At 35.8% G+C, this 72,089-nt stretch overlaps 1 long non-coding RNA gene across 1 annotated transcript; it reads right to left on the minus strand.

Annotated features, from left to right (window-relative positions):
• Positions 1 to 18,913: 18,913 nt before the first annotated feature.
• LOC117094778 lies at positions 18,914 to 51,288 on the minus strand. Its single transcript, XR_004441676.1, has 4 exons — positions 51,210 to 51,288; positions 48,194 to 48,244; positions 29,471 to 29,547; positions 18,914 to 19,673 (listed from the first exon to the last, which is right to left on the minus strand). It is a non-coding gene; the product is annotated as an uncharacterized LOC117094778 (long non-coding RNA).
• Positions 51,289 to 72,089: the final 20,801 nt, after the last annotated feature.

Here is a 72,089-nt window from a genome sequence, read left to right on the forward strand (position 1 = left end):
AGAATAATTATGAAAAATTATAGAAAAATTGAGAGGCTGAACATTGGCTCCATGGAATACAATGACATATAATAAGAATCAACTTTTAGTGGCATTTTATAAAACTAGAGCTTATCCAGAAGAGCACAAAAATTTTATTAGTATGTTTATCATAGTTCATTTTTATAGCACCGAGAATATTAGGGGACAAAAAGATCTATTTTTGTGACTTGTAAAGGCATATTGTTTAAACCAGTACTATTGGTTACCTTTAATTTATCATAGTCATAATATAAACAGATTTACAACTTTTATTTGCTCTATTCAAAGTGCTTTAAATGCTTCTTCTTGGCCAAAATTGGAGGACAAACAGGAATATGGATAAGGCTCTTTGTTCCAACAATGATTAAACAAATTCAACCAAGCAAAGACTAAATTTTTTAAAAATATTCCTTTAGTTTAAAAATCCAATCTTCCAACATATTTGGCATCATTCAACAAAATAAATGTCCCTGCCTAGTTAAGAAATGCAAAACTTAGCATCAACATGTTATTAAAAGAAATATCTTTTGAAAAATTAAGTTTCTTGCACAACCCAAATAGGCTCAGATAGTTAGAGCAGTTGTTCTCTTCAATGGCTTCATATTAGAATGCAAAGTTTAAAAAATTTAGAAAGAAAGAAAAATAGTGATGCTGGGGCCTCAGATCAGAACATTAATTTAGAATCTCTGGTAGTGGGGCCCATGTATTGTTTGAATGTTTCTCAGGTGACTCTAATGTACATGAAGGACTAAGAACCTCCATGCTAGAGAAATAATGCTGGAGGAGAAGCAAGTTAAGTACGATGAAACATGAAAGCATTCAATTATTGTTGTCTAATAGAAATACAATTTGAGTAATCTTAAATTTTCTAGGAGCCAAACATTAAATAAGTAAAAAGAAAAAGGTTATTTTATTTATTTATTTTTTTAGACAAAGTTCTGCTCTTGTTGCCCAGGCTGGAGTGCAATGGCATGATCTCCACTCACTATAACCTCTGCCTCTCAGGTTCAAGCGATTCTCCAGTCTCAGCCTCCTGAGTAGCTGGGATTACAGGTGCCCGCCACCACTCCTGGCTAATTTTTGTATTTTTAGTAGAGATGGGGTCTCACCATGTTGGCCAGGCTGGTCTCGAACTCCTGATCTCAGGTGATCCACCTGCCTCGGCCTCCCAAAGTGCTGGGATTACAGGCATGAGCCCCTATTCCTGGCCAATGTATTTTAACAATATATTTCTTTAATCCAATAAAATCAAAATATTATGTCAACATGAATCATTATAAAAGTGTTAGTAAAATATTTTACATTCTGTTTTCAACACTAAAGTCTTCAAAAACCTGGGAAGAATTTTACCATTATAGCATATCTCAATTTGGAAGAGTCATATATTAAATGTTGAAGAGCAGCCTGTGCCTAGGGGCTACAATATTGAAGAGCACAGAATTTTACAAATGCTTTGCCATGCATGACTTATAGAAACCCTAACTTCTAATAAAAAAAATACTTATTTATTGAATATATTAGAAAAATGTTGTGCATTAGCAAATAATAAAGTAGGAAGGCATATTTTTAAAAGAATTGTACTCTTTAGATACATTAAGAATGCAGATTCTGTCCTTTCCCTTCTTTCCTTCCAAATGTATTTCTCTTACAAATGGACACACACTCTGTATACCTGATAGTTGTTTATATAGTATAACACAGTATAAAACTGCCTGGGTTTTTATAAGGGCCTACCTGCACTCTATCTTGATCACTACAGGAAACATCTCCATTTCTCTGTCTTCTTAACTATAAAACAGGATTTATAATATATATACATCATAGGGATATTATGAGGGTTAAATGAATTTATATATTTATTTAATAAATTCTTACTGCTCAATAAATATTAGGTATTATAATTTTAATAGCTGTATCATTTTATTTCTATTGTTTTATTTATTTTTTTAATATGTCTATGTCATTCCACACTATGGACATAGAAAAACTTACTTTACAAGTTTTCTATTAATGACATTTGGATTGTTTCTAATTTTTGGTATTATAAAAATGCACAAGTAAATATCATATATGCATCACTGTGCACATAAACCTGTATATGTAGAGGTTAAATAAATATCTAGAAGTGGAATTTCATGGTTAAATTTTATGTGCTTTTTCCCTTTGATCTATGTTGGCGAATTGCTCTTCACAGACATTCCAACAATTTATCTCCCAACAACAATATATGAGAATGCTTTTCTTTTTCCCCAGTAAGTTAACAAATGAAAGGCTATTTTTTACAATGACATCTGAAATGCAATTGGGTTTGAGAAACATTCTGTGCTTGATGAAGAAAACATATTGAACTGACTTTGAATGAAAGAAAATCATCGAATATTCTCCATTTTAAAAATGTAGATCTTGGAATTCCTGGAGAATTAAGAAAAAAGAAATAGGAGAAAAATAAGAAAAAAAATCATCACTTAATTTGTCCAATATTTTTTTCTATCTGAAGAAAAAAGAAATAGGAGAAAAATAAGAAAAAAAATCATCACTTAATTTGTCCAATATTTTTTTCTATCTGAATGGAGAGTACTAATATTTCAATGTCTCACAATAATTAGCAAGTTAATTTCACTAATTTATCACCTTACAAAGTTTAATTATTTCTATAGATCATTTTAGATCACTTTACATCCAATTAGAAAATAAAAGTAGTGGACCTCTGGTATTATAATTTAATTTATACCACATTATGGTTTTATAAATAGATCATATTATTAAAAATAAGTTGTCTCAGAATTGGACTTATGATTACTGATCCGTGGATTCCTACAGACTATGATTATAAAGGACTAATGATGAAGCCCCTGGGAGGTCTCTTTGTCTTTATTCTAGTTAGGCCCATTACCCCTGGGTCAGAGCTTGAGCTGTGCCATAGGAGTTTGCTGTCTAGGGCTTCCCTCTCATTAGGAAGAATGAGAAAAAATAGGATGTCCCAGAAATTTTCTGGCAAGTCTGCAGGTAGTATGCACTCCCAGTTAAGCAAACTGAATAAACCTACAGTATAATATCTAGGAAGGCATATTTTTAAAAAGATTATGCTCTAGATAGATTGGAGATGAAGATTTTTTTTCTTTTTTTCCAGTTGTGGCCACTGAAGCTTTGAGCACCTGCTTCCCCTTCTGGCTTTGTTACTCTCAATAAAGAAAGAGATTCCTGTTGAGAAGGAGGGACAGGTTAAGTGTCCAGAAATACTGCACTAAAGCATGAAATTATAAAGGGAGAAAATCAACTAAAAAATAGCTTCACTTAAAGAGCTATTGTTGAGTGGAGGTTTCATTTTGGAATTTGTCCAAGTAGTGTCTTAAAGGAAAAAATAGAGGCAAAAATTCATCACTGTGAATGAATGTCTTCTCTGAGAATCTTCCTTTCTCTATGATTAATATTAACCTTATCATCCTATAAGTTCTTTCTGAATATAATGAATGAATGAATAAATAAGTAACATATGGAACAGATATGAGATGAGTGAGTAAAAAAGGGAGTGAGATCCTAAAAATAAAAAAGTAAGAGGAACACTGGGGAAATAATAGCTAAAGAAAAGGGTAGTGAGACCAGATGACTCACTGAAAAAGAAAGCACATTGTAAATAATATTTACAGGTCCAGAGTCTCTAATAATGGATAATGATAAAACTACCCATGTCATATGCCTTCTGGGAGTGATCTGTGTGTTCATCTCCAGAGTGACACAACGGGGTAATATCCCCAAATTTGGTAAAATATCAGTTGTATATTCTTTTCTTTGTCATGTCATATACATAATATTTAGGTTACATTACCTCATAACAAAAATTATGGTTCTTTAGTTTGTCTTCTCTTATATTTTATTATATCTGAATACCAGACCTAAAATTATTTCTCATTACATAAAGTTGTAGCTGAGCTAAAAAAAATAAAATTCTATATGAGAAGATTAACTTGACACAAGAAAATGTTTGTAGATGTTTAGCTATGTAAAATTAAGTACCCAAATCAGGAAACAGGAGAGAAAATAAAATGGATTTTATACTTGCTGTAAAGTAACTCAAAAGCATAGTAAAATCTGAACAAAACAAATTTCCAAATTGTATGACTTTAGGGAATTTTCTTTTTAGCAAATATTTGATCTACACATTGATATTGCACTTCTGCACTGTACTACAAAACACAAAATTTCATAACTGACATAACTATTCTTTGTCTCTAATGTGTAATTTCACAAGTCCTTTGTCACAATCAGACATCTCTATGCTGTGTGTTTTGATCACTAAAAGAAAAGACAATGAAGCTAAAGAGGTCACCCAGAGAAAGAAAGAGGGAAGGGAATAGAAGGGGAGGGGAGGGGAGGGGAAGGAAGGGGAAGGGAGGGGAAGGAGGAGGAGAAGGAGGAAGGAAGGAAGGAGGAAGGAAGGAAGGAAGGAAGGAAGGAAGGAAGGAAGGAAGGAAGGAAGGAAACTCTGAAAGTTGTTTGTGTTCATTGAAATTTAAGATAAGCCAAAGTGCCACATTAGAAGAGAGAAAACTGTAGAAGACTGAACAAAGAGTTTGTCTTCCTACTACATAATGTTGAGACTTTTTTTTAAAATGTAAAGTGATTGCAATCACTTGCTCGAATAAAGAAATCTCACCACTCTGGCAATACATTTAACAAACTAAAGAAAAACAAATATTGGAAATTACAGTGTGAGAAAGCTGAACTTGAAATACGCACTTGAGTGTTAGCATCTCTGAACTTTCAGCAGAGTCCTGATTTTGAAGGTGGTGACCCAGAGCATGGAGCAGGTGTGAGCCTGGTAACTTTTCCCATGTTCTTTTTTAAGAGTCTGCTGTTGGTATCACTTTTGTCTTTGCTTCTTTACTCAATTTCCTCATTTGATTGGGTGATTTCTAGAATCTTCTCCAGCTCTCACATTCTTTAACCCTGTATGACAACCTCTTTGGGGTAGCTATAGTGTGGCACCAAACACTAGTAGAGGGAAATTCACCTCTGCTGACCATTGACCCACAGTTCCATCCCCGCAAACCACACTTACCCAGTACAACTCTTCTCTTTTTGCAGATAAACGAGCTAATGCTCAGAGAAGTTGAATAGCTTTCCTTACTCGGTTGAGGGATTGGAAAAGCTGAAAGTCCAATCAGTCATCTATGCCCCCATAGAGCATTTGCTGTCTCTATACCAGCATTAACATTTTATTTGACTTTGCCCAAAATTGTCTCCGAAGATCTGATTTAAATAATCTTTAGATGACCAGAAATTCTTATAAAATTCTATTTTCCTCCTTTTGTTGCTGTTGAGCCCTCCATCTGATGTTCTGCTTTCCTGAGACCAGTGTTTACTTAAACCATTGAGAGTGTATGTTTCCTCAAAGACATATTTCTCCAGAGAAAGGCTGAAAATACTATTTTAAGAAAGCTCTCATTTTCTTGAGGCAGGTGAATACATATCTTTATGTCTGCTTTTGTTTTTTACTCCCTATTATCTAAAAACAATACTCCAAGGTTTATGTAAATTAGAGTGAACTTTTGCAGAGGGAAAAGCCTTTGCAAGAAATACCTATTACAAGCTGCAGTTCTCCTCCCTGATCATGCCCCATCCCACCCCTCCGTTAGCAGCTGCTTCCGCTTCTTCTAAGCATCTACATCCAGCACTGGGGCATTTAATCTTCTGGTTTGGAGCTGAACATCAGGGTGCAACCAGCCCTCCTGCTATACATCTGTAATAGAATTAATATGGATTGGAAATAAAAAGACCAGTCATCCCGCAGGCAATATGCTAGACACTGATGTGAACTAAACAGACTTGGACCTCTCCTGGAGGAGCTTAGAGTATAGGGTAGGATCATCCAGTAGCGTCCCCACACACCTTGTATGACTATTTAAACATAAACTAATTCAAATTAAATAGGATTTTAAACTAAGTTTCCCAGTTACACTAGCTATAATTCAAAGACTCAATAGTCACATATGGACAGTGACTTCCCTAATGGACAGCCCTGATTTTAGAACATTTCCATCAATACAGAAAGTTGTAATGTACAATGCTGGTAAAATTGATCACTAGAAGCATGGAATAGAATCAAGGTTCACCTGCCAGGACAGTAATACCAAGTCAGTGCAGGAGAGAAATTCCCAAAAATGGGTTTTCAGGTTTGGCAGAGAACTTGGAAATATGCGCAAATGTACAGATATGCACATACATACCCAAGTTCAATATGTATCTGCATCTATTTCTAGAATTTCCACTCAGTTCTGCTCATCAGTCTTTTTATCATGAGCTGGTAGCACATTGTTTCAATTATAAAAGATTTATACTAGGTTTTAACATTTGTTATAACTACTTCCCATTTATAGCTTTTCTTTTTAGTGTTTTTTTGTTTGTTTGTTTGTTTGTTTGTTTGTTTGTTTTGAAACAGGGCCTCACTCTGTCACCCAAGCTGCTGGAGTGCTCACTGGCTGCCTCACTGCAACCTTGACCTCCCAGGCTCAAGTGATTCTCCTGCCTCAGCCTCCTGAGGAACTGGGACCACACTTGGCTATTTTTTTTTTTAATGTTTTGTAGAGACACGGTCTCACTAATGTTGCCTAGGCTGGTCATAAACTCCTGGGCTCAAGCAATCCTACCACCATGGCCTCGCAAAGTGCTGGGATTATAGGCATAATCCACTGTGCCAGGCCCTATTCTTGTGTATTTATTTTTCTGCATAAACTTTAAAATAAACTTGTCTAGCTTCATTAAAAATGCATGTTGATATTGTTATTGTACTTTTCATTTTTTCACATTTTTGTTTGAAATATTTTTACACATTTTCACCTGATTTTTTTTTCAGAGTATCTTTGGTTATAACATAGATTGTTATTTTTCTTTATAAAATGCAACTTTTTAAATAAATAATAAATTAATAAATACATCCATATTATGAAATAGTTATTTTCTTTTTTCATTTTACAAAATTTTAATTGAACTAAAACAACAAATATACCACTTTATACCTTTTTAAGTGTACAGCTTGGTAGTTCACTATACTAATTCTATAGCAGAATTATGAGTTTTATATACCATCATTAGGATAATAGTCTTATATTTGTGTATATATTTACCTTTTATAGAGAGCTTTATATTTTCATATGGTTTCATATGAAATCATATTATTTCATTGTTTCATTTTTCAACATGAAGAAATCCCTTTAGCATTTTTTTCTTTTATCATTATTTATTTATCTATTTTTAGTTCTGGGATATATGTGCAGGGGTGCAGGTTTGTTACATAAGTAAACATGTGCCATAGGAAATAGTTGTTTTCAACATCAAAATTATGTAAATAATATTTATTGAGCCTATTTTATATTAAGAACATTATATGTATTCTTACTTAAATCCTCACAAATATAAAATACAAATTATTATCTATTTTATAGATGGGAAATCTGAGGCATGTAGAGATTAAGCCACTTGTCTAGAATATTTAAGCTGGGTCTATCTAAAATTAGAGCCCTGCACATACTGAAAATGTGAACTATTGCTTATTTTATAAAGTAACATTTATCAGAGTCCAAGTCATACAAAATTCCATAAAGAGAATGCATTTGGTTTCAGTTGTGTTATAACAAGCAGAAGAAAGATATAGTAATTATTTTTACTGAATGTGATTTTAAATGGTCAGTGACCACTAAAATGCATATGATAGTCTACAATGAAATAATATCAGACTCAAGAAAGTTGTGTTCCAGCCTGGTCATTATTACTGCTTAGCCAGCCATGTTTTGGGGGGATAGTTAATCCCTCTCTGTAACTTCTCTATTTTGAAATGACATTGCATGTCTGTTTATCTCTCAAAGTTCTGTGGCAATAAAATGAGTGACAGTACATAACAACGTACGGAGATAAAATAAATATAGTCAGGCCAATGATACCTAGAGACCATTTCAAAAGTTGGCCTGGTAAATTAATGAGCTTCAGGTTTTTAAAAAAAACCCAATTTAATTACAGGTCAACACTTCTTCCTAGATCATTCTGCTTCACTTAGTACTTTTCGTTTTATTTGTACTAAGCCAAAAAGGGTGCCTAATGGTCATTTAATGTGTTTCTAAGCCACTACGCTTAATTTAAAAATAGCTGCACTAATATATGCTGCCATGTAGATAGTATTCATCTAAAAGTCTAACAATTTCAATTATTTTGCTGTAGAAAAAGTATACCAAGAGAATTTGGAAGGACAAATTCTTACAAAACGTATGTGGCTTTCATTTTCAGTACTTCCTATTTTCATTTGACTTTTTCTCACGGGACTTACACACTTCTGCTTCTTAATAGGAACATTTAAAAACACTAAGTAAACTTTCAACAGAGTCATTTCTTATTTTGCCCAAATTGGCTCATGCATCTCAAATTTGATTTTTGAGTTAGTGGAGTCGGTTTTGAGGGAAAATGCATTAGTAGTCTTTGGGAGGTAGGTGAGATTTGTTTTATAAAATAGCAGCTTATTAATCCACAGTGTATTTTATTTATAAATTTTTGAATTATTTATTTTTCTAGGACTATATGTGAAGCATGTGACTTGCTTTTGTTCCCTTTTAGGCACTTTCATCTTCTTGCCTCTGTGGGAACATCACCATTTTCCCATTCATCTTTAACTCATCTCTTTCTTTCACCATGTTCTTTTGTCCCCACACCTTATGAGAGAGCTACTTGGAGTAGAATTATTTTACATTTTATAGATAAGAGGTCTAAGGCCTATAGAGATTATGCAACCTTTCCCGGGAGATTTAAGTTGGGCATATCTAAAAATCAAAGCCCACGTATATGAGAGAGCTGCATGTCTATTACTTCCATCCCCATCTAGGCCACTCCAGTCAGGGACTTTGTTACAACAACCTTAATCTAGACTAGCTTCAATACAGCTCCCATTTGAACCACTATATATCCTTTCAAGGCCCTATACACAAATCATCCCCCATTACCATCCCTCTTCCCCTAAATCTTCCTGGAATTTCTTCTCTGTCTTCACTGACCATTTTATACCAGAGATTCTCACCTTGACTGAATATTAGAATCACCTCTGTAGCTTTTATACCACATAAAAGCCTGGGCTTCACCTCAGACCAATTAAATAAGATTTTCTTGTGGTAGGATCTGGGCACTCACTATTTTAATGTGCAACCAGAGTAGAGAATGACAGGCTTAAATTTATATATTCTTTAAATATCAGCCTGAGCCCTACATTGTGAACTACATCAGCCCATTGGCTCTTATCCCCAGAACGCCTACCTTACGGTGCCTTAAATTGCTATTATCATTTATCATTATTTCAGATATTTTCACTCAATCATTTCAAGTACTTCAGCATTTATTAAGAACCTGTTATGTACAAAATATAATCCCTATGTCTGTTATATATGTGGTCTTCTCTCTTCAACTAATTGAAACCACTCTGAGAGCATAGGTTACATCTTATATTTCTTCTTCAATCAAAATAGACCTAATGCATTTATAAGCTCATATTAGATCTCAATAATATTTTTCAGTGAATATCCCTAGGTTTATATTTTATTATTTTAGTTACCCAGTTTTTTTCAGCAAATATTTATTGAACTGCTATTACGTGGAAGATACTCTGATAGATTTAATACATAATTTAGGCCGGGCATGGTGGCTCATGTCTGTAATCCCAGCATTTTGAGAGACAGAAGCAGGTGGATCACTTGAGGTCAGGAGTTTGAGATCAGTCTGGCCAACATGCTGAAACCCTGTCTCCACTAAAAATACAAAAATTAGCTGGGCGTGGTAGCACACACCTGTAGTCTCAGCTACTCAGGAGGCTGAGGCAGGAGAATCACTTGAGAATCACAGAAGGCAGAGGTTGACGTGAGCTGAGATCATACCACTGCACTCCAGCCTGGGTATCAAAATGAGACTGTCTCAAAAAAGGAATATATATATATATATGTGTGTGTGTGTGTATGTGTATATATGTGTGTGTGTATGTATATATACATATATATTCATTTTAGAAATAATCTTCACCTTTGGTTACAAACATATTTATTTGTTTTTTAAACGGCTTTCTGTTTTTGTGTTTTGAAATGATGTTTACTTGTTTCTATATTGGATAATGTGTCAGAATAACATATTTATAAAATACTTCTTTTATGTCATCTTTCTGAGTTCTTTGCATCTGTAAATTTATTCTATAGTTCAACCACATGAGATAGCATCTTCAAAGAGAGTACCTTCTCAGAGGAGAAATGACTTTGCCCAAGGTTACCTGGACAGTAAGGGGCAGAACTGGGACTCCAGCCCAGACAGTTTACCCCTCTGCTACAGTGCTGCCAGAGACAGTTTTCAAGCAGACAGACAATTCTCCAATTCAGGGAACATATTCATGGTTTCCTTAGATGTATTCTATTTAGAAATAATTCTAAAATAAAAATGCCATTAATGGTACTAGAAGTGGCTTTCATTCAAATGTCATTAATATCACAAAATATTTTACAGAGTATGTTCTAAGAAATCTTAATAGCCAGTAAGAATAACCTAATTGTTTTAGTTTTTTCAGTTTAGATTATTAAAGAATATTTTGAATCTCTACTCTGCCCCCAGATGAGGCTTACATTTTTAAGTAGCTAAGAACAAACTTCTCCCTTCTAACTTTATGTTTCATGATTTGTTCAAAGAGGAAAAAAGCAAAGGTTTCAGTTACTAAGTAAACAGTCTATAAATGTACATCCTGTCTAAAAAAGCAGAGAATATGAAACCAAAGGATCCTCAACATTGAAGAAAGGGCAGAAGATTTACAACCATTTTACAAATACTTTTCTTCTTCTAGACATTTCTCTTTTACCTTTCTTATATAATTTTGCCCTTTTTCATAATTCACTATCGTTTCTATTTTTTCTTCTCTGACTCATTTATGATTCTCTTTTGTAGCTGTGAACAAAAATCTCCTTAAAATGTGTCTCTATTAAAGACATTACAAAAATTTTTAAAGCAATAAAGTTTATTTTGTTTTCCTTATTTATCTTCTTTACCCACCCTACTCTGACCATCTCCTTTGTTTCACAATACATCCTTTATTTCACAATAAAATCTCTGTCTCTCAGTCTCTACATACGTGAAATCACAAAGCATCTCCCTATTATAAATGCCAACTCCTAATTAGGAGCACTTAACTTATTAAAAGTTATTAGCCAGGCACTTTTCCCTTGCAGAGATGTTAACACTGTCTTCATGTATATTTAGTTCACAAATATTTATTAGACATTTAATATGTGATTTTCTAGATACTGTTAAGTTCTAAAAATCAAGTTGTTTTGAATTTCCCAAGTTGTCCTTTTAGTACTATGCACTAACTATAATAAGATTAATAAGATTTTTGCGACATTAACTCAATAATATTTTTGCATGGTAAAATTGTATTTGTATTTTATTTCACCAGGGAAGTAACAAACTTTCTACCATTTAGTGGTACTTTGGAACAGCCTTGCTCACAGTTGTGAAGAGATTGAGAAAAAGAATAATAAATCCATAATTTATCATCTTTTAACTGGCAGGTTCACATCACATGCAGGCGTTAACGTTGTTCACTATTAATACTCACATTGCCAACTGAACACAAATTACAAAATGAGGAAATGTCAAAACTTGTACTTTCCTTATAGGGTCCATTTTATCAAATAATCTAACTGTTTTAACTATGCTCTTGAAGATAAGAAAGCACACCACATTACAGATATACATGAGTACCTACACTCGTGAATTGCTACAACAGCCTCTAACTGTCTCTATAGATTCCCAAACCACAAACAGTGCCTCCACTATGCACAGAGAGCAACTTAAGTATTTTAAGCAATTCTCTCATACAATGGTTTCTATTCTGTTGACAGCTACACTGAACTTCGGCTGAGGGTCAAGGGCACTGTGAGCTGTAACCTTTGATGCCTCTCACCTGCTGATTCCTGTGTAATTGCTCCCAGCCATTCATAAGAGGGCTCCAAGGTGCAGGTAACTGTACTTTGTGCATTGGGTCCACAAGGAGGGGACGACCTTTGTGGGCTCAGGGTGTAAAGGTTCACATTTCACATTTGGGCTTTAATCTGCATTATAATTGTTTAACAAGAAAGTATTTAAGCCACTAGTACTTAGTTTTAACCACTTCACTTGCCTAAGTAAGTTATGCACAATATTCTGCATACTTTCTATGCCTCCAACCAAAAGAGTAAATAGCTCTCTCTAAAAAAAGCTCCTCTTTTAAAGTACATCATTGATGCTGATGCTTAATTGAAATGTGAAAATGATCAAGATTTTAAAAAGTTTATGGTATTATGATAGGCAAAGCACATTATTTTTAGGTCAGAATAACCCCAGTTTGGACTCCTCTTAGAGCCTGTGTAGCCTTGGGTAATTTGTCTAATGCCTCTAAGATTCTATTTCTTCACCAATAAAATAAAGAGAAGTAATATGCACCACCTATACTGAGCATGGGCTTAAGTGAGGTAAAATGCCTGGCATATGCTGGACCCTCAGTAAATATTAGCTCCTACCCATAGTGTGGTGGGAAAAAACTAAGTGAACATGTTTTGTTGATTTTAGAATAACTTTTCTATTAATCTTGAGGGAAGTTACCAAATTTCAATTATAACATAAGGAAATAAAATTTCTGAAGCAATTTTTAAGGCTCTTCATTTTCTGAAATAACACATATGGTGATCTTAGAGAGTTCGAATAGTCATTCAAGAGGCAAAAATAATTTAAATCCAAACAACTGCTTATGTTCTATTATTCAAAGTTCAGTGATAAAATTAAAAGAGTTAGATAGTATAGTTACTGTCTTTTAAAACTCTGTTTTCTCCTGTAGCATAATTAACCTTCGTTTTTGACCAGAAAAGTCTAATGTGTTTTCCTTGAGCTTGTGAAGAAGTATCTACAGTTCATCATCACTACCCAAAGAGAAACTAGATTTTTTTTTTACTTAAGCTCTAGAAGATGAGAAAAACATCCTGTAGTAGTAAAGAGCAGTTCCAGTCCCTTGCTGAAGAAGCAAGCTCAAACTCCAATCTGTGAAGATCTGTATTTAGTTACACTCCCAAATTTACATTGTTCCTAGGGCAACTGAGAGGCCTTGCAGAGGTTTCAAAGAATTACAAAAGTCATACTTATCATCAAAACCCAGTGTGTAACAAAGGCTAACCTAGTACTAAGTTAGCTGTGGTCAGTCAAAAATAATGAAAGGGTCATTTCTATGTTACATAAAGAGAAGGGCTGCTGTTTGATGCTAACTTCCCTTTATTGCCTACTGTCATAGTATTCAGCACATAGGGCCCCAGGAGGAGGCAGGTAAGGCATGACCCCAGCTCCAAAATATCACACAGAGGGACAGCTGAAAGGGAGACTCCAGAGCCCTAGATGACCTGCCACTAAGCTACTGAGACTTGGCTAATCTTTTCCATGCCTTTGACCTCTAATTAATAAATAAAACCTGCTCAGATATGGCTGAATATTCTTTTCAAACAATAACATAGACTCTGGAGTCATTTTGAATCCTATTCTGTCACTTTGTGGTCTGACCTTGGATATAAGCTACTTAACTTCTTCATTTGCAAATTGGGCATCACACTAGTAGATCCTGAACAGAGTTGTCAGTATGATTATCTGAGTTAATATTTGTAAAGTATTTAGAATTCTGCCTGGTCAGCAGGAGGTATTTTGATAGAGTTTTAAAAATAAAAGTAGTACATCCCCCCACATATGTCGCCAAGATATTCAGAAAATTATCTCTGATTTTTGCTGAAATCTTAATTCAATTAGGCAATAAGTCACATAACCCAGTTTTTAAACATAAACTTAAATAAATATATCAATATAATATTGACATATTACTTTTATTATTTTAAGAAAATCATTAAATATCTAAATGTGTATTAGTACATATTTAAAATACATAAATACACAAATATATACATCACATTTACTATACAATGCTTATCTATTTTATTTAAAATGCTAATTTATAGGGTTCTACTTTTTTTTATTATTAGCAAGCGGATCTTTTTTTTATAAGAAAGAAGTTTGTTTTTATTATTATTATACTTTAAGTTCTAGGGTACATGTGCACAATGTGCAAGTTTGTTACACATGTATACATGTGCCATGTTGGTGTGCTGTACCCATTAACTCGTCATTTACATTAGGTATATCTCCTAATGCTATCCCTCCCCCTCCCCCCTCCCCACAATAGGCCCCAATGTGTGATGTTGCCCTTCCTGTGTCCAAGTGATCTCATTGTTCAATTCCCACCTATGAGTGAGAACATGCGGTGTTTGGTTTTCTGTTCTTGTCATAGTTGGCTGAGAATGATGGTTTCCAGCTGCATCCATGTCCCTACAAAGGACACAAACTCATCCTTTTTTTATGGCTGCATAGTATTCCATGGTATATACATGTCACATTTTCTTAATCCACTCTGTCACTGATGGACATTTGGGTTGATTCCAAGTCTTTGCTATTGTGAATAGTGCCACAATAAACATACATGTGCATGTGTCTTTATAGCAGCAAGATTTATAATCCTTTGGGTATATCCCCACTAATGGGATATACTCAAAGGGATATTCCCTTGGCTAGGAAAAGGAATTCCCTTCCCCCTTGCGCTTCCCAGGTGAGGCGATGCCTTGCCCTGCTTCAGCTCTCACTGGTCGGGCTGCACTCGCTGACCAGCACCAACTGTCTGACACGCCCCAGTGAGATGAACCCGGTACCTCAGTTGAAAATGCAGAAATCACCTGTCTTCTGTGTCACTCACGCTGGGAGCTGAAGGCTGGAGTTATTCCTATTCGGCCATCTTTGGTGCCCCAGGGTTCTACTTTTAAGTGTAGTAAGTTTCAAGGTATGAATGGAAAGATGTTTACTCTCTCGTGCACGCTCTCTCTCTCTCTCTCTCTCTCTCTATGTGTGTGTGTGTGAGAAAAAAGATTGTTTTTGTATAATTCATAATACTTTTTTTTTTGAGACAGAATCTCACTCTGTCACCAGACTGGAGTGCAATGGCACCATCTCGGCCTCCTCCTGGGTACAAGCAATTCTCCTGCTTCAGCCTCCCAAGTAGCTGGGACTACAGGTGTGCACCACCACACCCAGCTAATTTTTGTATTTGTAGTAGAGACGGGGTTTCATGATGTTGGCCAGGATCTTGACCTCGTGATCCACCCACCTCGGCCTCCCAAAGTGCTGGGATTACAGGCGTGAGCCACCATGCCTGGCCAACTCATAACACTTCTACAGCTAAATCACTAAAGTTATGATTGACCAATCACCACATTATACCATATTATTTTCAAGCAATAAAAAATATCTGATTTTAGAAAGCAGTCTGTGCAAAGTAGAGTAATGCTCTAAAAAATCTACATGTAAAGAAACTAAATTATGATGTGGTTTCTGCTTGAAGTAACAATATTTGTGGTCCCCAAGAATTTTTTTCTTTTACGTTTTTTGGTGACATGATATAGTTTTTTCATAAAAAATATTGTAAGAGGATGATTGGTAATGAAACATAGGACATAGGCACTATCATAATTTCCAAGAACCTTCACTATGTGTCTTGCACATGTAAAATTCAAAATTCTTCAGTCTTGTTTTCAGTGATTAGTACCACAGAGCTGGCAACTGAGGCAGTTTTTCTCGTCTGCAAATGAATGTCATGTTTCTGTTGATAGACCTACTGGTGGCTATTTGAACATCTACATTTGAGGCATCATGGGGTATTTTGCTATTTGTTTTTTAAATGTGTATTTGAAACTAGATTATGCCTAGAAAGGGAGCAATAAGCAATCATAACCTAAAGATCAATTTAACAATTAAAAATATCAAATCAATAACTTTTATTCAAGACCATATACCACAACAACAGTTTAAGTGACTACTCATTTTTTTTACTCGTTTGGTTGAACAGACTGAACCAACTTTTGGTTTCTAAAATATATAAAGCTCTATGCTTGGTGTTCCAAAAGCAAAAGCTCTTCTTTTAACTTACGGACAGGTTTATAGAGGTGAAGAATACGGAATAAGTATGTTCTCATTTGGTACTAAATGAAATCAGTCCACCCAAGTGGTCTGATTTTTTTTTATTGATTAGAGGGGCATGCTGCTATCTTATTCTTCCTTTTAACCAATTTTTACTTTAGTTTCCTCCGGAGTAGGAGTCATGTCTGATTTGTATTTATATCTCCCCAGAGTATTTACTATATATTATTTACTAAATAAAAGTGTATTAACACAAATTAGGCAAATTGAGAGTTCAGATATGCAACTCACAATCAAAGGTGCTGAACAACACAGATATATTGAAGTGATGGTCATGTTATTTGAGACATAGTTGTATGGTACTAAATATCTTTATTTTTGAACATGAGAAAGTAATCATTTAGAAAGTTGATATATTCTTACATGCTGATAAAAATTACACGCTGAAAAATTTAGTGTTATTTTCTATATCTGACAATAAGAAGTACTCCTTGAGAATTATTCAACCCTCGACTTGAGTAGACGCGCTATTCCTTAAAACACACACACACACACAATAGTTGTCCTACCTAGTTTCCTCTTGGACTGGCATTTCTTTCATAAACTGAAAATGGTTCTCTAGCTATTAAAGCAGGCTAACATTGAATTAGAACTTGAATTAAAGTCAAAGCTCTAAAATGGCATATTTTGGGAAATTTTTTTTTTTTTTTTTGAGACGGAGTCTCACTCTGTCGCCCAGGCTGGAGTGCAGTGGCCGGATCTCAGCTCACTGCAAGCTCCGCCTCCCGGGTTCACACCATTCTCCTGCCTCAGCCTCCCGAGTAGCTGGGACTACAGGCGCCCGCCACCTCGCCCGGCTAGTTTTTTTTTTTTGTATTTTTTAGTAGAGACGGGGTTTCACAGTGTTAGCCAGGATGGTCTCGATCTCCTGACCTCGTGATCCACCCGTCTCGGCCTCCCAAAGTGCTGGGATTACAGGCTGGAGCCACCACGCCCGGCCTATTTTGGGAAATATTAACAAGCTCATTTCACAGTTCAAATGTGGGATCACTGATGTGTAATGTACACACATTATACATATAGAGGTTTAGCCATATGCAGGGATAGGTTTTGCATGCCTGAATTTGTCATTCACAGCAAAAGACCAATACCAGCCCTGTTTATAACCAAGGCATAAGATACAGTTTCCTTATGGATAACTATATAACATAATAATAACTGCCTCGTTATATAAGCATCCTTAACAATGATATGTAAATGGTATTTTCAACAATTAGAAAACTGCTATAATGATCCAGGGAAATTGTATGAGGGCCTGAACTACTGTAATGGTATTAAGATTGGAGAGAGACACTTTAGAGTCACAGTTTGGTGTTAGAATTGATAGGTCTTGGTGATCCATTAGGCATGCAGAAAAGGTGGAGAAATTAAAGATGATAATCAGGTTTCTGCTTGACTGCATGTGTAGCAGTGCTATTTACTGAGGTCAGGAGCATAGGAAGAGGAGAAGGTTTGAAGCTGAGAAGCAAGAAGATTGAGAAGATGAGTATAGTTTGGGACGAGTTGGGGGTGTGCATGGACATCCAAGTAGAAATATTCAGTAAGCAGGATATCATTGATGTCATAAGGAACTAGACCACGAGCATAGATCTCCAAGTTCAGAACATATGCAATCACTGAAGCCATGTGTGTGTAAAAGATCACTCTGGAAGAAAGACCATGTAAAGTAAGAAGAAGGAAGAGCATGGGAAAATGGTCGTCTGTATTATTAAACTGGTCACTAAAAGGTATTGCTTTATTGAAATATCAACAACATGTGCTATGATAGCATCAGGTGGTGGTGTTTCAACAGCAATGTAAAGCTGGCATGGTTGTAAATTAATTTTGCTTTCTAACCCCTTCCAACATCCTTTGCTACACTGTGTGGTTTCCTTAAATTACCACACACATAACTCCATGGGCAAACAGACCCAGCTGGTTTCACTTTTTGCCACACAAACAAGCATGTGGCATGAGGTTCAGTCCTCCTAACCACACGTCCCGTTATTTACTCATGTTTTGTCAAAAATAGGCCTGTATAACCAAGTAATTCAATTGGAATTATAAAATCATTGAATTTCTCATAGAAAAATTACCTGGGAAATGATTACTTAATACACATTTCATGATTGCATTTATCAACTTCCTTTCTTTTTATTTTATAATTATTTTATTTTTCTCATTTATTTTATTTTTGTATTATACTTTACATTCTAGGATACATGTGCAGAACCTGCAGGTTTGTTACATAGGTATACATGTGCCATGGTGGTTTGCTGCACCCTTCAACCCATCATCTACATTAGGTAGCCTCCTAGCCCCTGACAGGCCCCGGTGTGTAATGCTCCCCTCCCTGTGTTCATGTGTTCTAACTGTTAGACTCCCACTTATGAGTGAGAACATGCAGTGTTTGGTTTTCCGTTCTTATGTTAGTTTGTTGAGAATGATAGTTTCCAACTTCATTGATGTCCCTGCAAAGAACATGAACTCATCCTTTTTTATGGCTGCATAGTATTCCATGGTGTGTATGTGCCACATTTTCTTTATCCAGTCTATCATTGATGAGCATTTGGGTTGGTTCCAAGTCTTTGCTGTTGTGAATAGTGCTGCAATAAACATACGTGTACATGTGTCTTCATAGTAGAATGATTCATAATCCTTTGGGTGTATACTCAGTAATGGGATGGCTGGGTCAAATGGTATTTCTAGTTCTAGATCCTTGAGGAATCGCCACACTGTCTTCCACAATGGTTGAACTAATTTACACTCCCACCAACAGTGTGAAAGCCTTCCTATTTCTCCACATCCTCTCCAGCATCTGTTGTTTCCTGACTAAACAGTTCTTCTGAATCAGCCAAAAAGAAAAACATAACTGATTCAAATTTTTGCTTTGTTTCTAATCTCGTGTGATCAAGACTTCTAAGAAAGTTCAAGAGCTCACTGATCACAGAATCTTTATCTCTGTTCTTTGTCTGATTACAAGAGACATATATTTAAACTCTACATTGTGCTTTACCAAAGCAGCAGGATTCCATATGTCTTATGAATGTTAAATTAAACCAATGTGCCACAAACGAAATAATCCAAGATCGTACATATCATTTTATGTAATTCTTAAACTATTTTCTGAGACCATTAAGCATCATAATAATTGCTATATACCAGTAAGAGGTTGGTTCATTTTCTTTTGGTAAAATTAAAAAAAAAAAGTTCAAGAGATCTGAATTGACTTATATCTTATTTACAAACCATTCCTATCCTATGTTATTGAAACCAGGTCTCCAAGTAAAAGAAAGTTACCCCTCTGGCCTGGTGACCTTATGAAAACACTTAACCCCCACACACAGAAATCTTCATTCATAATTTCATAGATTGTAACATTCTCTGTTGAAAAGCTATTGGACTCTCCTTCTCAGCTATAATATCATTAAATTCTATGACTTAAAATGTGCCTATAAGAAAGTCATATTGTTATTTCTGAAGGAAAAAGCTACAAAGAGGGCATAATACTCATCATAATGGCATGGGGAGAATACACGTCTGTGATATTTGGTGTTTTAAAAACATCCCTGCATCTAAAAGGAAACCAAAATGGCATGTACCTTTAGGATATTTAAGAAAGAAACAGAATCTGAAAATCTTAAGCTACTGCAGTGTGAAGAAACTATCAAGGTAGGATAAATTTGAAATATCTTCCTGGCTGTGTTTCTAATAAAACGTGAAGCTAGGTAAAATTTTTCAGGAATTGTCTTTTTTTAAATATAGTAATATTCAAACTCAGAAAAATGGTAGAGAAGCTAATACCTTGGTTTGATGCTAAAAAGGATTGAATTGCTTCTTCATAATCAATAGAAATATTTTTTCCATAATAAAAACAAGAGAAAAGCATATTAACTATGCCCCATATACTCCAACTGGGTTGACTTACCTTATTCAGTATCACCTTTCTGTAATGGAATTTCATATGGCTTGATAAATGATGATGATGACTGTGAGCAGGTCTGAAACCCAGTAATTTCAATTGGTTCTGGTGGTTCAGTGTTTCTTTACTTTCTATTCAGTACAAATTAAGCAAAATGTTTTCTCTGTCCTAGATGTTAAATGATTTTTAAAATTTAAAATTTAAAATTTATATTTACTTTCTATTTAATGTCAAATATTGATCAGCTAATTTGTTATAAATATTCCACTTCTAGCTTCCAACAGAACTGTTTATATGGTAGTTTTTGTATTACAACTTAACAGTTTACTTAACTACCTTCCTTTGAACCAGCACCTCAGGAATTAGGAAGTATACAGTTCTTTAAATGTTTGGTAGAGTTCAGCAGTGAAGCCATTGGTCCTGGGTTTTTCTTTAGTGGGAAATTTTTTATTATGGCTTTGATTTTGTTACTTATTATTGGTCTGTTCAGGTTTTAGGTTTCTTTCTGGTTCAATCTTGGTAGGTTGTATATGTCTAAGAATTTGTCCATTGTTTTCTAGATTTTCCAATTCTTTGGCACATAGTTGCTCATAGTAGCACTAATAATCCTTTGAATTTCTGCAGTGTCTGTTGTAATGTCTCCTTTATCACTTTTTACTTCATTTATTTGTATCTTCTTTCTTTTATTCTATTAAGTTTGCCAATTTTGTTTAACTTTTTTAAAAAACAAGTTTTTGTTTCATTGATTTTCGTATTTTTTTTTCATTTGACTTTTATTTATTTCTTCTCTGGTCTTTATTATTTCTTTTGTTCTAGTATTTTTGGGTTTGGTTTTCTCTTGCTTTTCTAGTTCTTTAAGATACATAATTAGATTGTTTATTTGAAGTTTTTCCTCTTTTTTAATGTAGGCACTTACAGTTATAAACTTCTCTTGAGTACTCTTTTTGTTATATTCTATAGATTTTGACATATTGTGTTTCCATTATCATGTTTTTCAACAAATTTCTCAATTTCCTTCTTAATTTCTGCATTGACTTACTAGTCATTCAGAAGCATATTGTTTAACTTCCATGTATTTATATAGTTTCCAAAATTCCTCTTGTTACTGATTTCTAGTTTTATTCCATTGTTGTCAGAGAAGATGCTTGACATATTTCAATGTTTTGAGTGTTTTAAGACTTGTTTTGTGGCCTAACATATAGTCAATCCTTGAGAATGATCCATGTGGTGAGGAAATAAATGTGTATTCTGCAACCACTCTATTAAATGTTCTGTAAATATCTATTGGATCCACTTGGTCTGTAGTGCAGATTAAGTCCAATGTTTATTTGTTGATTTTTTGTCTGGAATGTCTGTCCAATGTGAAAGTGAGGTGTTGAAGTCTCCAGTTATTATTGTATTGGGGCCTATCTCTCTCTTTAGTTCTAATAATTTTTGCTTTATATAGCTGGGTGCTCCAGTGATGGCTGCATACATATTTGTTTATTCTCTTGCTGAACTGACCCCTTTATCATTATATAGTGACCTTCTTTGTCAGTTATAGTTTTTGCCTTTAAATCTATTTTATTCGATATAAGTATAGCTACTCCTGTTCTTTTTTGGTTTCTGTTTGGAATATCATTTTCCAGCCCTTTATTTTCAATCTATCTGTGTCTTTATAGGTGAAGTGTGTTTCTTGTAGACAAGGGGTCAATGGGTCTTGTTTTTTCATTGATTCAGCTTTTCTATGTCTTTTGATGGGAGAGTTTAGTCCATTTACATTCAATGATATTGTTGATAAATAAGAACTTACTCCTGCCATTTTATTAATTATTTTGTGGTTTTGCAGTCTTGTCTTCCTTCCTTCTTTCCTTCCTGTCTTCCTTTAATGAAGGTAATTTTCTCTGGTCATATGATTTAGTTCTTGCTCTTTTATTTTATTTTATTTTTTGTATCTATTGTATGTTTTTCAGTTTGCGGTTACCATGAGGCTTAAAAATACTATTTTATAATCCATTATTTTACCCTGATAACAACTTAACGCTGTTTGCATAAACAAGCAAACATATAAACAAAAAGAAAACTAATAACTTTATGCTTCAACTTGGCCCCTCTCCTAACTTTTTGTTGTTTCTATTTATATCATATTGGACTATGTCTTGAAAAGTTTTGTAGTTAATATTTGTGATTGGTTAATAACTCTTTCTACTTAGGATAAAAGTAGTTTACATACCACAGTTACAGTGTTCTAATATTCTGTGCTTCTCTATGTACTTACTATTACCAGTGAGTTTTGTATCTTCAGAAAATTTCTTATTGCTCATTAACATCCTTTTCTTTCCAATCAAAGAAATTCCTTTAGCATTTCTTATAAGACAGGTCTGGTGTTGATGTTAGCTTTTGTTTGTCTGTGAAAGTCTTTATTTCTCCTGCCTGTTTAAAGATTATTTTCATTGGATATACTATTCTAGGGTAAAAGTACTTTTTCTTCAGCACTTTAAATATGCCTTGCCACTCTCTCCTGTCCTGTAAGGTTTCTATTGAAAATTCTGCTGCCAGAGGTATTGAAGCTCCAATGTACGTGATTTGTTGCCTTTCTCTTGTTGCTTTTAGGATCCTTTCTTTATCCTTGATCTTTGGGGGTTTGATTATTAAATGCCTTTAGGTAGCCTTCTTTGGGTTAAATCTGCTTGGTGTTCTATAATCTTGTACTTGGATATTGATATCTTTCTCTAGGTTTGGAAAGTTCTCTGTTACTATCCCTTTGAATAAAATTCTACCCTATCTCTTTCTCTATTACCTCTTTAAGGTCAATAACTCTTAGATATGCCCCTTTGAAGGTATTTTATAGATCCTGTAGGCATGCTTCATTGTTTTATCACTCTTTTTTATTTCATCTCCTGACTGAATTTTCAAATATCCTATCTTCAAGCTCACAAATTCTCTCTTCTGCTATCAATCAGCTATTAAAGGATTCTGATACATTCTTCAGTATGCCAGCTGCATTTTGCAACTCTAGAATTTCTGCTAGATTCTTTTTAATAATTTGAATCTCTTTGTTAAATTTATCTGATGGAATTCTGAATTCCTTCTCTGTGTTACCTTGAATTTCTTTTAGTTTCCTCAACACAGCTATTTTGAATTCTCTATCTGAAAGGTCACATATCTCTGTTTCTCCAGGATTGGTCCCTGGTGTCTTATTTACCTCAACTGGTGAGGTCACGTTTTCCTGGATGGTGTTAATGCTAGTAGATGTTCTTCAGTGTCTGGGCATTGAAGAGTTAGATATTTATTGCAGTCTTCACTGTCTGGGCTTATCTGTACCCATCTTTCTTGGGAATGCTTTACAGATATTTAAAAAGACTTACGTGTTTTAATCTAAGCTGTATCTGCTTTAGAGGGCATCCCACCCCCAGTAACACTGAGGTTCTTACATACATGTAGAGGTACCTCCTTGATGGTCTTGGGCAAGATCTGGGAGAATTCTCATGATTACCAGGCAGAGAATCTTGTTCTCTTCCCATACTTTCTCCCAAACAGAGCCTCTCTCTCTGTTCTGAGGTACCTAAAGTTAGGAGTGAAGTAACAGAAGCATCCTTGTGGCCACGACCACTTTGGCTACCCTGGGTCAGATTTGAAGCCAGCACAGTACTGAGTCTTGCTCAAGGCCTGCTGTAGTCACTCCCTGGCTACTGCCTATATTCACTTTAGGCCTTGAGGCTCTATAATCAGCAGGTGGCAAAGCCAGCCAGGCCTGCATTCTTCCCTGGGTCCAGAGGTGCTGTTTGGGAGTCAGGAACTAGAGTCAAAAACCTTATAAGTCTACCTGGTATTCTATAGTACTGCAGCTGAGCTGGTACTCAAACCACAAGATGTAGTCCTTCCACTCTTCCCTCCCCTTTCCAAAGGCAGAGGAGCCTCAACCCTTAGCCACCACCACCCAGGCCATGAGGACTACTGCCAGATTACCTCCAAAATTACCTTAAGGCTCCAGGGCTCTTAAGTCAGCTTGTGGTGAATGCTGCCTGACCCAGGACTCAAACTTCATGGCAGTGGGCCCCCTCTGGCCCAGGGCAGGTCCAGAAATGCCATCCAAGAGTCAAGACCTGGAATCAGGGACCCTAAGAGCCAACTTGGTGCTTACCCCACTGTGACCATGCTAATACCTAAGGTGTAAGACAAAGTCCCCTTTACTTTTCCCTCTAATTTTCTCAAACAGAAAGAGTTTTGCCCCATAGTCACCACAGCTTGTAATGTACCAAGTCTCATCTCAAGCCAGCAAGTTTCAGAGGCTCACCTAATGCCCTTGGTGTAGTACCTGGGTGTCACTGCTGCTTATTCAGGGCCCAAGGGCTCTTCAGTTAGCAGGTGATAAATACTGCCGGCACTGGTCCCTTTCCCTCAAGGCAGCAAGTTCCCTTCTGGCCCAGGGTGTGTCTAGAAATATCGTCTGGAAGCTGGGGCCTGGAATGGAGGCCTCATGACTCTAACCAATACCCTGTCTTGCTGTGGCTGAGCTGGTCTCCAAGACGCAAGACAAAGTCCTCTCTACACTTTCTGCTTCTCTCCTCGAGCAGAAGAAAGGAATAAAAGGATCTCTTTTGGAGTCACTGTGCAACCTGCTGTTAGAGGAGGGGTGATGCCAGCACTCCCTTAGCCATCCCAACTGATGTCTCAGTATGTCCAGTGCATCCCGACCCCACCCAGTCCACTGTCTCTGGACCCAGTTCAGCTCTAGACTCGTGTGAGAATTGCAGTCTTTATGGCTTAGACTGCTTTTCAAGTTTACTTGGAGACAGAGAGCACTGTAGCTTGCGGTAGTGAGGTTTGTGGGAACTCAAGTTCAGACCACTGGGACTGGCAATTACCCTCCGGCTAGTGCTGGTGTAAATGTTCCCTCCATGGGCAGGTGGCAGCTGAGTTAGGTCCCGTTTTCCTTTTTGCTTTAATGGGACAGTGCTGAGTTCAATGCCTCACAATTGCTGTCTTATCCTTCCTCCAGTGCCCAGAGATACTATCTGCATCACATTGCTGCTGCTGGGGTTAGGGAAAAGGTAGCATTAGTGATTCAGGACTTTTTTGTTTGTCTGTTTGTTTGTTTACCTCATCGGTGCCTCCTTCAGTGATATGAAGTTACAACCAGGTGCCATGAGTGCTCACCTGATTTTTGGTTCTTATAAAAGGTGTTTTCTTTTTCTGGGTAAATAGTTGTCAAATTGGTGTCCTTGGTCAGAGTAGGGGGATCAGTGGAGCCTTTTATTCTGCCATCTTGCTCCCCTTCCTTTGAAATTCTTCAAGAATTAGGATGTATACAGAGACTGCCTTATTCATCTTTACAAATACAACATCTAGGAAACTACTGAGTTTATAATAGGCAATAAGAAGTGTTTGCAGCTAAATGTACTAGAAATAGTAGACCAAATGGATAATGATGGCATTAAGTTAGAAAGAGAATAGAAAGTCAGTATGTAGAGTGATTAGAGTATAGCTTCTGGCAACAACTAACTATAGGTTTAGTTCTCAAATCCGTTATTTGCTATCTGTATGATTTGGACAAATTATTTAGCTTTTTGGAACTTTAGTTTTCTTCCTTATAAGAAGGGGAAGGTAATCTCTACCTTTGAGGGTGACATGAAGATTAAATGAGAAAATGCATATAAAGCATTTATCATTGAGTATAGTTCATAGTAAAGCTCTCAAAAATGACAGAAAAAATACGAATTTAAATAAAAAACATTTCTGAAAGTAGTATGGTTTTTTCTTCCCTATTCTTTGTTGTTAAAAGGGAACTGGACTTTTGATTCAAAATGGTTGACTGAACACCCAGGTGTATTTCACTTCTTTCCCATGATGCCATTCAGTGACAGTAAAGCTATACCAAAAAGAACAAATCTGTAGACAGTGCTGAAAATAAGAGTGAGTGTGACATCAACAAACAGCAGCTTCCTAAACTATGTGGAAATCTGAAAGCAAATGGGTTCATACTGATGTGCAAGCCACAGAGGAACTTTATCTTGGAAAATGTACCTGAGCAGGTTACATCAAAGATGTGAGTAAATCTAACCCATGGAGCTCCCAAGAGCTCTAAATTTGGAGATGAAACCATGGAGTCAGAGATTATATACTAAGGAGAATAAATTGGAAATATAAGTATTAATATATGTGTAAATATTCAGTAGTTATTGCATTTTGAAATCTGAAAATATGACTATTACATTTTCTAAATAGTAAAAGCTGAATAATAAATTTCAGAAACTATTCAAAATAATCCATTTATTCATTTATCACTCCAGGTCTGTAGAAATCAATGTATAAATTGACCTTTATCATTTTGATTTCCATGGAGAAGCAATTAATCATTAATAATTACCTAGTTTGGAACTGTAACCATTTAGAATTTTTAGTTCTTTTCATTGCTATGCCTAACCCAAGATCAAAATGGGAACATTGATTTAATTTTACCCCTCATCCTATGTCTCTGGACACATATTTTCAACCCCTAAATTATAATGAATTTGAATCCTACAACTAAAATAGAGTCCCAAGAAAGTTTCCAAGCAGTGTCATGTAAACAAAGAACAAAAAAGAGATCTTATATCAGAACAAAATAAGGAAGAAATCTGAAAATCTTTATTTTCTTGTGTTTACCAAGCCAAGCCAAAAAAAAAAAAAAAAAGTAAAGCAAAAATTAGCATTAAGTAAATGGAAATAAAAATAGAATCATTTTCAAAAGTAATCTCAGTTTGATGTAAAACTTTGTAAAGACAAAGATTTGTTGTGACATTCTAGGTTTGTGAATTCCAATTTGCTAATTTTTGATGAGATTGTGGAGGCAGAAGTCATGAATACCAAAGTGGAGAGAAGAGGGAGGGTGTCTGGTTTAAAGTGCATTGATAGGGATGAGCTAGTGCTTTAGATGAATCATAGTTTAGGGAAAGAAAGAAGAATTTAGTACAAATGAAATTCTATTACTTTTTTCTACCTAGCATCTCTTCTTTTAGAACTCAAACCCCACCCACAGCATTCCTGCTCAGACCCGTAGTTTGGATTGGGTTGGTGCCAACCTGTATGCCATCCTTTTCCCTGGCTTCACTCGAGGACCTCACTGGACCTAGCCAAATAGAACGCTTCTTTCCTTTGGCCATGATGATTTGTTCAGAGGGGAGGAAAGTAACCAAAGCTAATCCTTTCCAAGAGTTTTGGCAGGGATATCTGCAGAGATATGATTTCAGAAATATTCAAAAACTATACAAAGAATTAGAAAGATATCTAAAAAGACATAAAGGAAAAGTTAAATACATGAAAAGGCATAGCATATTTGTTATGGGTAGGAAGACTTGGAATTGATAAGATACTAATTATCTCAAAATTAATTCATAGATATTATTCATTTTGACCAAAAACCCAAAATGGTTATTTTATCTGAAGGCATAAATGCATGAGCATAGTTCTCAGATGGAACAGATGGGTGAGATTTTAGCATAAAAAATATAAAGCTGTAAAAGTAATGGGAAAACCATAAGAATAAGTATTATCCAAGTCTTGAAGTAGGAAGCTTTCTAATTTGACATCAAAGATTATAAAGCATAAAGAAAAAGAGAGTTGACACATATCTACACGGAAGAATATACCATATAATATAAAAAATCAAAAGACAAATGATAAATTGAAGAAAAAAGACTTACAACATATGTGAGAGAAATGGAGTTAATATTCATAATATGTAAAGAAAGAGCACATACCAAAAGCATACAAAAATTTCATAAAAAGAAATGGTTACATGACATAGAAAGGCAATCTCAAAGAAAACCAATGACCAATAATCACATCAAAGACAATCAACAAAAATGCCAGCTAATTCAATCATGTGATACCATCTGTCATTCCTCAGAGTAACAAAGATAAGAAAGTACTAGTAATGCCAAGTACTGATGAGAGTAGAAAGAAATCAGTTTTCTCATATTTGTTGGTTTTGGTAGTATAAATTAGTTCAATATTTTTGGAGGGCAATATTTATTTTAACATTGTCATTTTTGCAAAAATAAATTTAAACCATTGAAATGACCATCTAGCAGAACTTATTAAAACAAATTAAGATATAACAATAAAATGAATGCAAAATATTCAACACGCATGAGAGATCTATATGATTATATGTGAAAAAATCCCTGCCACAGTATGTAAAGAGTAAGAGGCATGTTACCAAAAAAGTTATGAGACCAAATATGCAATTGAGTCACCTATAAATTATAATTAAGTTTGCATCTATTTAGTGCTTGTCATGTACCAAGCACTAAACTACATACCAAGTGCTACAGATGTAAGCATACACATATGCAGGCACATGCCCACACATACATGTATACACATGCATCCAATTTTTATCTTTGTGAAGTAGGAAAGCTGGAGTAGAGGGTGGGTGGAGAAGGAAGGTAGGGAGGTAGGAAGGTTCAAGAAGGGGTAAGGTTCAGCAGGATTGCCCGAATATTTTTAGTATGGACATATATTTGCTTTGTTATCAGGAAAAAATTGATCAAGATATTTCCATTTTGGGAGAAAGTGAGAAAAATATGTGATATTTTGTCTGTTCACCAAAAATATTACTCATTATTTTTACAAGATTAACTATAATTTTGATATGAGCCACTTTACCAAAAATAGTGCCCTGTTCATCTTGGTATTTCATCTTAGATTTTTCACATGAAAAATTATTAATACACGGTGGCTCAGTTGAATGACAAGTTACTTTTATTAGACACTTTTGGGAATGATAAGGCTTTGTAAGTTGACTCTGGTTCCCATTATGTTAAGAAATTAATGTTATAAAAATTTGCAGTTTTTAAAAATATGTTTTTCTTCATAAAATACTTATTTTCAATAATATGCAAAAGTACAGTTTTAGGTTTTATAAAAACTCTTTGGACATTTAGTATTTTCAAACACATACATAATATTTATTCTGATGCCTTTAGTGAAGTTCAAATAAATTTATAAACTACATACTATATACAAGCATGTATACACACACATATTTTGGACACCTTGAACATATATATTCTGAAATGGATATATTCTAAGATCATATAAGAAAAATCATTTGTTTTACAAGAATGCCTCCAGCAAGGAGGCACTGGGCCATTGATTCCACCATGCTGTTTTAAGATATATTTGGGCTCACAAACACATAATTAAAAGCTTTGTAGGGTAATAAAACACTTTGACACTAGGGGCAGACCTGTTGACCAAGACTGAAAATATGGAGAATGATGAAAAGGGGTCTTAAATTCAATTTTTAAATTCACAAAGGGTCACTGCCATAGAAACATTTATAACTCAAAGTTTGGCTTTCAGCTTTTCTGTATTGCTATCTTTTGTTGCCAGTTGGTGTAATGAAATATGACCACCTCAACACTTAAGGGAAAGATCAACTCATTTAATCAAATGAAATCAAATAACATGAAAAGTTCTCACCTCTAAGGGTATGGAACTGTCCTCCAACTGTCAGGTGGATAGGTTTCAAGGATCCTCTTGATTAAGGCCTCCAATATCTTTAGAAAAGAAATATCAAAACCTGTCATATAATATTGCACCAAAGTCATGTACAGAAATATGTGGATTTAAAAATCACAAATACAACAGATTGAAGGTTTCAAAATTTGACATCAATTCGCCCTCCTAAACACAGTGCTCTTAGTGTGAAAGTGTCTGTCAAAAAACAAACAGTAATGTTTTCTTTGTAAATTTCTGTACTATCTTCCAGGAATGGTCTGCTAAAACGTATGTGGCAATGCATTCAAGGACATGAGAGTCCAACTTGTAAATGAATTATTTTTTATGAATATGTTGTGCTTACATGCTACAAGATATGTCAACTTCTAGCCCTAAAAACACTGCCATTTTGATTCAGAATTCATGTATTAAGTAGATATAAATAAATATAATTCTTCATCACTAAATACTACGGAGTCGCAACATAAGATTTTGATGAACTGAATGACTAGCTACAGTCCCAGCTACTTAGTACTAAATAAGAGTATCCAAAAAGAATGAATTATTTTTTATGAATATGTTGTGCTTACATGCTACAAGATATGTCAACTTCTAGCCCTAAAAACACTGCCATTTTGATTCAGAATTCATGTATTAAGTAGATATAAATAAATATAATTCTTCATCACTAAATACTACGGAGTCGCAACATAAGATTTTGATGAACTGAATGACTAGCTACAGTCCCAGCTACTTAGTACTAAATAAGAGTATCCAAAAAGAATGAATTTATTTTTACTATAGAGAAAAAAGTCAATTAAGAACTGAGCATACCTACATTAAAAAAAGATCTTATGCATTAGAAATATGAGGTAGATCTTGTTCTCCTGACATTATTTTTGCAAGGCATTGTGTAGATACTTTGTAAAAATTAAAGTCTTGCTTTCCCATGCCCACATGTTATTTAAAATTAAAGGTAGATCTTTAGCAGAAAAATCACTTTGAAGAAAAGCATAGAGCCTATAGAAACACCATATTGAGTTGCTAGCTGTCCTAAGTGAAAAGATCTGATTGTGAATTTTTAAATATCATCTTAAAATCCTATCATACCTTAAAAAACTTAAAATGTGCAAAAGTTCTAAAATGAACTAGAAGCCAAGAAGTAAATGTCTGATATTCAGTAGTACCTGAAAATACAATGTAAAAAAAGTGAGTGTTTGGAAATTATTCCAACACCTTATGTCCTGTATCCATATATTATGGAAAATGGCAGGCCTATCCCAATGTATTAAATGTAAAGCCAAAATTAACCAAATTTTAATCTTCTATATTTCCTTAAAGCTAAGCGGAGGCCTCAGCAACATGAACCCCTGACCACAGAAGTTGTTAGTGAAAAATATACTTTAAAAGTCTTGCTATTCCAAAACACAGCAGAGATCTATGCAGACTGTAATCTGATGAACTCTGCATGTAGGACGAAAAAGAAGATCAAGTGTTGGTCATGATATTTTGTTGGAGAATATGTGGATTGTTCTTTGGTTCTGAAAGGTGAAAGAGTAGGGAAGTGGAGGAAATGATCTTCAAAAGCAAAGATCATCTCCAAAATGTTCCTGAGAAGAATTGACTTAGTCCAATGTTTCAAGACTTGTCTAATTATAAAACAATTACCTACACTCTTGTTAAAAATACAGATTTCCAACATTCACCTTGCCCAAATTATGATCCAGGAGGATTGGAGTAGTGGCATCATCTGTATTTTTGAGGAGCACCCCAAGTGAGTCTTATGATAAGATAGGTGTGACAAACACTTTCCTAATCTTAATTGCTCAACCTTGCACTTTACCAACACAGCCTGATAACTAACCATTCAGTATTGAATAAAGAAAACCACGTTCATTCAACTAAACAAGATTGAAGAGAAAACAAATTTCACATTACTTTAATGGGTACAAATTAAGCCAAAAATATATTAATTTATGTCATGTGCTCTTTTAAGTAATCTACTATTATAATTTTGTCAGTGATGATGCTAGGAAAAATGGACTACTGTAAGTCACAGCATGTCTTTATACTGCTATTATCTGATAAAGATGTGTTTTAATTTAAATAAGTAGAGAAATACATTTGTTATCCCATTCCGTTATTCCATTTTCCAAAATCTTCTCCAAACCAACAATTTAATAATTCTTAACATGCAGCACTGCTACTTATATAATTAGCATATAGTGGTCTTCAGGTTTTTAAATGAACTTACTTATGTATTTATTTTTTATAATTTCAACTTTTATTTTAGATTCATGGGGTACCTATGGCAGGTTTGTTACATGGGTATATTGCATGAGGTTGAGGTTTGGGATATGAATGATTCCATCATGCAGGGGCTGAGCATTGTACTCAATAGGTACATTTTCAGTCCTTCCCCGCTCCCCAGCTCCTTCCTCCATTAGTCTCCAGTGTCTATTGTTCCCAGTTCCCATTTATAAGTGAGAATATGTGGTATTTGGTTTTTTTTCCTGAGTCAATTTGCTTAGGATGATGACCTCCAGCTGTATCTATGTTGCTGTAAAGGATATATATTTTTTCTTTTTTATGGCAGCATTGTATTCCATAATACATTTGTACCACATTTTCTTTATCCAATCCACCATTGATGGGCCCCTCGGTTGATTTCATGTCTTTGCTAGATCTTAAATTAAATCTAACATCTCAGTTAAAGGAACTACAAAAATGAAAACAAACTAACTCCAAAGCTAGCAGAAGAAAAGAAATAACTAAAATTCAAGCAGAACTGAATGAAACTGAGAACTCAAAAATCCAAAGGATCAAGGAAAAGAGAAGATTCAAATAAGCACAATCAGAAACAACATATGTAACATTACCACTGACATCACAGAAATACAAAAGATCCTCAGAGATAGTATGAATACCTCTATGCATACAAACTACAAAACCTAAAGGAAATGGAAACAATCCTGGAACACACAACCTCTCAAGATTGAATAAGGAAGATATTGAAACCCTGAACAGATCAATATTGTGTTCTGAAATTGAATCAGTCATTAAAAAAGACCCTACCAACAAAAACAGGCCCTGGACCAGATGGATTCACAGCTGAATTCTACTAGATGTATAGAGAAAAGCTGGTACCAATTCTACTGAAGCTATTCCAAAAAAATCAAAGAGGAAGGACTCCTCCATAACCAATTCTACAAAGCCAGCACTACCCTGATATCAAAACTTAACAAAGGCACAATAAAAAAAAATAGAAAACTGCAGGCCCGTATCACTGATGAACATAGACACAAAAAATCCTCAACAAAATACTAACAAACTGAATCCAGCAGCACATCAAAAATTTAATTTACAATGATCAAGTATGCTTTATCCCTAAGATGTAAAACTGATTCAACACATGTAAATCAATACAGGTGATTCATTACATAAACAGAATTAAAAACAAAAACCTGATGATCATTTCAATAGATGTGAGAAACCTTTTGGTAAAATTCAACTCCTCATGATAAAAACCGTCAACAAAAAAGACATCAAAAGAACGTACCTTAAAATAATAAGAACCATCTGTGACAGACCCACAACCAACACCATACTGAATGGGCAAAAGCTGGAAGCATTCCCCTTAGGAACAGGAATGGCCGGGCGCGGTGACTCACGCCTATAATCCTAGCACTTTGGGAGGCGGAGGCAGGCAGATGAAGTAATGGAGACCTTCCTGGCCAACATGGTGAAACCCCGTCTCTACTAAAACCACAAAAATTAATTGGGCATGGTGGTGCATACCTGTAGTCTCACCTACTCAGGAGGCTGAGGCAGGAAAATTGCTTGAACCCAGGAGGTGGAAGTTGCAGTGAGCTGAGATGGCACCACTGCACTCCAGCCTGGAGACAGAATGAGACTCCTTCTCAAAACAAAACAAAACAAAACAAAACAAAACAAAAAACAGGAAGAAGACAAGGATGCCTACTCTCACCACCCCTATTCTACACAGTACTGGAAGTCCTAGCCAGAACAATCGGGCAATAGAAAGAAATAAAAGGCATCAAAATAAGAAAAGGAGTCAAATTATCTTCCTTCACTGATGGTATGATTCTATACATAGTAAACCCTACAGACTCTGCCAAAAGGCATCTAGACCTGATAAACGACTTCTGCAAAGTTTCAGAATACAAAATCAATGTACAAAAATCAGTAACATTTCTATACACCAATAACATTGAAACTGAGAGCTAAATCAAGAATGTAATTCCATTGACAGCAGCCACACATACACATAAAAACATACCTAGAATTACATCTAACCAAAGAAGTTAGTAGTCACTGCAAGGAGAACTTTAAAACACTGCTGAAAGAAGTCAGAGATAAAACAAGCAAAAGGAAAAACATTCCATGCTGATGGATGAAAAGAGGTAGTATCAATAAAATGGCCATACCCCACCCCCAATGCAATCTACAAATTTAACATATTACTATCAAACTACCAAAATCACTTTTCACAGAATCAATTTCACCAAAGCAGCATGGTACTGGTACAGAAACAGGTTTTTTTTTTTTTTTTTTTTAATGAAGTATCCCTTTGTCTCATATTGAGATTCTGAAGCCATGTACATATTCAATTTAATAAAACAGACTTTATATTAGAAAAAAATTCAGAAAACAATATTTTTCTATTTTAAAACTTTTGAAAAGGCTAGTTCTCCCCTCTCTAAGTAATTCTTCTTATCCATGATTATTAAAAGTATTTTATATTGAGTAGTCCACTGAGGATTTTGGTTGGTCGTCTTAGGATCCCAATCATCCCAATTGCTCCTTTGTTCCTAAAGTGCATGAATCTACCCTCACCTCAGATGATGGGTTCACAGTTTCTGCCACCAGCTGTCATCAGAAAGCCAATGAAAATGTTGTATTAAATAAGATAATTGCATATTCCAACCATCTCTCAGGTTGCTCTAAATTCTTCCTTGGATCAATGAAGTGGACTACCAAAAACCTACATAGTTGAATTCCATGAACTTTATCCTTCATGGAGTTTGCATCACTGAATTGTCCACTGGTGGTAAGACGGACTTTTATCAGAAGATCAAACAGAAAACAATACATTAATATTTTTGCTTCAGCAATCGAGTGTTGAAACCATAATGTGTATTTACTGTAATATGCTCTCTATATAAATCCCCTTGTAAGAAATCCCATTAAGAAATTATTGTTAAGAAAAATATTGCTTTATCTGAATAATTGGCATACTTTTCCCGTACAGATACTGAGAAATGACATGACTGAATATATTCTACTTTTAAATTGGCTGTCATGAATCTTAAAGCCAAATTTAAAGCTTAAATTTGAAAGCTCAAATATACAAAGATACCTCTCTCACATATTTAATCACACAGATATACATAAATTCACACATTGACTCATCTTTGCTTTTTTAACTATTATATACTAAGAAAAATATCCTGATTATTTTCTACTATCATTTTTTAAGTTTTAAAAATAATTCACCTCAATTATTTTGTGGGACAAAAAAGGATTTCCTACTTCTACTACTGTCAATACTAATACTATCCAGCAACTATTAATGAAAATTACTTTGAGCTCAATTGCTAGGACTATTTCAATACTAAAAATGAAGTCATTAAAGTTTAAGGGGTTAAATAACTGATTCACAGCCTCACCACTAGTAAATGTCAGACTCAAGTTTTGAAGCTAGGTCTTAGATCCGAATTTAATCTCATATATTTAACCACTGTGGTATGTTATAAATAACAAACATAGAATTTACTAATTTCTCTAACAGAAATTAGTAAGCAAAATTTCTCTAATAGAAATTTTAACAGTATACTGATTTGAAATCATAAACCATTGTTATGTGTCAATCTTTATTTTCCATTTTTAGTCAGTGATATTTGTATCTCACAAATAGAGCTTAATATTCACTCTATTGATTACAGGCTGATATATTAGGTTAAGCATAATATTTTTGCACCAACCTAATAGTTTGGATGTCCCATCCAAATTTCATATTAAGATGTAATACCCAGTGTTGGAGGTGGGGCCTGGTGGGATGTGTTTGGGTCATGGGGGCAGATCCTTCATGGCTTGATTCTGTCCTCATGATAGTGAGTTCTCATGAGATCTAGTTGTTATAAAATGTGGCACTGCTCCACCCAGCTCTTGCTCCTGCTTTCATTATGTGACATATCTGTTCCCACTTTACCTTCTGCTATGAGTAAAAGTTCTCTGAGGCCTCCCCAGAAGCCAAACAGATGCTGGTGGTATCCTTCCTGTACAGCCTGCAGAACCATGAACCGATTAAACCTCTTTTCTTATAAATTACCTATCTCAGGTATTTCTTTATAGCAATGCAAGAACAGCCTAACACAAAGGCCATCCCTTGTATCTTTGTACCTCTCACCGTAACAATTCAGGGGCTTATACACAGTTGTAAGGCAGAAAATTATCAAAAAGTTTTTAACTTAACAAAAACAACCAAAAACCTAGCAATTAAACAAAAAGAAACTATTCTTGTGTTACTCAACTATTAAAGACTGAAACTTAATAATCCTACTCTGCTTCACTATTGGCCTCCTTGGTCATTAGCAAACTCATACTGCATTAGATTCCAAAATCAAATGCCTGAAAGAGATGTCAGAAGTTATGTATTGTGTGTCTGCCTCACTTGATTTCCCTCAAATCCTAGCACCTAATTCTAAGCTGCCATGTACAAGAAGTGTACTCTATTATATCAGTCGTAACATAAAGTTAGTTTCCTTGCAATAGTCTTCCTTTGAAAAATGGATCTGAGAATGACAAGTAGAAGGTGGCTGCCTACATTTCCTGCTAGTGGTAAGCATAATTTAGATTGTGGATTCTTGGAAGACTGCCATGTAGACAGGTGGTTCTCTACATTTTTATTCAGAGCTCATATTTCTAAGTGCTGAGAAACCACAATGATAGATGGTATAAAATACATGGCTAGATATTCAAGGAATTAGTTTAAGTCAAATATTCATCAATTCTGTCTTCTAACATTTGCTCTCTGGAGTCAGGAACTAAATATTCAGATGCCCTAGTCTATCAAATCATGGCATGTTAGACCTCAAAACTTTGTATGGAATTTTCTATAAGTGCTGTTTCTCATTCCCGTAGGGAAGCGAAAGCTATCCTTTAAATATAAACTATAAACTATAGACTGTCAATTTAGACCAGCTTTCTAAACCTATTTATTAGCAAAAGTGAAACAAAAAAACCAGTTTTAAAGCTTGCTTGTATTACATACACAGTCTGAAAATGTACTTTATTCGTTTACATGTATAACTTGATAGACAAAGTTAATAATCTTTAACAATTACTTTTACTGTTATAAGAGCGAATTGAAGTTATGCAAGGTTCTGTATATGCTTTATTTTACAAGTCAGAAATCAATATTATATGGATCACTATCAAAGCAGGCTTCTTTCTTGGCCTCCAAATCTAATCAATTACAAGCAAACTTCCTCACAATTTCTCAAACCCATCCTTTCTCCCCTTCACCACTGACATGGCCTTTGTTCAGGCAACCATCATTTCTGGTCTGATTAATTACCATTGTCCTAACTCGGCCAAGTTTATCCTCTTTTGATCTATGCCTCACATTACTACCAGGGTGTTATTTCTAAGACCTAATTATACCACTCCCTTGTTTAGAATCCTTTAATAATACCCAAAAGACTATAAAGGATAAATCCTACCTACTTATTATGTCACACAAGGCCATTTTAAATCTGGTATCTACTACTCATCCAGCCTCATCTCCTATCACTCACTCTCACTCCTTCATCCTAGGAATTAGCAAAATGCTTTGCATGTAGTTGACAATCAGTATGTTGAATTAATGATTTAATTGTTTTAAGACATTGATACACAGAAAGGTTAAGTGACTTGTTCACTATCAATACAAGCTGCTATGGCTACTGAACCATTTTTTGCTACTTTATAAATCCACCAAATAATCAAAGAGGTAAGCAATTGCCTTGCTCTCTACATGATACATCCATTAGAGCACACTTAAAGTATTGAGTGTTCAACCCTGAGTAAAATATTTTTCTCCCTTAAATAATACAGATTATAAAAATTGGATAAAAGTGGGGTTGGTCTCTGCACCAAGTTAAGAAATTGCTCCTGTATTCATATTCTTCATTAATACCTTCTCCCAGTCTGGTCCTTCACTATACAGGCACATCTATTCAAACCATATGCTGTCAGTTTCCTTGCATATGCTTCCCCATGGGCTATTTCAAGGAAATTACCAGCTTTCAAGTGAGGTCTTAGAGTAATGTGTAGGCTTCAAGAAAATGTGTGCTATTTTACCGTTATCCCTTATGTCTTTGACAATTTGCAATTTTATAAATCACAACATAAACATAATTTTAAAATAATTTTAGTCATATGTTTTAACCCTCATAGGAAATTGTGCTATGCTTAATGTATTTAATAAATCATTAAATAAACCAAATGAAAGTAGAATGTGATATAAATAGACATGAAAGGCTTTCCCTGGATGAAATTTAACTTTACAAATGAGTCAAGAGACTTGACCAAGGGGAAGGCAGCCAGAATGTCTCAAGGGGGAAAAAAAGCAATATACAAGCAATTGCATATGATTCCATGTTAAAATAACTCCAGTCTTTTCCCCCTGTCATATGGATGCAACTATTTTGTCTTATAAGTTTACGTATAATTCACTCTGAATCTTAAAACTTTTTCATTTCACCCTTTGACAGGGCTCATCATAGAATGAATTTCAGGCCCATGTAAGTTTTAAACAGCGAATTATGATTCTTTCTTTCTGAAATCTTTAAATCTCTTTGCTTTTCTTCTGTTCTCGCCAGCCTCCCCAATATTTTATACATGTATAATAAATTATATGTGATCTCTGTCCTGGATATTCAGTGCTAAATGTGATGGAAACTAAGGCTTGTACTATTCTCTTCCCTCTTGAATCTCCAGTTCTGGTTTGGTAAAAGTAAAGGATATCATTTGTTATGAGCATCCTTAACAATATGTTTTAATTAATTTTATTAAAAAGCATATACTATGCAGTGCTTCATGGTAGAAACAAAGTTACTATGAATAAAATAATTTGTTCATAATTTGTTCATATGGACAAAGAAGATTCAACAATTTTCTCTCTCTTACATCCTTAAGTGATGTCATATTGATGAATTATTGGATGAAAAATAATTTCTAAGAAAGACAGAGAACATAAAGATTTTAATTTCCCTGATTTACTTTTTAAGGCAAGATTTTGCTATTTTGCTTGTATTTGGAATTATAAGACTGAGGACTAGCTCAGATGCAAACTAATTTTTAGAAAGCTACCTAATATCCCCTAACCTTCAATTTCTTAACCTGGAAATTAAAAGGGTTGGATTGGACCATTTAATCTCTGAATGCTCCCCAAAGCCCCATTCAACTTACAGCATTCTGCAATTTCATTTTGCTTGTTGTATATAATTTCTCACTTCCACTGTGGTACTTTTCATATATCAGAAATGTCTTATTTATTTTGTTTGTGGTACAATGTTAAAATAAATATTGTATTTGCATAAACATTCAGGGAGCATAACATTTTCTTATTTAGAAAGAAGAGTACAACCTCAGGGGGATGAGATACATCATAATATCTCTCATAATTATGGTCACATTTTTATCATGATCATACCTTGAGAATGGGAGTATGAACCCTTTATTTCAGATTGATAAGGAGACCAAATAGTTATCTAAAACAAAGATTTTTTTTTTTTTTTTTTGAGATCTCACTTTGTCCCCCAGGCTGAAATGCAGTGGTGCCATCTAGGCTCACTGCAGCCTCAACCTCCCAGGTTCAAGCGACCTCCTGCCTCAACCCCCCAGGTAGCTGGACTACAGGCATGTACCACGATGCCTAGCTAAGTTTTGCATTTTTCTGTGGAGATGGGGTTTCGCCAGGTTGCCCAGGCTGGTCTTCAACTTCTGAGCTCAAGCAGTCTGCCCTCCTCAGCCGCCCAAAGTGCAAGGATTATAGGCGTGAGCCACCGCGCCCGGCTAGAACAAATACTTAAAAAAAAAAAAATTGGACCTTAAAGACAAAAAAATTAAAAGACTTATAATGGCCATACTAATATTTATATAGTACTTATCATTAACAGACTCCATGCTTTCAAAAATAGGCTCCAGAGTAGAAATAGGTTTTCTACATGAATTAATGTGATGGAGCTGAAGCACCAAGAGTTACCTGCTTCTTTGCTCAAGAACAGCAACTGAATCCAACTGCTTTCTACTAGGTGAAGGGTCAAATATTGTAAAGTGGAAAATATCTCAGGATGTCTGCCCATCCCACTTCTCCATCTTTGAGAAGGGTCACTCACGCCCTTAGTAACCATTTTTGTACTTTGCTCCCTGTCCACAGCTGATTGGACTGTAAGTGGAAACCCTCCCCTTGCATAGTCAATCCATTGGCTGAATTATAACAAAGAATATTTCTAGTAATTGGGTGAAGAGACACTAGCTAGTTGGTCAGTGGCACTCAAGCTGGAAGTCTATGTAAGCTAGGAGTGGGTGCCACAGGTACCCTGAACTATCAAGAGAAAGATGGAAGAAGGGAGGGAAACAGAGAATGAGAGGGGTAAAAAGGGAGAAAGGGGTGGATAGGAGACAGGGAGAGTAAGAGAGAGAGGAGTGAAAGAGACAAAGATAGGGGTGGGGATTCAGACTGAAAAAGAAAGATAAAGAGCTATATCTCTACTCTTGGGTTGTATTTCAAAAAGTATGCATCCCAATAAATTCTCCTCCTTAATTCAATCTAATTTGAGTTGATATTTTTTTCTTGTAAGTTATCTTTCCATAAGACCTAATGACTCTCAAATCAGTTCATGACTCTTTCCCTAAACTCTCTACTACTGGGCCAGTGTGGTATCTAGTAACTACTACTAATATTTGCAAAAGTAGATAAGTGGGTTCCACTAACTATGAAACAGTTAACTATTTCCGTAAATGATAGCTTGGTGCCAAATACATTTAAAAGTGATGTGATTTTTTTTTGTTTTTCTTTCACTGTAAAAGATCAATATTCTTTCTAGTCAACTTCCAAAAATAAAAAGAAGCCACAGAATGACTTTAGTGAGATCCTGGATTTTCCCTTTCTCTACTTTTTTTGCAGAAAGTAAGTTTTTGCTCTACTAGTTGTGATTAGAAAGAATATACTATGTAAAAGTGGTGGAAACGACAATTGATTCATAAGAGTTTTTGTTATTTCTGATAACTTCTTATGCCCTGAGAGTACAAAACTACTTAAAAATGCTTTTTGCATTACAAATTTTAACACACCAGCATGGGAATGGTTTGGGTTGCATTGAGTTTGAAAACGTGCAAAAATATTGCTTCTGACATCAACAATTGATCCCCTAATTTTAAATTCTTTTTCTGTATGTATCTGTCAGGTTATTTGAGTATACATTGGTATATGACATCAATTAGAAAAGGAGAACCATTATGAGTGACATAGAAAAAAAAAGGGTAGGCAGCGGTAAGGAAAGATGGACCTCAATGGATAGCGGAAGGCAATGATAAATTGGATCTGAGGCCAGCTTCTCATGACCTTCGACTTAAATGCTGTGGGTGTTCTGTGATGGAAACTACAATTGATTCATAAGAATGTGTGTTTTTTCTGATTACTCCCTAAGCTCAGACAAGCACAAAACTACTTAAAAATGGTTTATGCATTATAAATTTTAATAAACTAGTGTGGGAAAAGCTGGAGCTCATTATCACAGAGCTCAACATGCACCTTACTTGGGAGTCAGAAGCTGCAGGCCTTGCCAGGAGCTGGAGGAGCTGCAGGCCCACCACTGCTCAGCACCAACAAGGTGAGCCCTCAAACAAACAGCAACGCTAGAAGGCTGCAAACAGAGCAGTGCCCTCAATTGACCTTCCCAGCATAAAAGAACATGCTTTCTGCTTTGCTTCCGCTTCCACCTACCACATCTCATGCACTGTGTCTTTTGCATCTCACATTAACCTGGAAGTACGCAGGCAAAGAATAGAGGGAAATATCCTTCCAGCTTAGTTAATATCACATAAATCTACCACACTGTGGTTCTTGCTTGCTACCATCCTCTTATTGGTGAAATACAACAAAGCCCAAATCTTAACTTCCTCATTGATTTGACAAGTTATTCTTGGGTTAAAACAAGAAAAATTATAACATTACTAAGTTTCAAGTTTAGCTTTTTTTTCTCACCAGAAACAGTGTTTTACATACCGTAAGTGCTCATGAATATTGATAAGTTGAATCACATGAAATCAGGTGCTTTACAACCCACCATATGTGCTTGACCTAATCCCTCCTTGTTATCTATGTTATGGTCCCTTGACCATCAGATTGAGCCACATATTTATTTTTCATTTACTGTCTCTTGCCAGTTCTTTCTTGAGCACTTGCCAGTAATACACAACATAATATAACCTATGGTTAGTTCCCATGGCTCTTGAAATTTTTCAAATTATAAAGAGAGAGTGTCTGATGACAAATAGCTGGATTTATAGTAATAAATCATGTAATTTATTCATGTAAATAAAAACTGTATGACTGGAGTTGTTGTGCTATACTTTTCTGACGGATAAACAAAGCATTTACTTCATTTTATGCTTTGGCTGTTTGCAAAGCTTTCCTGGGTTGCACGGGTCATTTTTATGTAGGATAAATCGACATGTCTCCTGTTAGTAGAGCTCTGCTCTTTCCAACGGTTTCTTAATGTTTGTGAAGTCATGGAACCCTCATAAGAATGTATGAAAGCTATGTACCCTCTCTATGTATACATATATATATATAAATTACATATATATAAATTATATATGTGTGTATACACACACACACACACATATATATGATTTTATACAATTGTAAAGGAGTCAGAGACCTTCTGTAGCCATCTACAGATCCCCTCTGGAAAGCAAATAGACCTCAAATCTAAAACTTCTATTCTTGTCTAATGATGGTTATGAAGAAGATACTTGAAATCTCTAAGATATTAATTCAAATGTATCATAACTACATTGAAATCTCCTCATGGGGGTGGAAATACTTTACATTTTTAAAAAACCCTACAAGCCTCTCTACTAGGCAGTGACTCTGTGTCTCTGACACTGTTTTGGTGTTTACAGGCTGCCTCTTCCATACTATCTGTGTTTTTATTTCTTTTCATTACCATTTTGACCACCTGCTTGGTGTTCTAACACAGTTCTTTCTAACTTAATTGGTGCCCAATTCGTGTGTTTTAATACATTTTAAATTACCATGTATTATATGGATCTTACTCGTCTTTATGAAAATATTCTCAAATTTTTATATCATGTTTTTACATTTGATGCGTGAATCTCAAAGTTATTTTCATTCCATGTGGTGCTGATCTACTGTTAAGGTTTGGATACTGGTGACAATTTCCAAGCAAAAGAAGAGATTTCTGTTTTAGTAATTGAGCCCAGTTGATTTTAGAAAGTAGATTCTCACAATTTAAAAATGTCCAGTTTCACAAGGAGAAATTTTTCAGCCTACACACATCTGTATAGATTGTCCATCGTCTAAATCATAAAGATTCTGATTTTTTATTTGTTCTGGCATGAAATTAAGTACAACATCTGTTTTGCACATGTTTTACCTTTTTATCCCTTTTGCTCATTACTGCAGTTTTCCTACCCAAAGATTTCCAACTGAAAATGTTTTTGAAACCTTGATCTGTATTCTTAAAGAAAATTTTTTAAATACGTTTTCTGTGCTTAAAAATTAATAAACATGTTTTATTGCCAAAGTGAGTAAATCTTCACTTTGGTAAGGTGATCCTCACTTGGTAAGGTGATCTTCACCAAATTAAGAAAAAAAGGAAGCATTTCTATATCGCTGTGTCTAAGACTGGCTTTTCTCTTTTTTTTTATTTTTTATTTTTATTATACTTCAAGTTCTAGGGTACATGTGCATAATGTGCAGGTTTGTTACATATGTATACTTGTGCCATGTTGGTGTGCTGCACCCATCAACTCGTCAGCACCCATCAATTCATCATTTATATCATGTATAACTCCCCAGTGCAATCCCTCCCCAAACTGGCTTTTCTTTAGCAAGGTGGTAAGGAAGATACAAAGTATTACTCAGGTGTTACCATGCCCTCCTGACATAGCTGTAGTTTTGCCTCGGATGAGGCAATGTGGACACCATACCCTCCTGCATGGGTTCTGCTTTCAGGATTGGCCAGAACTCTGTCTCCCTGAACTCCATCCAGCTAAAGTCTGTGACTCCCAAAAAAGTAAGAAAGAGGGAAAATGGGTTGAGAGACTTACTGATATGCTGCATTAGAAGATGAAAACTTCATAGTAAAATATCATAGGTGGGGACAAAACAGAACACTATATTCTAAAAAATTTTACTGAATCATTTTTTTTTTCACATACAGTCAGGCAGCCATGGGGATATGTTCTGAGAAATGCACTGTTAGGTGACTTCATCATTGTGCAAACATCATAGAGTATTCTTAGACAAACCTAGATGATATGGCCTATATACACCTAGGCTATAAGGTATAGCCTATTGCTCCTTTGGCTGCAAACTTGTCCAGCATGTTACTATATTGAATAATGTAGCCAATCCTAACATAATGGTAAGTATTTATGTATCTAAATATAGCTAAACATTGAAGAGGTACAGTGAAAATACGATATAAAAGATTTAAAAATGGTATGCCTGCACTGGGCACTTACCATGAATGCAGCCTGCAGGACTGGAAGTTGCTCTGGGTGAGTGAGTGAGTGAGTGAGTGGTGAGTGAGTGAGTGAGTGATGAGTGAATGTAAAGGCCTAGGATATTACTGTACACTACTGGAGACCTAATAAACACTGTGCACTTAGGCTACACTAATTTTTAAAACTTTTCTTTCTTCAATAATAAACTAACCTTAGCTTACCCTAATTTTTAAATAAACTGTAATTTTTAAAACCTTTTGACTCTTTTGTAATAACATAGCTTGAAACAAAACACATTGTATAGGTATACAAAAATATTTTATTCATATCTTTATTCTATACGCTTTTTTCAATTTTTAAAATTTCATCTTTATACTTTCAAACTTTACGTTTAAAATGAAGACACAAACACACACATTAGCCTAGGCCTACATGGGGTCAGGATCATCAATATCACTATCTTCCACCTCCACCTCTTGTCCCCCTGAAAGGTCTTCAGGAGCAATAACAGGCATGGAGCTGTCATCTCCTATGATAACAATGCCTTCTTCTTCTGGAATGCCTCCTGAAAGACCTGCCTGAGGCTGTTTTACAGTTAACTTTAAAAAAAATAAAATAAAACGAAAGCAGTGCATGCTAATGATGATAAAAAGCGTGATAAATACATAAGCCAACAACCTAGCCTTTTATTATCATTATCAAGTATTATATACTATGCATAATTAAATGTGCTAGACTTTTATACTACTGGCATTGCAGTAAGTTTGTTTACACTAGCATCACCACAGACACTTGAGCAATGTGTTGTACTATGAGGCTACCATGTCCCTAGTGATAGAAATTTTTCAGCTCCATTATAATCTTAGGGGACTGCCATTGTATATGCAGTTCGTTGTTAACTGAAACATTGGTATGCAGCACATGACTGTATTTTTCCTTTCTTCTGCCCTCAGATTTTCAGATGCTACGCAGATTTCTTTTCTTTTCTTTTTTGTTTTTTTTTTGAGACAGAATTTCGTTCTTGTTGCCCAGCCTGGAGTGCAATGGTGTGATCTTGACTCACTGTAACCTCCATCTCCTGGGTTCAAGTGATCCGCCTGCCTCAGCCTCCCAAGTAATTGGGATTACAGGCGCACACCACCATGTCCAGCTAATTTTTGTACTTTCAGTAGAGATGGGGTTTCACCATGTTGGCCAGGCTGGTCTTGAACTACTGACCTCAGGTGATCCACCCACCTCGGCCTCCCGAAGTGCTAGGATTACAGGCGTGAGCCACCGTGCCCGGCCTAAGCAGATTTCACTTCTAAATTCCTTCCTTAGAGATACTTGAAACCCTTTCCTTCTCTCCCTAAAGAGATTCTGCTGGGTGATGGGGAGGGGAGGAAAGAGGTAGATGGCTCTGAGAAGACTAAGAGGGGGAGGAGAGATTCCTTGGGATTGGAGAGAAAACTGTGTGGGTCCCTTGCTAGTATGTATGTGGGGAAGGTTTGTCTCCAGGGTCAGAAGTCACATACATATGATACCATTCTGTGAAAACAATAACCATCACCCACCAGTGTCCAGAAGGAAACCAAAATAAATATGCCTGAAAATTTAAGGAACTTGTATTGAAATCGTTTGCTCTTCTTCTAGTATATAATATTAAAACTTTTATGAGCATTGCTTTCCTTTTAGCTCTGTTTTCCAAAAGAAATCTAGTTGGATCCACATAACTTAGGTGCCTCAAGCTATCTTTCTCCTAATTACTGCATGAATTCATATCATCATCATTATAAGGTAAATTTAAATGTACCCACACAGGCTGAAGCATTCCTGGAAGTGCAATTCTCTATGGAAAATAATGCTAGACACCACAATAAAAGAAGCCAAATGTGTTAAAATGCAAGGTTAAAATTAATAAGAAAGTATTTTTAGTCTCTTTTAAACATATTAAATATTGTACAATTGTGCACATTTATCAAATTTCTGGTTTCCCCCACATATATAATTAGAAAGCTCTAATTTGAAAGATATCACTTTAAATAAATTTTCTGTTGTTCAATTCTTTGAGAAATCTCAGAAGCTGAAAATACTAATTTATGATAGGCGAGGAAATCACTCACCAAGAAAAACAACCTGATACCCATCCTAAAACAATGCTGTGGTTTGGTTCAACTATCCCTTACTAAGCCACTTTCCAAATTAACATTGAGAAAGGGTTTTTTGATGATATTCCTTTTGCAAAACATTAAATAACTACAGAAAACACAAAGCTTCCTAAACCTTCCTAATTATGTCTTCACTTATATGCATTTTTAATGAAGAAATCAAAGTAATTGCTAACTCTGTAGTAGTGGAGTATACAAATCCATTTATTTTTGTTTAAAAAACATGCAGCTGTCTGAGAGCCTTTAGGAGGTGAAGTTACATGACTCCCCAACATGGGACGTTCTTAGCACTTACAGCTTACACACATAATTTTTCCACCACTTGTTCTTTACATTTAGCAGTGAATGGCTAAATCTGGAAATACTGTGTCTTGTTACTAAAAAAACAGCACTACACTTGGTAGTCCAAAGACTTGTTTCATATTCAGCAAATTTCTGAAACCCAGAGTGTAAAATTGGGTGTAAAAAGGTCCATGACAGCCAACTATTGCATTTTTTAAGTAGCTTTTAAAAATAAACTTTTAGAGAAATTGCAGATGGTTTTGTTTGCCAGCTTAGACCTGATTATTTTTCATAAATATCAGGAGGGTTTTGAATGAATGCAGGGTTATGTCCTAGGCAGTTAACAAAATATACGTGAGTATGACTATAAGTAATGAAACATTTTATCTACCACACATGTTTGCATTCTATCCAATTATCTTACATGATGATGTGGTTTAGCTCTGTGTCCCTACTCAAATCTCACCTTGAATTGTAATAATCCTCTCTTGTCATGGAAGGGAGCCATGGGAAGTAATTGAATCATGGGTGGGTGGGTTTTTCCTGTACTGTTCTCATGACAGTGAATAAGTCTCATGAGATTTGATGGTTTTTATAAAGGGGACTTCTCCTGCATAAGCCCTCTTGGCTGCCGCCATGTAAGACGTTTCTTTGCTCTCGCTTCCTCTTCTGCCATGATTGTGAGGTCTTCCCAGCCATGTGTAACTATGAGTCTGTTAAACCTCTTTCCTTTATAAATTACCGAGTCTCAGGTATGTCTTTATTAGCAGCATAAGAACAGACTAGGCCGGGCGCGGTGGCTCAAGCCTGTAATCCCAGCACTTTGGGAGGCCGAGACGGGCGGATCACGAGGTCAGGAGATCGAGACCATCCTGGCTAATACGGTGAAACCCCGTCTCTACTAAAAATACAAAAACTAGCCGGGCGAGGTGGCGGGCGCCTGTAGTCCCAGCTACTCGGGAGGCTGAGGCAGGAGAATGGCGGAAACCCGGGAGGCGGAGCTTGCAGTGAGCTGAAATCTGGCCACTGCACTCCAGTCCGGGCGACAGAGCGAGACTCCGCCTCAAAAAAAAAAAAAAAAAAAAAAAAAAAAAAAAAAAAAAAGAACAGACTAATACACATGGCAAGTACATGGCATTTTCGGCAGATAATTTGAGGTAGTGGGCAGCGACATGGGACAAGGAATTGGCAGCATCTGGGGGTGGGAAAGACTGTATCAGCAATTGGCTGTTCCTGTGGTCACTTATTTTCCTTTAAGCCCCATTCCTCCCCTCTGTATAACGGAGATTGTACTAATTATAATAAATCTGATGTGATGATTAACTGCTAATAGCATATATGGAAAATATGGAGTCCAGGGTCTCATGCAGAGTCTTTGATGACATTGAGATTATTGTGGCTATCACTAAGATGATGACAACTGCAGCACATGCTGTCTGAGTTCCTCCCAACTCTCTCAGATCTCTTTTGATCTGCCTGGATATGGTGCTTCCATTTTCAAAAGCCATACCTGTGATACTTCCTCAGAGGGTTACTCTCTGGCTGCCACAGTCTATGATTGCTGTGGACAGAGAACAGAAATTAGCTGAAAACTTATATCCTTACCACTAATAGGACTTGTGTGGGTATAAATACCCCCATTTCCCCAGCACTTGCCAGGGAGATCTCTGAGGTATGGCCTGCATGCCTCCAGAGTTTCTTCATCTCACTGGAACTTGGCTTAATCCACCCTGGCTTGGCCTCCTTTCCTTCCCAGTCCCACTGTCTGTTCCTCTTTTTTTCCCTTGGGAATATTTCTTAGTAAATGACTTTTCCACAAATTCTCATCTGAGAGTCTGCTTCTGAAGAGCACTAATCTAAGGTAGCAATGAAGAAAGAGATCAAGAAGCAGAGAAGAAAGATGTAATGGTTAATTTCACGTGTAAATTTGACCGAGCCACAGGTGCCCAGTTATTTAAGTATTATTTGAGTGTGTCTAGGATAATGTTTCTGGCTGAGATTACTATTTGAATTAATAGAGTAAAGCATATTTTCTTCCAATGTAGGTCTCTTCCAATATCTTGAAAGCATTAATAGACCAAAACACCGAGAAAGAGAGAATCCACTCTGTTTGCCTGATGGTCTTTGAGCTGGGACACGGGTCTTCTCCTGCCTTCGGACTTGGACTGGAACATACTCTGTTGACCCTCCTGGTTATCAAGTCTTCAGACTCCAGAATTGCATGATCCAATTTAATACATTTCTCTCTCTCTCTCTCTCTCTCTCTCTCTCTGTCTGTGTGTGTGTGTGTGTGTGTGTAGTGGAGGATTCAGAAGTAAAGTTATTTCTAATACTCTTCACTTAGAGTAACAATAGAGCATGTGTGTGCTGAATTAGAGTTAGAGTAAGAATAGAGTGTATGAATTAGAGTAAGAATAGTGTGTGTGGTGATTAGAGTAAGAATTAGAGTAAGAATAGAGTGTGTGTGGTGAATTACAGTAAGAATTAGAGTAAGAATAGAGTGTATGAATTAGAGTAAGAATAGATTATGTGTGTGGTGAATTAGAGTAAGAATTAGAGTAAGAATAGAATGTGTGTGTGGTGAATTAGAGTAAGAATTAGAGTAAGAATAGAGTGTGTGTGTGATGAATTAGAGTAAGAATTAGACTAAGAATAGAGTGTGTGTGTGTGAAATAAAGTAAGAATTAGAGTAAGAATAGAGTGTGTGTGTGTGGTGGGAAGGACAGTGAGATAACAATACAGAGATTATTTCTGTGGTAGTAGACAGAGCCAGAACCAGTCCTACAACATATCCACAAGGAATATGTAGGGTCACAAATAATATTATGGATCAGAAGATTCACATTCTTTCCCTGGTGGATTTCCAGTGTGTACAGTTACTATATATCTTGCAACATTTTTCTGGATTAGTCTGCTAGACTGTATTCGTCTGCTCCTTGGAGCTGCTTAAGGTCAAGGGCTATGTGGTCAGGAGCCACCTGTGAATGCCCAGTGTTCACTGAATGGTTGACGGATAAGTTAGTGGCTGAGTAAATTAATAGTAAGAACTTCACAGAGTCGTCTCATCAATGCCATATTTTGAGCATTCTGTTTTATAACACTTTTCTTTAACTAAAGACCAACCACATGATATGATGAAAAGAACAAGGGACAGGAATCAGGAGCCCTGAACCATGATTATTGTGTGTTGCTGCCAACTGATCTGACTTGGAAAATGTTGTCAGGTTTTGAGCTTTAGTTTCCTCACTAAAATATTAAAATATTTGAATTTATAATATTACATTAGCTTTAATATTACACATTTGCCACCAGAAAAAAAATAAGAGTAGAAAACACAATTTTTCTATTTGCATTTTGTAAGCATCAATCTTAACACCTTGAGTATATAAAATTTTTCAGCCCTCTTTAAGATTATGAAATTATAAATTCAAAACTACAAAGGTAAATATTAATTTAAATGAGATAAATGCTACAAGGTACATAATTGAAAAGTTAAAAATACAGCAAGCTACATAATTGAAAAGTTAGAAAATAGCATAGGTATCAAAAATTCAAAAAAAATGTATTTCAATAATTAACCACCTGACACAACTTCATTTTCCCCAGTTTTTTGGCTGCATACTCTTTGATTGCTTCTCCATATGATAATGATTTTACAATGTTATAGAGAACATAGATTTAGTCTTTGCTTTTGTATGACTAAAAGGTTATTTTTTAGTTGATAACATAGAAAATTTTTAATTGATTTTGACATCTGAGCTTCTAAATTTCATTACAATATGCTAAGTGAGTTTTTGGCATTTTGAAGCCTCTGCCACTATTCTGTCTTTTACTTTGTTTTTTTTGGCTTCCATCAACATACTTCATTTCAGTCATATTTGAATGCTGAGCTGAACAATCATGAAAAACATACAAAATTAAACTGAAATTAAGTTATACACTATAGCAAACCAAGTGCATTCTTGAAATGCCACTGTGTAGTATGAGCCAGTATGATTGTATAATCAAATTCCTTTTTTACCATATATATCAACTTATTGATATATGTGCTCATTTCCTCTCCTACAAAGTAAATGGATTTTTGCAGCGTGGTGTTTTTAACTTTTCATTATGAAAACTTTCAAATATAGAACAATAGCACAGCATGCATCTATGTGCCCACTGCCTGGATTCAACAATTGTTAACATTTTGCCATATTTACATCATTAACATATTATGCTTACATTTCACAGTGCCACTGAAAATTTTGCATACTTTCTCTGAAGCTGCCAAACTTCCTTAGGTAAAAATGAGTGAGATTCTCTAGAACATGTTTAGATGTATAAAACATGCAACATCTCATTCAGAGGCATTCAGTATAGTACAACAACAGTTTTTCTAATTATTATGATAAACTATATTTTGTGCAATTTCCCAAATAGTATGTATAGTGCATATTTAACTGTATGCATTATGTTAACCAGTATATTCCTGAAAGGAAAGAACTTGCATTTTCATTAGGCATGCGTGACAGCCAAACCCTCACCTTTCCGATCTACATATTGACTGACTGGATGTCTTTTCCCAGATTCACTGCAGTTCCATTCATGTCTATCTATGTGTTTCTTCCATGCCTCACATTTCTGGCAGCAGCCACTGCAGGATGGTGTTTTAAGACTTCTAGCTATGGACCGTAAGAGTATTTTTAGAAGTCATTTGTACCTCTGAAGAGCTAGCCATCATCTCACTATGCACACCAGTGATGGCAAAAGAAAAATTATTTATCCAACCTTTTTTTTATATGGGATCCTAAAAATGTTCACAGCTCTTCCTATGTTGCCTGATATGGGGATGTGTGTGTATAGGAGGTTGAGGTATAAGAGAGGAGAAGCCAGACTGAAAAGAGATAATGGTCTTAGCCAGTTACGGCTAAGATCATTTTCCTTGTCAATAAGTGAGAAGTCTTGAAGTTAAAGTTGCATCCACTTCATGGTATATCTGTCTCTGTTCCTATTTATCTCCTCACATATGTCTGGTAAAAACGATGTCTAAGACACCCAGAGATAAAAGGACTCTTGAATCATCCTGTGAATGTCTCTATGGTTATGTAGAAAAATGTCCTCAATTTCTGAATATACAAGCTGAAGTATTTAAGATGAAATGCCCTGACAGTTAAAACTCACTTGAAAATGGCTTGGCACATTTGAGATAGATATGCATGCATTAGTGAAGCAAATATGGCAAAATGCTAGCAATTGTGGAACCCAGATGGTGTGTATATGGATGTCCATTGCACCCTTTTTCTACTTCTCCGTGTGTTTGAAAATTTTCATAATAAGTCTAAAATAAGGTGTCATTTAACAACCATTTTCTCAAGAGAAGATGAAACTGAGGCCCAGAGGAGCCAAAATACTTGCCTAAAGTCACAGCACACACTGCTTCTCCTTTTCTCTTGCTGCTTCTCCTGGTGAAATGATCCAGAATTCCTACCTTAGGTGATTTTCTTGCCATAAAGGCCAGGTTTGCATTTGACTTCTCATTCCGTAGCATCTCCCATTCAACACAACATAAATGTACAGGGTTTGTGGTAACACAATGCTAAGAAGTATGACTTCTGTCTTCTTCTATTCATGAGTAAGGGTAGTAGAGGTAGCTAGGTGTATTAATCCATTTTAACACTGCTATAAAGAACTACCCGAGACTGGGTAATTTTGGAAGAAAACAGGTTTAATTAACTCACTGTTTTGCAGGCTGTACAGGAAGCATGGGTGGGAGTCCTCAGGAATCTTACAATCATGGCAGAAGGCGAAGGAGAAGTGAGCACATCTTACCATGGCGGAGAAGAAGAGCGAGAGAGCATGAAGGAAGAAGTGCCACATACTTCCAAACAACCAGATCTCCTGAGAACTCACTCATTATCACAAGAACAGCAAGGGGGAAGTCTTCCCCCATGATTCAATCCCCTCTCATCAGACCCCTGCCCTGACACTAGGGGATTACAATTCACAGTGATATTTGGATGGGGACACAGAGCCAAATCTCATCACTAGACTAGAGTTCTGTTTCCATTGACAAGCCTGGAAGTTGAGAGAGGGCACTTTACAGGACCTGCTGAGCTGACCTCCAAGAGTAAATTTGCTGGTGACATGCTAATTCTGGTGTTTAGTTTGTAAATGTGCTTAGCAGTTTTTTTTTTTTTTTTTTTGAGACAGAGTCTTGTTCTGTCACCTAGGCTGGAGTGCAGTGGCACAATCTCGGCTCACTGCAAGCTCTGCCTTCCAGGTTCACGCCATTCTCCTGCCTTAGCCTCCCAAGTAGCTGGGACTACAGGTGCCTGCCACCACACCTGGCTAACTTTTTTGTATTTTAGTAGACACGGAGTTTCACCGTGTTGGCCAGGATGGTCTCGATCTCCTGCCCTCGTGATCCGCCTGCCTTGGCCTCCCAAAGTGGTGGGATTACAGGCGTGAGCCACCGCGCCTAGCCAGCAGTTTTCTTTAATAAGCTCAATGGGATATTATTCTGTACCCCCACCCCCTCAAAAACAAGTAACTAGGAGAAATCCAGAGGATACATTCCTCTGTGAGGAATTTTTGCAACCATATGAAAATGGACAAGGGAAAAAGGAATAGAAAGATAGGCTTATTCAACCTCAGCTACAGTCTCTATAGAACTCAGTGGTTTTGTTGTAAAGAAATTTCTTGGCAGTTGGTCAGTTCACAACTATGTGTTGAATGTGTTTTAGGGGTTTACATCTATGCTAGTGGATGTTGTCACAGGGTGATAGCGACCAAAGAAAAGATACCAAGAGCAAAATGGTACAGGTGAAGAATACAAGAACTCACCTGTGAACAAACAGTCCCCAGAGCTGGGGACATAGCAGGAGGCTTGTGGTGGAGCAATTACCTTCAGATACCCAAAGAATGACAGATACCATCCTATTGGGATCATGAGTCTGTCAGATCTGAGAAATGATTACTTTTGCTATTCTCACGTTTTTAAATAAAATCTCTGCCCCCAGGACTGCTCCTAGAGAGGCTGGCTCTATGCCTGCTTGCTCACCAGGTCAAATAACCAACACAAAACACTCCTTTATATTCCTGAAGCATTTACTGTGAGACTCAGTGAACCAAAGGTCCCAGGCATTCCAATGCCTAGCAGGTTAAATGAATCCGGCCTGAGAGCTTTTCCTTGCAGCTAGCTTCTGGTAATGCAGCAGTGAACAAAAGACAGCCTCTGCCCTTATGGAACTTACAGTTCAGTAATCAGGGAGACATTAAACAATATATATATTTTAAAAGCAATTGTGAATTATTTCAAGTGCACAGAGCTTTGCAAAAGAGAAAAATGAAACTTGAAGCATATAGACAGGGAGATCTTTCTATTTCTATCTGGCCAACACACACACACACACACACACACACACACACACACACACTTTACTATAAACACCCTGTGAGCCTTGCTGTTAGGAATAACATCTTTGGTGAAAATTAAAAATAACTTTTAAATAATAGTACTTTAGAGTAAGACTAGATTTTAAAATAGAGAAGTCATGAATCACAGACATCTGGGGTTCATGAGAACCCAAGAGTCTAAAAAAATGAGGAACTTGAAGATCATCGGTTTTACAGGATAGCTCTTTCTATTCAATTAATTTACTGCACCCACAGCAGAAGGGTTGTGTCAATATCAATATTAAACATATACTACATTCTAGACATTATTCTAAATACTTTGTACACCGGAGGAAGAAAATTAAGCACAGAAAATTTAGGTGACTTCCCAAGTACATGGAGCCAAGATTTGAACATAGGAGTCTAGCTCCAGAGCCATTACTTTTAGCCGTTTATTTCTATTATTATAGTCATTTAACTTTTCTCTGTCTTTTGTCACTACCAACTAACCAGCTCATCCTCTGCTCTGGGTATTATACACACTCTCATTTGTTAGGAGGTTATACTTCACAGCCTCTGTCACTGACTTTTCTCCACCAATATCTTTATGATCCTGTTCCCATTGACAACTGATTTCTCTCTCTCTGTAATTCCAGTCAAGATGGGCGGATCACGAGGTCAGGAGATCGAGACCATCCTGGCGAACATGGTGAAACCCCGTCTCTACTAAAAAAATACAAAAAACTAGCCAGGCGAGGTGGCAGGTGCCTGTAATCCCAGCTACTCGGGAGGCTGAGGCAGGAGAATGGCGTAAACCCGGGAGGCAGAGCTTGCAGTGAGCTGAGATCCGGCCACTGCACTCCAGCCTGGGCGACAGAACGAGACTCTGTCTCAAAAAAAAAAAAAAAAAAAAAAAAAAAATTTTCAGCAAAAGAAAAATCTAATTGTTTCTATCAGAAAAAGTTATTATAGTAAATTACCTCCTTTTCCCATCTTTGGCTGTCCTCAGGTCAGATGACTATCTATTTTAACTGTCTATTGCTGTGTCACAAGTTGCTCCAAAACCATAGTGGCGTAAAGCAGTGACTTGTGCTTATTAATTCTTTAGGGTTAGGAACTGCAAGGACCACTTGCCTCTGCTTCACTATGTCTGACCTCCTCTGGTTTGAAGTATGGGGAGCTGTAATCGTCTGAAGGCTCATTCACTCACATGTCTGGTGACTGACACTGAGAAAACTCCATCACTTGGGGGCAGGCATAACTGGGCCTCTCTACTTCTGTGAACTGTAGTCTCTCCAAATGATGTCTCCAGGATGCTAACTTCAGGGCATATGGATTTCTTCGTGTTACCTCCAAGTTCTTTTTTTTTTTTTTTTTTTTTTTTTTTTTTTTTTTTTTTTGAGACGGAGTCTCGCTCTGCCGCCCAGGCTGGAGTGCAGTGGCCGGATCTCAGCTCACTGCAAGCTCCGCCTCCTGGGTTTACGCCATTCTCCTGCCTCAGCCTCCCGAGTAGCTGGGACTACAGGCGCCCGCCACCTCGCCCGGCTAGTTTTTTGTATTTTTTAGTAGAGACGGGGTTTCACCATGTTAGCCAGGATGGTCTTGATCTCCTGACCTCGTGATCCGCCCGTCTCGGCCTCCCAAAGTGCTGGGATTACAGGCTTGAGCCACCGCGCCCGGCCAACCTCCAAGTTCTTAAAGTATGCATCCCAAGATAAAAAAGATGAGGGAAAGCGCTGACTTTTTTTATGAACAACCTTTTGAAGTCACAAAACATCAGTCCCTCTTTGTCATAGCCTCACCCAGACTCAGGGGAAAGAACTCTATTTTTTTCTCCTATGGTTCAATCTATTTTATAATTATTCCTATTATTTATATATTCATCTATTTTATATTTTTCTATGGGCTTCACTGGCCTCAAAGTTATAAATGTGCATCTTTCCTAGAAGTCCACTAGCCCAAATGTTTGAAGTATGATCATCTCGCTATGAAATTAGCAATTGTCTGCTCTAGTTACTGTATTATTCCCCAAACTTAGCCTGAGGTCCTCATATAGTATGGAGCTTCAGGACTGTGAAGCAAAGGGGCTGTTTATCTTCAATGTGAGGTAAGTTTATTTTGAGAGAGAAGTAACTGAATTATTCCACATAGAAATTATTTGGGGTACTCCTCTCCATCCAATGCCTCAGTTATGTGGTATCTATTCCCAAGCACCTGGAGAAGAGTCAGAAAAAAAATATTTACTTCAATTTAGGATTGGGCAAAAAAGATGCTGCAGATTCTATTCTGTCCTGAGACAAAAGAGACTCTATTTGTCTCCTATTCAAAATAATGAATTTGCATGTGTTTTACAGGTATGATTGTAATATTTCTTCTATTGTTACAGTTCAGTTGTAAGTTCTCCTATATAAAATTATGGTTATGTTCCCTAATCTACATTATGACAAGTATTTTGTATGATAATATTTTTAGAGAATAGACAGCAAGAGACTGTTATGGCCTCCTGAACAATAGGAACATATTTGATTCTGAGGAGTTTTAAAATAACAAATCAATCTTTCTCTCTTAGAGCTATTACTTGAAGTAAGATTTACAAAAGGCCTCAGGTGGTTTGTTTTATTGCTGTGGTTTTCAGCAAGACATTTTCTTAAAAAGGTCGTATTATGATGTGGGTTTATTTTTAAGGAGATAGGTAACTCTTTGCTTTTTAATTATAAGACGATGCCATTTTTTCTCCATATTAAATTTAGAAGCTAAAATCATTGACTAAAAATAGATAAAATGTGAACAGAAGCTTGTCTTTCAGGTCATTCCTCTCACATGTCATGAATATCTTAAGCATGAAATTATGGAAATTTGCAGCAAGGCCATTTTCTTCTCTCTCTAGCATCTCAAGCATACTTTTCAATGACCCTAAAGCTAGTTCTATCATGGCTTCACTGTTAAATTCTACCAAAAATTCAAGGGAGAGACAATATCTATTCCTTGCAAATTATTTCCAGAAAATTGAAATTCATTCTGTGAAGCTAGCATTACCCTGACATGAAAACTGGAAAAGACATTACTAGAAAAGTATAGATCAACATTCCTCATAAATGTAGACACAGAAATCTGTAAAAATAATACCAAATTTAATTCAACAATATAAAAAAGAATAATATATCATGACCAAGTAAAGGTTGTTCCCCAAATGCAGGACTGGTTCAATACTCAAAAGTTAATCAATACAATTTACTATATTGACATATCAAAGAGAAAAACCACATGATCATCTCAATAGTGAAAAAGTCTAAAAACATATACCATCTGTTTATAATAAAAACCTTCCGCAAATTAGAAATAGAAGATATCTCCATCAACCTGATAAAGAATATCTAAAAGGAAACATATACATAACATTCTATCTAATACCAAATGACTGTTTCCCTGTAAAATCAAGAACAAAGCAAAGATATCTACTTTCACAATTTCTATTCAAAATCGCACTACACGTCTTAGCCAGCATAGTAAAGTAATAATAAAAGGCACCCAGAGTTGAAAGAAATAAAAAAAAAGTCTCCTTTTTTAGATGACATGATTGTCCACATAAAAAACCTCAAAGAATCTATTAAAAAGCTATTATAATGACTAGGTTGGTTTTGCAAAGCTGTAGGATGCAGGTTAAATAGCCCCAAATCAATCACAAGTTTATATACTAGCAATGAGCAATTGATATTAAAATTAAAAGTACAATTTACAATAGCTCCAAAATATGAAATACTTTTATATAAATCTTACAAAATATGTGTAAGATCTGTATGTTGAAAACTACAAAGTATTGATGAAAGAAATCAAAGACCTAAATAAATGGAGAGATGTATCATCTTAATAAATTGAAAAGCTCAATTTTATTAAGACAGGAATTCTCTCAAAGTTCATCTATAGATATATATAAATATGTGCAAATTAAACAACATAGTACTAAGTAATCAGTGAGTCAAAGAGGAAATCAGAAAATTAGAAAATACTTCGAGATACATGTAAATGAGGACACAATATCCAAAAACGTATAGCATGCAAGTAAAGAAATACTTCAAGGAAAACTTAGAGTGTTGACAGATTTTATAATGTGACCACAATCTAATACCATCGCAAAGCAATGTGTGACTTTTCGAGCTGTCAGACCACAAGATAGACGTTTAATGGCAGAGGGACTTGGAGGGAATGGAGCAAAGCAGTGGTCTATTCCAACACAGTGAAACATAGATCTGCTATTGAATAAGCAACAGCTCCCTTTGGCTAACTTTCCTTGAAGTCTGTGGGTTTCATGAGCCACTGTTTTTTTCCTCATGACTCCTTAATATTTTAAACATACTTATTATAGTGAAATCAATAAACAAAGGGTAACTGAATTAATACATGTAATGCATATGTATTATAGGACATATAATTGTAATACAATGGACGATTTTTAGAAGGTATAACCTCTGTGATGGAAATATCCAGACGTAAAAATAGTATAGAAGATATGGAGATGTACTCCCAGGTCTGGTATTTTCAAGATAAGAATATGGTCATATTCAACTAAGGCAAAGACAAAAAAACTTTACAGGTTTTAAAACTTTATACTTTTAGATACAAATAATATAACTTCAATGATGGAAATAAATGTTCATATGTCTCTAAACCTTATTTTATATCATTACTTATTTACTATTTTCATCTGAACAATCATACAATGGAATTTCAAAGATGGAAGAGATCTTAGCTAAATAACCTTTGTCCTTTGTATATGAGGAATCTGAGATTCAGAAAAATAAAACTGTTAGCAAAGATTATATAAATATTGAATACCAGAATTAAAACTATAATTCAGATCAACAGATTCCTTAAGAATTTTAAGTTATAGTTTTAAAAATGAATACTAGGTGCCCTTAAAAGGAGAGGAGGAAATGGACAGGATGAGACTGTATAATTACAGTCTATTTATCATTAAAATATTGTAATTATCAAATGTATAAGTTATTTATGTCCAGGTTTACAGAATCAGAAAAGATAAAATTCAATTTGGTAATATATCGAATAAAGGTTAAGAAAATTGTTTAAATAAACAAGATTTAATTTATGTTATCCAAATTAATGACCATGTTCCTGAATAACACCTTCCTTTTTCAATTTTACTATAGCGGTTTAAAATATACAGCCTTCATTTTAGAACGTGTATCCAACTTTGAATTTTACATAATCATTAGTGTAGACACCTTCAAGTCAAGCACACTAATGCCCTTCTAGAAAGACTCCTTGGAGAACTGATAATAGAACAAAGTAACTGAGTCTATTTCTAATGATTTATGTAGTTAAAGTTTAATATAATTGCATATGAATTGTTACTGGAGTTTTATTTCTGTATTCTGGAGTACACATGGTGGGAAACTTTTAGTCATAAAGCATCTCTCTCTTAAGGATGTAAATGCCTTTGACATTGCTGGATGATACTGTCACTGAGGGAATGGGCACCATCTGTCCCTGTTTAGTTGTGTTGAGAATGTTGACCTGACAGCACATAGCAAAACTGGAGAAGCCTGAAAGGGTATCTCCATTCCTTTCTAACCTAGTAATAATTTATCTGAAGTGTTGCAAAACCATATGAGTTTGTCTGTGAAACGAAGACAGTAGAATTATTGTCAGTCTGGAAATGATTAATTACAGGAGTTTAGAAAGAGAAAGACTTACACAGAAGTTATCTGGGTTCAGAACCAATAACCTTTTCCAGCTGTCATACGGGAGTAAAGTGGAGAGATGGAGATTCCTTATTTGCTTAGGATCTAATTGAGACTACTGGGTTAAAGACCTGGGTGATAAATTAGTATGAAAAGGGACCACATTGACGAGGGTGTGGTATAGTTAGATTAGAACAATAGTAGACTTAATTCCCAGTAAACTTGGAAGGATAGGTTTGTAATCATAATTCACCTTTCACTTTAGTCTTTTATAGTTAAAACCAGAAGAGAAGTGGACACAGATGTCAGACAATTAGCAAAGGCTTTATTTCCTCTGACCCATATGTCTAATTTTATAAGTAGTCTATTATTGCTACTTACGTCACATATGTGTAGCTAATTAACTCATTATATTTTCCCAGCAACATTCTCCTCCTCCTTCTTCTGTGCCTATATTTTCTATTCATGGAACTAGCATTACTTCAGTTCAAAAGTTTGTAATCTTTTAAACACCATCCCTCCCTCCCCCATCAGCTGATTTGTCAATTGATTCTACATAGAATACATCTCCAAGTTGTTCCCTTCTGTTTGTTTTCAATGCTGCAGCCACAATTCAATACTTTCCTTTTTACTATGTATTTACTTTTTAAATATTAGCTACCTGGATTCCCTATCCTCAATCTCCCTCTACATTCTGAGTTGTGATTCATTTTCCTAGAGAACAATTCAGATTATTATGATCTAAAATCTTTGGTTACCCTTGAACTATCTATTTAATAAAGCCCAACTGCAAGTAGGCAGTCATTATTTCTCATTCAATGGCTTCATGATATTTCTTGCCTCCTCCTTCATGCTCCAAGCACTGAGTTTCCTTGACTCTGTACCTTATTTATAAGATTTCCTCTGCCTGCAATGCCCACTCATTTTCTAATTGTCTTTTAAGATCTAGGTCAAAGCTTATGTCCTCCACAGAACCTTCTGGGGTTACACAGCTATGAACAACTTTTTACCACCTTAATGTTCACAGGATGGGGCTTAAAGGTATCTACCTGAGAATATTATGAGGACTAGGCAATGAAATTGTAGAATCGTTGGCCAAAAGATGTATGTTTGCAGTTCAGACCACCATGTTAAAAAAGAATGATGGGTGGCCAGTACAACTCCCTACACAAAGACACTTTCTCAAGAAGATTCTGGAAAATAGATTGTTGAGTCTTGTCCCACACCCGGAAGTTTGGTTAAATCTATAGTAAAAAGCAATATTATCGAACATTTAAGCACAAAAAAATATTAAAAAGGGGGATCATGTTTTTTAAAGGAAATAATAGCTATATAATCCAATGGCCTTTTTTTGAAAGAATAGATAAGCAGAAATGATGTGAGACCCAGTGGATATGATTGTTAGTCTTCTATGGCAAAGGAATGTCCACTCCCTCTCACTCCACTTCCCACATTCTATTAATATACCAGTAACACAATGTTTTTCATAATTCTCTAAGCCATGTCCTTTCATATTTCCATACTGTACATTATCTTCTTGGTTCTTTGAACCAAATTAAATAGTACTTATTTTTTGATATCTTCTCTCAAAACAAATAAATAAATGTACTTTCTTCTTTAATCTCCTGGCATATTGGTCCGGATATCTCAGTTATGATACTCCTCACAATGGTGCCCTAATTATTTTTTTACAACATGCTTCTACTTATGGGTGAATCCCTGGACTGTAGAACTGAAGTTATTATTCAATCTTTGTGCAACTAGAATGTTATAAAGTGTCTAACATATAGTACATGCTCAATAAATATTGGATAAATGAAATAATGAATGAAAATATGGTAGGTACTACTAAGTTTTAAAACAAAATGAGGCTCAGATTTTAAATTGCTTGCTCATATTCAGCCAACTTATCAGTAGAAGAGCAAAGATTCATATCCAAGTCTTCTTATTTCTAAGATCAATACTCTTTCTCCAAATAGACTTACTCACATGAACTTACTAACCAAATCCTTGAATATTCAAATCAGATGACACTCTTGGAGCTTTCACTAGATTGATTTTTTAAAAGCAAGAGATATTTTTATAGAGAGGTACAAATATAATAAACTTTAAATTTAAATATAATTTAAACAATTACATTCATTTATATAGCACATCCACAACAGATTACAGTATGCAGGTAAAGCAAAGAAATATATAAACACAATACTTAACTTTGAGAAAGCCGTGCTTACCCATAAATCTTCCCTTCATATGACTGTCAGACAGGTAATTGGACTCGATGGATTTGGGTCTGAACCAATATTTGATTCAACTACATTTCAGCATGACAAAATGAATGTGGAGTGCCCCGGGTGTTTGTAGTACTAGGGGGATATGAAATGATTAATGCAGCCTGCTAACTATACCAATTTATTATTTTAGTCAGGCAAAAGAGCTATGTGACTTGGTTTCAAAACAAATTGATTATTTTGGGTTACTTGAGAATGTTTTAAGTATTTGTAAACAGAGCAATAGTAGTGAAAACTCACGTCCATATTGTAAACTGATTAGCCATGTATCCCATTTCACAACTGATTCCAGCTGTGTCTACAGGCATGGCTGTTGAGAAATTTCAAGAAACATTTCCAGCTATCAGTGCTATCCTTCTAAATGGCAAGACTATTGGCAGAGATAAGAAAAATTGGTTATTTGTACCAGAACTGAGATAAAACATTCTAAGTTTGACAAAGATAAACTAAAGGAACCATTTGGCCCCATTCATAAAGGCATGAACTCCTTTACTATTGGATCTTGTAATTTACCACACCATATGGCATTGGCTGTTTTGGAAATGAGAGTTCAGACTACATGGAACATTGGTGTGATGCATTGTAGCTACATGTGTTGTTACCTTATACTCTTCTGAAGTATTCTTTTTCTGTACTAATTTTAAAGAAACATTGTGCAATTTGCTGTCAAATTTATACAGAACTGTTGAAGTGTGGTGTCATTTCGGTCAAAATTAGATTGCATAAATTCAGAAACCCTAATCTGAGATCATTCAATTTCCCAGATTACTAGATTTACATATTAATAACTCCTAGGGTATATTTCTTTTCACCAGCTCTAATTGCACCAGAATTTATGGCTTGGGCTCTTTTAAAAGCCAAATGCAATGGCCAAGTGCTTAAAGCCTGGACAGTTGCCACACTGTCACAGAGACCCTCAGCAGAAACAAGTCTAGAAAGCTGGAGCTTTTATTTCATTCTGTTTTCTCCCACAGGATGGTTCTTACCACATTATTTAATACATACTCACATACTGTGTACTCCCAGCAAACTCCAATGCCAAATGATGTATAAAAGAGAGTATTCATGGCCTGTTGATTCAAAATGTGTTTGCTTTTCTAGTCGCATTCATCTTTATCATGACACATACTTAAACATATGAAAATCATAATTTTTCTCCTTGGGTCGAACTTGTCAATTTCTATAATGTCTATGAATTGAAAAATTTTTTAAAGTGAAATTTGGTGTGTGGGTGTATGTGTGTTCTGAGCAATGAATTTTGGGTGTTCTACCTCCTCTTAAACAACAGGGCCTCCTGCAGAAGGAAGGAGTTAGTGCAGAAGATTTTGATTCACTGAAAGCATGCTTATTTCCTTGGTATCTGGGAATGCAAGCATTGTTTGGTGGTATATTCCTCAATTCAATAAAGAGAGTTTTTATCCCCATGTACATATGTAACAGTCAATTAAAGAGCCATTCCAAAGGCTGTAGTAGGTTGGGTTTTAATTCCAAATTCTCTTGCTTTTATTTAACAGTAAAACAAATGGGAGTATGTTTCTCATTGAATATCCTTTTTCAAAGATGATATCTGCAATGCATAATTTACTTAGACAATGTTTAATGTAAAATCAGAGAACAAAGTGTCCAACCAGAATATGGCTGAGCTGAGGCTAAGGGGACTGAAGTGAAAATATTATTCTTCCCAATTTTTTCTACATTAAATTATCTGCATAATTTTAAAATGACTACTCTGCACAAAGCACAGTGAAAGCTGTGACAAGGAATGTCCAGATGTAATATCAGTTCCTACATCTTCATCATAGCAAGGAAGGCTCAGACAGGTTCACAATCATAATACAAGGTAGTAAGTGATTGCAGTCGGAGAGGTACAAACAAGCACTGTGAAGCTCAGAAATCAGAGGGAGATACATTTATTTAAGTAGATAAGTAAAGGCCTTGTGAAATATAAACATGTAAGATGGACTAACATTTTAATAGGTTGAGGAAGGGTGTGATTTTCTAGGTAGATGGGAAAGAAGAACAATACATGACCGGGGGACATAGGCATAGAACAAGTATGGGAGCCATCATATAGCCGAGATGCACTGGGACCTTAGCATACAAAGAGAATACCAAAGGGAGACACTATTAGGACATTACTTGGTAACGATATTCACAATAGAGAATATTGAAGGAACCTGAATGCTCTAAGGATTTTTTTTTTAATATTTCTGTTCATCTTGAAGAAGTTTTCAGTGGGGAGCTGATTCCCATTTATTTTGCTGTTAAACAAAGACAGAAGATTTAGAACTAAACCATAGTTTAAAGCTATGGCCTTTGGAAGGGCTTATTAATGTTAGATGCCTACATGAAAACACAGATTTGGGGAGTGTATCAGGGTAAATCAGGATTTATCATAGTAAAACAGTATATAATCTGGGTTCCAAATTCATAATAACATCATAGTAATAACGTAATAACTATATATTGAAATCTACTCACTATGTGACAAGTGCTTTACATATGTTATTTCATTTCATTCTTAAAACTGCCCTATGAGGTGGCTACACAATATTATTTTATACATGAAGTAATCAACACTCCAAATCCAAGTAAAATACCTAAGAAGTCAGGTGAAATGGACCAGACTCCATATCCTTGGCCACTACTCTCTTGCCTCCCATTTGGTCATCAGATAATTCTTCATCCCCTACAGTTGACAGTCAGTGAAGCATATTTGTCCAAATAGAGCCTCAGAAGGGTGTCACCAAACCAAATTCTTCCTAATTATAGAGAAGTCTGTGCTAATTGTCCTCTCTGTCTCCATATCTGAGACTACTTGAGAGAGTTGACTGCACACAATGACGGGTATAGCACCGGCTCTGAGGACAAGCTGCAAGGTGCAAATACTGACCCAACCACATACCACAAGTGTTCTTTACTTCTGTGTAAGCACAGTTACTTGCAGAGAGACCTATAGTAGGTCAAAGGCAACACACCTAAAACTATGAGTCTTTTTCATTCTTCTAGCTAGGAGATCATAAATCATTTGCAGAATACAAAATAAAGTCCAGTCCTAATTACAGAAGAGAAGAAACACAATTATCTTTAAAAACCCACTCTTGCATCATGGAAAACTTTCATCTGTTTTATTTTAAAAGACAGAACTGTTTTTTTGTGGATGCTCAGCAGTTATGATAACTACAGAAGAAGCACATAGTGATATCAATAAGGTAATGGAATGGAGAGGGAAGGGTGGACTTAAGGCTAGTCCAGCAGCTGAAAACTCATGTGCCCCTAATTTAGATGGCCATTACATTCGCTGCTTTCAGTAGCATTTGAAAGTTGCAATTTTGTTCTGATTGCAGTTACAGATGAGAAATAAATATTAACTTTTTAATTTGTATTTACTTTCCAAAAGTTTCTCAGGAAGTTGCCATCAAAACCTTAAGTTACTCTGTGTTAGGTACCATGTAAGAGGCTGACTATATGCCCCTTTTTGCTCAGACAGATCTGCTCCAGCCCTGTCCTTCCTCTTTGCCGGCATTACAGGAAACCACACTTCCCAGGATCCCTTGCCCTCTAGCATGGAGGTAGGCTCAGCCAATGGGAGGCAATGATGGAAGATTGGTGGGCAGGCTACAGAGCAAGGACGGGTATTTTTCCCTTCTCTGTGTCTCCAGGAGCATCTTGTGCTGGTGAGCACAGCACCAGTTTCTGGGCTCTGGTCACACCACATCACATCTTCTGTGGCCCTCTAGTCCTAGGTGTATGGTGATTTCCTGCTGTTGCCAATCTCTGGGTTTGTTCACCATCTCCTGTTTGTCTCCTTGGCTCTTATATTACCTGTGTAAACAGTGTCCAGCATTAAAGTCCCTCTGATTGAAATGTTCACATTGAATATTTCCCACCTGGACTCTGACTGATACACTACACAATGCTTTAACACAAATGCTGTTGGGTAGGGTTTTCTTGCCACGAGTGTCAAGTAAGCACTTTGTTTTCCAAAATTTCCTACCTTTCATGCTGCATCTACAACTTATTTCAGTGCCTCCTTTCAGTGTTTCAGTGGTTACAGTATCATTAGATTTTGCAGAAGTACTAATGGCTCATCCTTCTCTTTTTCTAATATGTGATTTCTCAGAGTACCATTGGCAAGTAATCCAAAAGTGAACCCACTCTCTTAATATCTGACAATATCTTACTGTGGAATCCTTTCCAGAGTTATTTGCTTCAAATTATCATTTTCCTCTGTCTTTGTCTATTTTTGCTGCTATAGAAGACCTAGAACTGGGTAATTTATAAAAAAACAGAAATTAATTGGCTCACATCTCTGGAGGCTTGGAAGTCCAAGATCAAGGGGTCAGCAGCTGGACAATGGGCTTCTTGCTGAATAATTCCATGGCAGAAGGCAGAAAGGCAAAAGAGAGCAAGAGGAAACTGAGCTTGTTCTTTTTTAAGAGGGATGGGTCTCACTATGTTGCCCAAGCTGGAGCTCCTGGCTTCAAGCGATCCTCCAATGTCAGTCTCCTAAGTAGCTGGGATCACAGGCATGAGCCACCATGCCTGACTTAAGCTCATCCTCGTACTTTTATAATGGCACCAATCCCATCCATAAGGGTGGAGTCTTTGTGGCCTACCCACCTCTTAATACTATTAAATAAAGGTCTCATCTCTTAATATTGTTACAATGGCAATTAAATTTCAACATGAGTTTTGGAGAAGACAAACATGCAAATGATAGCATCCCCCAAAGTCAGAAGCCTTCCAGCTTAGCCTGTATTTTTCAGTGAATTTTTGCCATTTTTACTGTTCTCAAAATGCTACAGTATAATTCCAATCCACTCTCATCATTATTGTTATAAGCAATCAGTTGCCACCAATAGTTAATTTTCATAATGTTCCCTGCATTCCTCTCTTCTTTCAACATTACTGCCAACCTCAGGCCCACTTCACCTTCACCTGGATGATTTTGTGAGGATTACCTGGACCTGTTTGTCTGCCTCTAAGTTTTCTCATTGACCACATCTAAAATTTAATCAGCCTTAATATCATTTTCATAGTGCTTGATCTTAAGCTTTGTCTGTCTCATACCACTTGCTTATAGGACAGTTCAAATTGAGATTGGCATTTAAGATCTTGACAGTCAGTCAAAATATACATTCCCATTGGTAGTTATCACTCCTTCCTAAAATGTAAAACCTCTTTTCTGGTCATCTGAATATCAGGAGTTAGACTATTTATGGTTTACTTCTCTGGAAGATGATTACCAAAGACATCATTTAGTAATACAGTTGACTGTATTCATTGAGCAATACAGTGATAGTCATTGAGCAATACAGTTGACTTTTGTGTTCTCAGACTGTACTCAATGTTTACAAATTCTAAAGGTAGTTTGAATGTTTTGTTAATTTAGTATCTAGTGCTGGCCTGTATTGAATCTTTTGGGCTTCTGAATGAACCAGGTCAGATGAGGAAGAAGGCATGCATATAGGGTACTGATTTGGATTAGAAGAATCCATGGCAAACATAATAATGCCTTCTAATTCCCTTCTCACATATTCAGTCTGTATATCCCTTATATTCTGAATATCAGTTAGGCTCCTAGAGGCTTTTTGGACTAGGAGATAGATAACCCATAGCAAATTAGATCCCTTGGGAAAAACAACTTAGGACTATACCAATTCCATGAACTACTTTAGGAAAACGCAAGATCTTTGAGATGAGAGGAGGCCCATGTGTGGGGGTTGGGGGACGGAGTTGGAGCTGGATTGAGCTTGCTTGAGTGACCTCTGGCCAGGCCACTAAATATTCTAAATATTCAACTGCTCTGATATTTAGAACCTTTAAATATTGGGCTTCAATCTTACTGATATATACAAGAACTTTCTAAAGGACAATTAAGCCAGCTGTTGATATTTATGAGACTTCTATAAAACGATCAAGAACAAAATATGAATCTGAACAGTTTAGTATTACCCATAAATATTCTGCTAATTTACCTCAGCTAATGAGAGCTTCCAAAATAGTTCCTAAATTTTTTGCTGAACATCTGTGCTAAATGTGGGTAGTTATACTACCAAATAATCTCAGTTTTTGCTAATTTATTGCCAGGAGTTAACGTTTATAACACAGCTTTTTAATTAAAAATAAGGTGCTAAAATTACAGAACATAACTAGTTATATGAAAATATATTATGTTTTCTTTATTATAGTCTTTTTTGGTAAAACTCAATAAGGATTAGTTTAAAAAATCTTTTAGATGAAAATATCACAAAAATCCTTATAGGTGAGGATAACATGAATTACTTGCCTGTAACTGATGGCATCTGTAGTTGGCATAGCTAATTTTGATTCTCTTTAGGTGAAGATATTCTTTGGCATTCATCATCTTTTCTCCCTTCTAGCTCAGTTTGATGTGCTCCTTTATGTTCCAAAATTAAGCCAGGAGGATCATCGACAGCAGGAAATGGGCCTATATATCAAGCAACTGGATCGTTTACTCTGTTTGTAACCTCAAAGTTGAAAGATTATAAACTTCTCTGGTTCTTAGAGAGGATTTTACAATACACTACCAAAATCATTGGTCCTTGCATTATCTCCCTTGTATATTTGGAGGACATGAAGAGTGAGAGTGACAAAAGTAGCCAATGCAATGACTTTGACTCTTCGTGGTGCAGAAGATCACTAGAGGAGACTCTGCAAAATCCATGGCCCCCAAGTCCCTCCAATAACTATAAATACTCAGTCTTCTTTTGAGGCCACATACCACAGATAGTTCCTAAGAGAAAAGATTGAGTTCAAAGGGAATACGTAATACATACATACATGCATACATAATTACAGGAGAAAATGAATCCATTGATTAGTTTGGGATTATTTTTATAAATCTAGGCCTAAAAGAATAAGTATTGATTGGGGGAAAAACCCAGTAATTTTGAGGACAATAATGAAATTTTGATATAATCAAAACAAAGAGATAAAGGAAAAAGGAGAAATAAAGATAAATTTGATAGCCAACTTCTATATTTTTTCCATCATTAAAATGACTGAAAAAGTCACATTAAAGTCTTGGAACTTAATCATTATAGCAAAAAAAAAAAAAAAAAAAAAAAAAAAAAAAAAAAAAAAAACCACAAACTCTGAAATCCGGAGAAAAGAAATGCTAAAATTCATACAGGTACAAATAAAATGTGTATTATCTGGATGAGGAAAAAACCCCACCTTCTTTGGTTTGATTCTCAAATGTTGAAGTCACAAATATTTTTCTAGCTTTTTTACCTAGATAAGCCTTGACATTTCATTCTACTTTGCAATTTTTAAATTGCATTTTGTTTCTAACAGAACTGAATGATAAGGAAGATGGAGATAGAGGTAATTATTTCCATTCTCCAAATTAATGAATGTAAACAAATTCTATGAAGAAAAATAGATTTGTATTTTGTCATTTTAAAAGTTTCTCTTGAAATTTTAACATACTATGAAGAAAATGCCAATTGGAAATCATCTGAGGAAAATTCATGAGAAGATCCAAAAAATGCTGACAAATAAAAGCAGTGGGGGAAATAGCTTGAACAGACATTAAAATATTTCGAAGCTAGGTTTTGAAAATATATTTTTGAACTAGTAAAGGAATAAACAGATATATCAATGGAACATGAAACAAAGGTCAGAAAAAAGACAAGCAAATAAGAATTTAATATATGGTAAAGTAACCCTTCAAATCAGTGAGAAAAAAATGGATTATTCAACAAAATATGTTGAGCTCAAGGGTTGATTATGAAATATATGTGTATATGTATGTATATGTATGTAAAAACACACACATACGTATATGTAGCTACCAAATGCCTCCAGGTAAAATTTTGAAAAGCCATAAAAATATCTGGAGAAAATTGATGTAAATATAATTTTTTCTTGAGGGAAAGGACTCTTTAAGATTTACAAAATTTAGGAACCATAAAGTTTGTAATCGGTAGATTTGACAACGTGAAAATGTAAAACTTGTCTACATCAAGGAACATCATAAATTTTTTTAAAAAAGGAAAAACAAGGACATAAACATTTGCAACATACATAACAGATATCGCTTCTTTCTAATTTGAACATTTGAATCTATATGTACTTATATATTTATAAAACAAACAATGTCTGGGGAACATCGACACGATACATCTTTGCCCTGTGTAATCTCTGGTTCGTAGTTGCCCTGAGGCACCCACTCTACCTTGCCAAGACTAGTCAATTCAGTTCAGGAGGTTTCTTTCATGCCTTGACACTTACTGTCCCTAGGAACAGAATATGACATAAAGGAGATCAAATCCGACCAGAAGAGAAAGAAGAAAATCTGCCAATTCTATTCCAGTAGAGTGTGGAAAAGGGAAAAGTGGGGAAGTAAGGAATCAGGTAAAAGTATCTTAGCTCTTCACTCCTGAACCAAAATCACAGATAGGAGTGGGGTTTTAGAAAGGTAGAGAGAAAAGCCACAACAGAAGAGGCTTGTGCCTCACCCTTAATTTGAAACTCTGAAACAGAGATGAAAGAGTAAAAGTGGCCACCTGAAGTGGTCAGAAAGAGAAACAGCCCTGAGTTAAGGGCTTTCCCTTGACTCTTGTTTGAGGCTGAGAAGTTTCCAAGCCTGAAGAGTGGAGGGATTAAGCCAGAGCTAAATGGACAGTGACAGGGCTCCAAATGAGATGCAACTGAGGCAGGCAAGGGGGCTCCAGGCTCTGAACAAGACAAGAGACCAGCTACAGCTTCCGTAGAAGCTTCTAAGAGTATCAAAGAGTCAGATAGGCAATAAACCTGGCAGATGATTACACAGACGCCTTTGTGCCCTTTATCCACATGCTCCCCTCCCACTACATGGAATCACTTAAGTACTCACCACTAACACAAAAATATAATCGGATATCACTTGAAGGATCAGGGAGAAGGAAAGTATATCTTCAGCCTGAGCATTTACTTGAGATTGAGTTATCTGGGGAACAAAAGTCGTTAAAACTAAAAATATCTAAGATACTTTCATTGATAAGTTTAAGTCCTTCCTCACCGCTACATCTACCAACTGCCTTCTCCAGATGGGGGCTCATGAGGAAAACTGGACTATTTACAGAAAATTAATAAGCAAAATTTCCTTTCTTTCTGGAGAACAGTAAGGAAATTTGTGATTATTTTACATATACAAAAAGTTCTTTAAAAACAACCAAAAAGGCCAGGCGCAGTGACTGACACCTGTAATTCTAGCACTTTGGGAGGCTGAGGCGGGCAGATCACGAGGTCAGGAGTTCGAGACCAGCCTGACCAACATGGTGAAACCCCATCTCTACTAAAAATACAAAAATTAGCCGGGCGTGGTGGCAGGCACCTGTAGTCCCAGATACTCAGGAGGCTGAGGCAGGAGAGTCACTTGAACCTGGGAGGCGGAGGTTGCAGTGATGGGAGATCATCACCAGTGTACTCCAGACTGGGTGACAGAGTGAGACTCCATCTCAAAAAAAAAAAAAAAAAAAAGGCTAAGAATGTTAACTCATACACACACACACACACACACACACACACAAATTCAAAACCTTCCATATAAAAATCATTCAGCTTCACTAATTTTAAAAGGATAGTCATGAAAGGAACATGCATTTTTGTATACCAAACTATTAATCATTTTTTTAAATGTTGGTGAGGATACAGAGATGCTGACTGATATAAACAGGTAAATGTTTCTGGGGCAATTTAGCAGCATATTTTAAAAGCTTTGAAATTCCTTTTGTGATATTTGTCCCAAGGAAATAATTAAGGAGTCATATGACCATGTAGCTATGAGATCTTCTTTCCCCATCACTGATAACATTGAAAACATGAAAATACGAAGTGATTGGTAAATATATAGTTCTCTTATAAATAGGATAATAAAAATTTAAACACCCTGGAAGTATAGCTGTTGACAAGGGGAAGAGTTTCACAATGTATTGCTGTGGAGAGCAGTTACAAAACAATATGGATTCAAAAAAAATCATATCTCTATAGATTTAGGTAATACAAGGTGGGGTACCAATGAATTAGA

This window comes from Trachypithecus francoisi, unplaced genomic scaffold (assembly GCF_009764315.1).
Source record: "Trachypithecus francoisi isolate TF-2019V2 unplaced genomic scaffold, Tfra_2.0 Lachesis_group13, whole genome shotgun sequence".
NCBI lineage: Eukaryota > Metazoa > Chordata > Mammalia > Primates > Cercopithecidae > Trachypithecus > Trachypithecus francoisi.